Source organism: Salvelinus fontinalis, chromosome 22 (genome assembly GCF_029448725.1).
Source record: "Salvelinus fontinalis isolate EN_2023a chromosome 22, ASM2944872v1, whole genome shotgun sequence".
Lineage (NCBI taxonomy): Eukaryota > Metazoa > Chordata > Actinopteri > Salmoniformes > Salmonidae > Salvelinus > Salvelinus fontinalis.
Genome location: NC_074686.1, coordinates 37,452,048 through 37,524,136, shown reverse-complemented (window position 1 = coordinate 37,524,136; position 72,089 = coordinate 37,452,048). Strand labels below are relative to the sequence as shown.

Below are 72,089 nucleotides of genomic sequence, written 5' to 3'. Positions count from 1 at the left end.
CACACATACGTGTGCACACACACACACACACAAACACACACTAGCAAGCTCACTGGGCTGGCACAGAAACACACAAACGTGCACGCACACACGCGCACACACACACACACACACACACACACACACGCACACACACCTGCCTGAATATGCCTGCTGCTCTGATAACCACACTGTGGTGTATTGTGTGGCCAACTAGGTACGCACAAAGGCGTGTTAAAGGTTTATAGTGTTGGGTCAGTGATGAGGTAGTCTCAGGTATGGGGTGGCAGGTAGCCAAGTGGTTAGAGTGTTGGACTAGTAACCGCAAGGTTGCAAGATCCAATCCCTGAGCTGACAAGATAAAAAAATCTGTTGTTCTGCCCCTGAACAAGGCAGTTAACCCACTGTTCCTAGGCCGTCATTGAAAATAAGAACTTGTTCTTTACTGACTTGCCTGGTTAAATATAAATGGTGAGCTGGGTTCCAATGGAATGATTTACAGCTTTGTGTATGTGGGGGAGTGGAACACTGGACAGCTTCATTTGGTCTTCCCTCAGAGCTTTTACACAGGACAAAGGCTCTGTACCTGGAGCAGAGCCATGCGTTACTGCGGGACGCCCGATGTCGCCCACGGGACCCGGCGGACAGCTCGTGTACACTAGCACTCATCCAGCCTCGTCCCCTACCAGCCGTCATGGGCTCGTGTACACTAGCATGTGGTAAATGTGGCCTCCCGGGTGGCGCAGTGGTCTAGGGCACTGCATCGCAGTGCTAGCTGCGCCACCAGAGTCTCTGGGTTCGCGCCCAGGCTCTGTCGCAGCCGGCCGCAACCGGGAGGTCCGTGGGGCGACGCACAATTGGCATAGCGTTGTCCGGGTTAGGGAGGGTTTGGCCGGTAGGGATATCCTTGTCTCAGTATGTAAAAATGTAATTTAAAAAAATTTAAAAAATATGTAATAAAATGTATGCACTCTACTGTAAGTCGCTCTGGATAAGAGCGTCTGCTAAATGACTAAAATGTAAATGTAAATGTAAAATGTAAATTGCTTCGGGACACCCAGAGTGGCTGGCTTGTGGGCGTGCTGACAGCATATAGCAGCAGTTTGGTTGTGTATCAATAATTCAGCATAGCAAGTATGTATGAAGGTCTGGTTTTTAAATGGGTACATAGTTTAATCCATTCTCCATTTCATTAATTTATTCACGGGTAAATAGTAATATGCTCTAAACTGATCTGGTGACAAACAAACTTTTCTGCCCTGTTTCCAATCAGCCACATGGCTGGGAAAACATATTCAACTAAGTAAATACTATATATGTGGTATTGGTACTGTATAAGGTACTATATATGTGGTACTATATATGTGGTATTGGCACTGTATATGGTACTATATATGTGGTACTATATATGTGGTATTGGTACTGTATATGGTACTATATATGTGGTACTGGTACTGTATATTGTACTATATATGTTTTTGTGTAGGTGTGTGAGCAAAGATTGTTCAGTGTAGTCGATCTATACACAGGGACTGGGTGTATGTACAGTTGAAGTCGGAAGTTTACATACACTTAGGTTGGAATCATTAACACTCACTTTTTCAACCACTCCACAAATTTCTTGATAACAAACTATAGTTTTGTCAAGTCACTTTGTGCATGACACAAGTCATTTTTCCAGCAATTGTTAACTGACAGATTATTTCACTTATAATTCACTGTATCACATTTCCAGTGGGTCAGAAGTTTACATACACTAAGTTGACTGTGCCGTTAAACAGCTTGGAAAATTCCAGAAAATGATTTCATGGCTTTAGAAGCTTATGATAGGCTAATTGACATCATTTGAGTCAATTCGAGGTGTACCTGTGGATGTATTTCAAGGCCAACCTTCAAACTCAGTGCCTCTTTGCTTGACATCATGGGAAAATCAAAAGAAATCATTCAAGACCTCAGAAAAAAAAGTCTGGTTCATCCTTGGGAGCAATTTCCAAACGCATGAAGGTACCACGTTCATCTGCACAAACAATAGTACGCAAGTATAAACACCATGGGACCACACAGCCAACATACCGCTCTGGAAGGAGACGTGTTCTGTCTCCTAGAGATTAACGTACTTTGGTGCGAAAAGTACAAATCAATCCCAGAACAACAGCAAAGGATCTTGTGAAGATGCTGGAGGAAACAGGCACAAAAGTATCTACATCCACAGTGAAACGAATCCTGTATCCACATAACCTGAAAGGCCAAAACCGCCATAAAAAAAGCCAGACTACGGTTTGCAACTGCACATGGGGACAAATATCATACTTTTTGGAGAAATGTCCTCTGGTCTGATGAAACAATAATTGAACTGTTTGACCATAATGACCATTGTTATGTTTAGAGGAAAAAGGGGGATGTTTGCAAGCCGAAGAACACCATCCCAACCGTGAAGCACGGAGGTGGCAGCATCATATTATGGGGGTGCTTTACTGCAGGAGGGACTGCAGGAGGGCATGATGAGGCCGGAAAATTATGTCTCAGTCAGGAAGTTAAAGCTTGGTCGCAAATGGGTCTTCCAAATGGACAATGACCCAAAGCATACTTCCAAAATTGTGGCAAAATGGCTTAAGGACAACAAAGTCAAGGTATTGGAGTTGCCATCACAAAGCCCTGACCTCAATCCTATGGAAAATGTATGGGCAGAACTGAAAAAGCGTATGCGAGCAAGGAAGCCTACAAACCTGATTCAGTTACACCAGCTCTGTCAGGAGTAATGGGCCAAAATTCACCCAACTTATTGTGGGAAGTTTGTGGAAGGCTACCCGAAACGTTTGACCCAAGTTAAACAATATAAAGGCAATGCTACCAAATACTAATTGAGTGTATGTAAACTTCTGACCCATTGGGAATGTGATGAAAGAAATAAAAGCTGAAATAATTCATTATCTCTGCTATTATTCTGACATTTCTCATTCTTAAAATAAAGTGGTGATCCTAGCTGACCTAAGACTGGGAATTTTTTACTGGGATTAAATGTCAGGAATTGTGAAAAACTGAGTTTAAATGTATTTGGCTAAGGTGTATGTAAACTTCCAACTTCAACTGTATGTGAGAGAGAGAGAGAGAGAGAGAGAGAGAGAGAGACAGAGAGAGAGACAGAGAGAGAGACAGAGAGACAGAGAGAGAGACAGAGAGAGAGACAGAGAGAGAGACAGAGAGAGAGACAGAGAGAGAGACAGAGAGAGAGACAGAGAGAGAGACAGAGAGAGAGACAGAGACAGAGACAGAGAGAGAGACAGAGACAGAGACAGAGACAGAGACAGAGAGAGACAGAGACAGAGACAGAGAGAGACAGAGAGAGACAGAGAGAGACAGAGAGAGAGAGATATGTAAAGTCCGTTGTATATCATTCCTGTCAGAAAGGTTCATCAACACTGAATAACTGAACAGTCTAACCATACTGTACGAGCTTCTCACAATCACAGCAAATTGAGGTGTTGGAGTAGCAACATCGTTAAACTGAAAACTCTTAAGATATTCCCGTTGTGTTAAATGTGTGCCCCGAACCGTACAGGCAATTATCACTTGAACATGTTGCGGTTACATTTCATCACGTTCCACTTGTCGATGTGATGCACAAGTGTTCTGTTTAAGTGATAATGGAGAAGCCGGTGTTTGGAGGATATGTTGGCGTAGAAGTCGAAAAACCGGCTTCGAAGGCAGTATCACTTCTATACAACGGGTTATCAACATATTCAAATAATGATTGACATATTTTAATTTAAAAAACCTTAATTTGATGAGTTTATTCATACGGTTTCCACAAGATATTGTCCCGTTAACAAATCTAGGGTTGCTACCCCAAGCTGACTGGTCGTTCGTTCTATCGGTTCGGTTGCCAGAGACGTGACCCAGTCGTTCAGTCTTTTTGTTCTGTATCTATGGACGTGACCCAGTCGTTTAGTCTTTTTGTTCTGTATCTATGGAAGTGACCCAGTCGTTCAGTCTTTTTGTTCTGTATCTATGGACGCGACCCAGTCGTTCAGTCTTTTTGTTCTGCATCTATGGAAGCGACCCAGTCGTTCAGTCTTTTTGTTCTGTATCTATGGACGCGACCCAGTCGTTCAGTCCTTTTGTTCTGTATCTATGGACGCGACCCAGTCGTTCAGTCTTTTTGTTCTGTATCTATGGAAGCGACCCAGTCGTTCAGTCTTTTTGTTCTGTATCTATGGACGCGACCCAGTCGTTCGTTCTAAACGTTCCATTGCCATACTGGCTGGCAACGTTCTTATCCCTTGCTTGCTAGCTAGCTAACTACGGCTAACTTACAGTCACGTTTAACAGAGCAGCCAGAATAACAACAGTAGCTGCATTTGTTAAAGCTGTTTTCTAGTGACATTTATTTGGATACATCCATAACAATGAGCTAATGATGCACGATTTCACCCGGCTTAGGACATTTGCTCTCCTGTGATTGTTCAGAGGAGCTAGCCAACTGCATAGCTAGCTAACACAATCACTTCAAACTGAAGCAGGAAAGACAGAAAATTAGCTGCACTTCGTTCCGTTTGACCTGTTTTCTATTGATAGTAATTTGTATACTGTATATCCATAACAATCATGCCAGCTGATTCATGATTTCAACTGGTTGAGAAACGCCGCCTGCCTCTCTGTCTGTCTCATCCCGACTCCTAACTCTTTCATTACTCTGAGACAGCTGGGGATCCAATTTGAATATTGAAACAATGTTGCAAATGTCAGAGAGACAGACCTACAAGGTTGATATAAATCTCCGCTGTTGAAAATGAAATGTTAGTCTAAAAGAAATGTGAGATAATGTCTAGATGCTTTTTATAGTGGAGATCAAGTTTATAAATTGCCTGGCTGGGCTGATGAGACAGTGGATTGTGCAGTCAGATGGAACAGAGTAAATAGGAATTTTATCATAAATTTAGCCGGTGTTAACTTGTGGAATAGACACCGGCTGGAATGCGGTTTTAACCAATCAGCATTCAGGATTAGACCCACCATTGTATAATACACTGTATTCTACTGTATGATTGGCCCTGTGACTGACTGACTACGCAGGGTGATTGTTCCTTACTAAACCAGGACCTCTCTCAGAGTCTACAGTACCCATCACTCTTTTTCTAGCCTGTGTACCATTCTGTTTGTGTTATAATTCAACTCATTACCACTCCTTGTCATTCCGAACATTTGGAAGTGGATTGGTAGCACAAACAGACTGGTTCCCAGGCTAGTCTTTTCCCATTCCACCGGTCCATTATCATGACGTACAAGTCAGCTCGGTAATCATTGGAATAAATTCTTCGGGTTACTTTCACATCTAATTGACTGATATTTTATGCTGATTGAGTTGCTCCTATTCCTTCCTAATGTTGATGTAAAAGATTCTGTGGACGTTTACAGAGTGTATCGTTAATGTGCGAGTAAGCTCTGTAATTCTTGTAATAAAGCATTAAAAAATGCATCGGTCTGGGGTCTCTCTCTGCCCTGTCATTAAAAATGCCTCGGTCTGGGGTCTCTCTCTGCCCTGTCATTAAAAATGCGTCGGTCTGGGATCTCTCTCTGCCCTGTCATTAAAAATGCCTCGGTCTGGGGTCTCTCTCTGCCCTGTCATTAAAAATGCCTCGGTCTGGGATCTCTCTCTGCCCTGTCAGAACACAGTGATTGATCTAGATTCTAGCACACCAATCGTGGGTGATAGACTGAAAAAAATGTGTGTGTGTGTTTACATGTGTGTGTGTGTGTACGTGTGTAAGCGTGTTTGTGTGTGTGTGTGTGTATCGCTAAGTCAGAAGGGATTTCATTTGAAAGCTTGTTACAGCATATTAGCAGAGCGGTAAAGCATTGTGTGTGTGTGTGTGCATGTGTGTGTGTGTGCATGTGTGCATGTGTGCATGTGTGCGTGTGTGCATATGTGTGTGTGTGTGTGTGTGTGTGTGTGTGTGTGTGTGTGTGTGTGTGTGTGTGTGTGTGTGTGTGTGTGTGTGTGTGTGTGTGTGTGTGTGTGTGTGTGTGTGTGTGTGTGTGTGTGTGTGTGTGTGTGTGTGTGTGTGTGTGTGTGTCATCAAATCAGTGATCACATTTGAAAGGTTGTTACAGCATATTAGGAGAGAGGTACAGCACAGTATCATGACATGAGGTAAGCTTCAATTATAATTTAACAACCACTTACTGAAGGCCAAATTATATGTAACCAATAAAATGTGGTTTTAGTGTTAAAGTTTAAAGAGCGACTGCCTTTAAAAAGCAACCAATAATTGTAAAACCAGCCTATGTGGTGTTAATGTGGGTCAGAAACAGTTAGTCCAGTGTCAAAATTGACTTCAAAATGTAAATAGGATATTTTTTGGTCACAATGTCAGTCTCATCTAAAATGGCGTTTGGAACATCCGTGCGTCACAATGGGTAAATGAAGGTTGGGTTTTGATTTGACGATGTCCATTTGACGACTAACGTGGGGTGCGGTGATTGCTCTCTATCCAATAGCATAGACATTGAGACAGACCTGCACAGCATCTGCGACTTTTGTTTACATAAGACAACACGTCACACATTTTTTTTTACTTGAGAAATACTACGCTAAAAACACCTTAGTTAGATGCGTAACTAAAACAACCTCAGCAAAAACATCTAAATTATTTACAGATTTCTTGAGTTGTCTTAGATTCATTCTGGGGATTTTGAGCAGGTGAAATATGCTTCCTACAGTGTCTCATGAGGGACAATCATCATTAGTGGAATCGGTCAGGAAACACATCTCCAAGACTGAAATCTTGTTTTTCTAATGAGCAACATAAAAACAACTGTGCCAATTGGCGTGTTCAGTGACTCTTTAAGGTACCCAGCTTAGGTTCTGATTGAGATTTATGTCCCAAAAAGCCCTTTGGCTTGAATAAGGCTTCATAAGTACAGCTGTAAATCCTAGAGAGCCTGGAATCAAGAGCAATTACCAACAGTGAGGCTATAGTTATATGACTGTACATTACTGTTTAAATCAAATCAAATGAAGTATGTTTTTCCTTTTCTTTGCCATTTACTGCTCTGCTTAGCGTTTTAGGGGGTTAGGGTTGTTGTTAGACATGGCGGTTTTTCTAATACGAGGCAGAACCAGGCTGAACGGTGAAAATTCCTGTTTCCTGTTTCGTTTCCTCTGCCAACCACTTCCTGTCAAAGGACAATGGGGATTGGGATTCTATACCGCTCATCAAATTGTTTACTTGTTTTTAATTGTGCAATACTCTGATATACCAACTTTTTTTTAAAATACATTTGTCAAAGTTACTCTTTTCAGATTTTCTTTTTTCTTCCAGAAAAGTCCCCATTTTCTTTAAACTAAAATCTTAGAAACGAAAAACATCAATAGTTTGATGATCCTTTCTCCTCTTCAAACCATGATCAGATCTTTAAAGGTTGAAAGCTTCTCCTGTTTACCTTGAATTAGAAAGAGTGACTTGAGTTTGTTAGTGATGGGAAGTGTGTTCAGTCAAGCTGATCTTTAGGTAGAGCAAAGAGAAAACAATACCTTTAAAATATCCATAAATATATCATTGTTGTGCAATTTACACCGAGAGTACAAAACATTAAGAACACCTACTCCATCCCTGCTCCAGTTAAATCCGGGTGAAATCTATGATCCCTTGTTGATGTCACCTGTTACATCCACTTCAATTAGTGTAGATGAAGGGGAGGAGACAGGTTAAAGAAGGATTTTTAAGCCTTCAGACAATTGAGACATGGATTGTGTATGTGTTCTATTCAGAGGCTGTATGGGCAAGACAAAAGATTTAAGTGCCTTTGAACAGGGTGTGGTAGTAGGTGCCAGGTTCACAGGTTTGTGTCAAGAGCTGCAACACTGCTGGGTTTTTCACACTCAACAGTTTTCCCAGTTTGTATCAAGAATGATCCACCACCCAAAGGACATCCAGCCAACTTGACACAACTGTGGCAAGCATTTGGAGTCAACATGGGCCAGCAACACTGTGGAACACTTTCGACACCTTGTAGAGTCCGTGCCCTGATGAATTGAGGCTGTTCTACGGGGAAAAGGGGGGTGCAAGTCAGTATTAGGTAAGTGTCCTTAATGTTTTGTCCACTCAGAGTAGATCTATAGGCTACATTGAGGTTTTTATTTCATTACTTTAGGCTCTCTGGCATTAGAGCGGAAGCCTAATCTGTAGGGCCTAACTACAGGCCAAATAGACTGCATGCTGATTGCATAAATGTTTTTGAGAAGAAAAAGTTATTGTCGATACATGCAGGCAAAAAGGACAATGTCGAAAGTTTAATTCAAAAAAGAGAAAAGCTATGAAATGGAGAGTTGAAAATACAGAGAAGGGAGAACCAGAAAAGTAATGTTTGGGAAAGATTTGGTGACGTGGTAAAAGAGGATGATAGCAGTGCTGGCTATGTTATGTGGTGTAGTAGAGGATGATAGCAGTGCTATGTTATGTGGTGATGTAGTTAGAGGATGATAGCAGTGCTATGTTATGTGGTGTAGTAGTTAGAGGATGATAGCAGTGCTATGTTATGTGGTGATGTAGTTAGAGGATGATAGCAGTGCTATGTTATGTGGTGTAGTAGTTAGAGGATGATAGCAGTGCTATGTTATGTGGTGATGTAGTTAGAGGATGATAGCAGTGCTATGTTATGTGGTGATGTAGTTAGAGGATGATAGCAGTGCTATGTTATGTGGTGATGTAGTTAGAGGATGATAGCAGTGCTGGCTATGTTATGTGGTGATGTAGTTAGAGGATGACAGCAGTGTGGCTATGTTATGTGGTGTAGTAGTTAGAGGATGATAGCAGTGCTGGCTATGTTATGTGGTGTAGTAGTTAGAGGATGATAGCAGTGCTATGTTATGTGGTGTAGTAGTTAGAGGATGATAGCAGTGCTGGCTATGTTATGTGGTGATGTAGTTAGAGGATGATAGCAGTGCTGGCTATGTTATGTGGTGTAGTAGTTAGAGGATGATAGCAGTGCTGGCTATGTTATGTGGTGTAGTAGTTAGAGGATGATAGCAGTGCTATGTTATGTGGTGTAGTAGTTAGAGGATGATAGCAGTGCTGGCTATGTTATGTGGTGTAGTAGTTAGAGGATGATAGCAGTGCTATGTTATGTGGTGTAGTAGTTAGAGGATGATAGCAGTGCTGGCTATGTTATGTGGTGTAGTAGTTAGAGGATGATAGCAGTGCTGGCTATGTTATGTGGTGTAGTAGTTAGAGGATGATAGCAGTGCTGGATATGTTATGTGGTGTAGTAGTTAGAGGATGATAGCAGTGCTGGCTATGTTATGTGGTGTAGTAGTTAGAGGATGATAGCAGTGCTATGTTATGTGGTGATGTAGTTAGAGGATGATAGCAGTGCTGGCTATGTTATGTGGTGATGTAGTTAGAGGATGACAGCAGTGCTGGCTATGTTATGTGGTGATGTAGTTAGAGGATGATAGCAGTGTTATGTTATGTGGTGTAGCAGTTAGAGGATGATAGCAGTGCTGGCTATGTTATGTGGTGTAGCAGTTAGAGGATGATAGCAGTGCTGGATATGTTATGTGTGATGATTGTGAGGCGCTATACTAATTTGAGTTTCGAAAATGCACAGTCAAAGAGGAGAGTAATTATTGTCAAGGACATTTATTTACATTTTTAAATTGAGTATATATACTGTATATATATATATATATATCTCAGTGGAGGCAGGTTGGAGGAGCTATAAGAAGATGGGCTAATGGTAATGACTGGAATGGACTTAATGCAATGGTATCAAACACATCAAACATATGGAAAACCATGTCTGACTCAGTTACATGTATTCCACTCCAACCATTTCAATGTGTTACGGGTGTACAGCAGCACCTAGATCTTCTGAACAGATTCTGTCAGACCTGGGCTGTTACGGGTGTACAGCAGTACCTAGATCTTCTGAACAGATTCTGTCAGACCTGGGCTGTTACGGGTGTACAGCAGTACCTAGATCTTCTGAACAGATTCTGTCAGACCTGGGCTGTTACGGGTGTACAGCAGTACCTAGATCTTCTGAACAGATTCTGTCAGACCTGGGCTGTTACGGGTGTACAGCAGCACCTAGATCTTCTGAACAGATTCTGTCAGACCTGGGCTGTTACGGGTGTACAGCAGTACCTAGATCTTCTGAACAGATTCTGTCAGACCTGGGCTGTTACGGGTGTACAGCAGCACCTAGATCTTCTGAACAGATTCTGTCAGACCTGGGCTGTTACGGGTGTACAGCAGCACCTAGATCTTCTGAACAGATTCTGTCAGACCTGGGCTGTTACGGGTGTACAGCAGCACCTAGATCTTCTGAACAGATTCTGTCAGACCTGGGCTGTTACGGGTGTACAGCAACACCTAGATCTTCTGAACAGATTCTGTCAGACCTGGGCTGTTAAAGGTACTGGAGGCAAAGTCAGGTGCAGGAGAGCAGAGTGTAGTTAACAGGCGCACTTTTTATTCCGGGTTCAAACGAAAGCACATAAGTACATAAACGTGCCCAAAACACAGAACATGAACAAAAAGTCTGGCGCGTAACAATACCCACATAATATTTAAAACAATTTCACACAAAGACATGGAGGGGAACAGAGGACTAAATACATTCAGTGTGATTAGGGAATGAAAACCAGGTGTGTAATGGAACAATACAAAACAAATGGATATACGAAAAATGGAGCGGTGATGGCTAGAAAGCCGGAGACGTCGATCGCCGAACGCCGCCCGAACAAGGAGAGACTTCGGCGGAAGTCGTGACACAATGAGCCCGTTCTCCTATAGCTCTTCCCATCAGCCTCCACTGAGATATATATATACAACATTTTAATGTTTAACTTCCTTGACAATAATTATTCTCCTCTTTGACTGTGCGTTTATATATACAGTACCAGTCAAAATTTTGGACACACCTACTCATTCCAGGGTTTTTCTTTATTTTGACTATTTACTACATTGTAGAATAATAGTGAAGACATCAAAACTATGAAATAACACAAAGGGTTAAACAAATCAAAATATTTTTCTATTATATAGTTTATCACTTCTTTGGTTTCTACATGATTCTATATGTGTTATTTCATAGTTTTGATATCTTCACTATTATTCTACAATGTAGAAAATAGTTCAAATACAGAAAAACCCTGGAATGAGTACCTAGGTGTGTCCAAACTTTTGACTGGTACTGTACCTCACATCATGCTTTAAAACACTGACTGAGTGATATCTTGACAGTTTGAAAAAGCCTTCAGACTACTGGTTTGAATTGAAGTGAAACTATCACAATACATGTTTATTCCTTTGTTTACAAACTACTGCCTACACACACACTTTGTATTCTGAAAAGTGGAAGCTGCAGTACTAACACCACTATTAAATCACCTCCCAACTATAGCCTGGGTACCAGTCTGTTTAGCTAATCCACTCACTCCATGTCATATGCCAGAGAGACTGACCTTCCTGGAGAACAGAGGATTTGATCCTGATTCGATCACCCTCACAGCTATCCTCCAATCACAATGTTTATGTAAATATTGGAACTCTTTTTTTCCTCCACAGAACACTGTTGGTATCCGGTTGCTAAGCAACCATTTCTTGTTTGTGCAGTCAAAATCAGTCTGTTAAAAAAAAGCTTATTTATGAATTCTCAAAATAAATAGATATTGCAATTTCAAACACAAAAACATCTTAGTTGTAAAGCCTCAAAATACAACAACTTGCCGAGCTAACAGCTAAAAGTAGATTTTTTAATGTGTGATAAATTGTAATTCTATTTTCAAGGCTTTTCATGTTGTCATGGAAAATATGAATGTTATTTCCAACAACCAATCAGCAACTGCGCCATAAATCCAACACATATTGAATGTTGAGATCGCTGAATGACCAGTCTCTTTGGCAGTGGCAAGGAGTGGAGGGTTACCTAAAGAGACTGGTACTCAGACTACCTCAAATACTCTACTCAGACAAATAATACAAGTCCATCCTGAATCAATCAATCTTTATTATTATCCTAAAGGGTTTAGCACACAAATAGCTCCATATCAGAGACATGAGCCTATTGGCATCTCCATTAAGTTAGATGAATCATCTTAACTGAGGTGACGTGAATACGACAGCTCTCCCATTCGTAATGAGAATTGTTCAGCACTGAAACACAAACACACTGAGTGAGAGAGAGAGAGAGAGAGGGAGCCTGAAATAACGTAGAAATAGCTACAATTTGTAGACCGGGCATGGCTATGAAATCCACAATCTCTCAAATCTTTCACAGAACCGTCAATATGGTGGAACAATGGTAACTGCATGGTAACATGTAGATAACAGAGAAAGGCATATAATTCAAGACATATACATGAATGGCATTATATAATGTGTCAATTAATTTGAACATTTTTAAATGGTACACCCAATATGGCAGCCATTGAACCCACCATTGAACATTGCATTGAACCGGAATACACATTCTAATTGATTGTAATTCTATGTGCAGTCCACCTCCCCTCTCCTAGCTGTCGCTGCATGTAGAAAGGTTAAACATCAGGTTAAACACCTTAGCTGAACCTATGGGACTGATGACAGAGTAATGTTAATGGTACTCTCAGGGCCCAGGGGCAGCACAGTGTAGTATTGTACTGGAGAGTTAAGGGATGTTGATATAGTGTATATAGTGGCTCTGTGTGACCACACTGGGGACATAGTACTGTTGCTGGCACACAGCCCAATCCAACACTCTTTCCATTTCTTTCAGTCTTTCTCTCCGTCTTCCTTTCTCTGTCTGTCTACAGAAAGAAAAAGACATTACACATCACAATTTCTCTCTCTCTCTCTCTCTCTCTCTCTCTCTCTCTCTCTCTCTCTCTCTCTCTCTCTCTCTCTCTCTCTCTCTCTTTTTTCTCTATCCCCCTCCCCCTCTCTCCACAAGTCACGGCACATTGGTTTAAATGTCCATACAACTAATTATAATCCTATAGTCCTATATGACCATCACTCACACATACACAGGTACGTTCATTACATTAAGCTGTCTCGGGTCCCTGAGTGACCATGACTATGAATGGAACATAGAATTATAGTTAACTCATTCCTAGATTTGATTCTAGAATTAGAATCAATTCATTGTGATTCTATGGAATGGTGGAGTCAGATAATTACCAGTAGAGACAGGCAGTCATCTCTCGGCTGGAGTTATGGTCTGCTATCGTCTGGTCTATGACCAATGTATAGGAGAGAGGGGATGGGAACCTGCGTTAAATAACTAGTATTAGTGATATTAGTATTAGTCTCCATCTCAATGACCTAGGGCTCCATTCAATCTGTATCACTGAAGGAACTTAAAAGTTCATGCAGCATTTACCATGAATGCAGTCTCGGGCTAACATTGCCTTAAAATATATACCACAGAGACAGAGAGAGAGTCAGAGAGAGAGAGAGACAGAATAATAAAGCCCCTTGAAATGAAATTCGAGAGAGAGAGAGAGAGAGAGAGAGAGAGAGAGAGAGAGAGAGAGAGAGAGAGAGAGAGAGAGAGAGAGAGAGAGAGAGAGAGAGAGAGAGAGAGACTTTCACTCTCATCTACAAAATGGAAACTGTTGCAAAAAAAGGGGTGTGTCCAATAAAAGTGTAATTTACTGTATGTCCTCTCACTGAGTTTAATGGGGTTCTCTGACAAGGCAGGCCTGTGCCTGAGCTAGCCCATAAACGAGGCCTGTGAATGGGCCACTGTGCCGGCTCGGGGTCTTTGACTGCGGAGGAAAGAAGGGACGTCTGTGGGTGGGATCAAATTCACAAAGCGTCTCAGAGAATAAGTGCTGATCTAGAATCAGGTCCCTCTTGTCCATGTTGTCTTATTCATTGTGATGTAAAATTATAAACTGATCTTATATCAGCACTCTACCTCTGAGACGTTTTATAAAAGGCAGGAGCTGGACACTTCCACTAAACCCTAGATAGATACAAATCAGTCATCGAGGCAAAGGGTAGCTATTTATCAAATATATTTTGATTTGTTTAACACTTTTTTTGTGGCGTTACTACATGATTCCATATGTGTTATTTCATAGTTTTGATGTCTTCACTATTATTCTACAATGTAGAACATAGTAAAAAGTAAAGAAAAACCCTGGAATGAGTAGGTGTTCTAAAACTTTTGACCGTTAGTGTTTGTGTCCTTGATTCTGTGACGGACTAGTAAGGGTTTATTACATCTTTCCAACAGCTGCATGGATGCTATTCCCCTTCTACTATAAGGGCCTTAGTCTATACTGTTGGAGGTCTCTGTTGGAGGAAGGCCTGAAAAATTGCCAAAAACTCCAGACACACAAGCCATAGACGGTTCATCTTGCTACCGTCCGGCAAATGATAACGGATGCATCGGCTCTAGAACCAACAGGCTCCGAGACAGCTTCCACCCCCAGGCCAGAAGACTGCTAAAGAGCTAGACTGCTAAAGAGCCAGACTGCTAAAGATTAAATCAATGCTACCCGAACTGTCTGCACTATGTCTATCTTGCACTCACCGTACACACTCACTAGACTATGTACGGTGCATTCGGAAAGTATTCAGACCCCTTGACTTTTTCCACATTTTGTTACGTTACAGCCTTATTCTGAAATGGATTAAATATTTTTTTTTCTCATCAATCTACACACAATACCCCCATAATGACAAAGCAAAAATAGTTTTTTTAGAAGCGTTTGCAAATGTATAAAAAAACGAAATATCACATTTACATAAGTATTCAGACCATTTACTCAGTACTTTGTTGAAGCACCCTTGCCAGGGTTAACAGCCTCCAAGTCTTCTTGGATATTAGGCTACAAGCTTGGCACACCTGTAGAGTTTCTCCAATTCTTCTCTGCAGATCCTCTTAAGCTCTGTCAGGTTGGATGTGGAACGTCGCTGCACAGCTATTTTCAGGTCTCTCCAGAGATGTTCGATCTGTTTCAAGTCCGGGCTCTGGCTGGGCCACTCAAGAACATTCAGAGACTTGTCCCGAAGCTACTCCTGCATTGTCTTGGCTGTGTGCTTAGAGTCGTTGTCCTGTCGGAAGGTGAACCTTCGTCCCAGTCTGAGGTCCTGAGCACTCTGGGGCAGGTTTTCATCAAGGATCTGTCTGTACATTGCTCTGTTCATCTTTCTCTCAATTCTGACTAGTCTCCCAGTCCCTGCAGAAATGACGCTTGGCATTCAGGTCAAAGAGTTCAATCTTGGTTTCATCAGACCAGAGAATCTTGTTTCTCGTGGTCTGAGAGTCTTTAGGTGCCTTTTGGCAAACTCCAAGTGGGCTGTCATGTGCCTTTTAATGAGGTGTGGCTTCCGCCTGGACACTCTACCATAATGTCCTGATTGGTGGAGTGCTGCAGAGATAGTTGTCCTTCTGGAAGGTTCTCCCATCTCCACAGAGGAACTCTGGAGCTCTGTCAGAGTGGCCATTCGATTCTTGGTCACCTCTCTGACCAAGTCCCTTCTCCCCCGATTGCTCAGTTTGTCCGGGCAGCCAGCTCTAAGAAGAGTCTTGGTGGTTCCAAACTTCTTCCATTTAAGAATGATGGAGACCATTGTGTTCTTGGGGACCTTCAATGCTGCAGAAATGTTTTGTACCCTTCCCCAGACTTGTGTCTCGACAGAATCCTGTCTCGGAGCTCTACGGACTATTTCTTCGACCTCATGGCTTGTTTTTTGCTCTGACATGCACTGGCAACCGTGGGAACTTATATAAACAGGTGTGTGCCTTTCCAAATCATGTCCAATCAATTGAATTTACCACAGGTGGACACTAATCAAGTTTAGAAACATCTCAAGGATGATCAATGGAAACAGGATGCACCTGAGCTCAATTTCGAGTCTCATAGCAAAGGGTCTGAAAAAACGTATGTAAATCTGCAATGCTCTTGTAGTGTGAGACGTGCAACGACACGTTTTGAGAACAGTGATCAGCAATAGCCAATGAGAGCTCGCCAGAGAAGAAGCCAGTGAGATGATGACGTTGTTTGGCATCACCCAGAATGTGTAGAGACTCGACTACTACTGGTAGGCCTTTGACCAAAGCGTCAAATCGTTGCAGCTTTGAAGTTTACAAGCAATGTTATTCAATTCAAAATGTTGGCTAGATACAGCATTTCAACTCTGTATGGCCATCGTGAATGTCTGACTGACGACATTTATGAGGCTGCTTGAGCCACAGCTTATTGTAGCTACGTTAAATGTAATTATATCATTGTTTTTTTCGTGAGACAGCATGGTACGGAGAGTCCTCAAGACCAAGTGAAGAATCCTGTAGTGTGTGACCTCCATCTCTGCCACATGGTCTAGTGTGTGACCTCCATCCCTGCCACATAGTCTAGTGTGTGACCTCCATCTCTGCCACATTGTCTAGTGTGTGACCTCCATCTCTGCCACATAGTCTAGTGTGTGACCTCCATCCCTGCCACATAGTCTAGTGTGTGATCTCCATCTCTGCCACATTGTCTAGTGTGTGACCTCCATCTCTGCCACATTGTCTAGTGTGTGACCTCCATCTCTGCCACATAGTCTAGTGTGTGATCTCCATCTCTGCCACATTGTCTAGTGTGTGATCTCCATCTCTGCCACATAGTCTAGTGTGTGACCTCCATCTCTGCCACATTGTCTAGTGTGTGACCTCCATCTCTGCCACATAGTCTAGTGTGTGACCTCCATCTCTGCCACATAGTCTAGTGTGTGACCTCCATCTCTGCCACATAGTCTAGTGTGTGACCTCCATCTCTGCCACATTGTCTAGTGTGTGAACTCCATCTCTGCCACATTGTCTAGTGTGTGACCTCCATCTCTGCCACATTGTCTAGTGTGTGACCTCCATCTCTGCCACATAGTCTAGTGTGTGCGCACCACTACATCAGCAAGAAAGCTGAAGTTGAAGATGAGATCACTAGATAGAGGAGAGAAAGTTGTTTAATGTGAGAGGCTCAGCTAAAGTTGTGTAGTGTACACCCGGCTTCACACACACACACACACCCGGCTTTACTCACACACACACACCCGGCTTTACACACACACACACCTGGCTTCACACACACACACACCTGGCTTCACACACACACACACCTGGCTTCACACGCACGCACACACACACACACACGCTTGCACACACACACACACTTTTACACATAATTTGCTGCTGCTACTCTGTTCTTTATTTTACTCTTATTATTATCTATCCTGATGTCTAGTCACTTTACCCTGCCTTCACGTACATATCTACCTCAAATACCTTATTATTATCTATCCTGATGCCTTCATGTACATATCTACCTCAAATAACGTATTATTATCTATCCTGATGCCTAGTCACTTCACCCTGCCTTCATGTACATATCTACCTCAAATACCTTATTATTATCTATCCTGATGCCTAGTCACTTCACCCTGCCTTCATGTACATATCTACCTCAAATACCTTATTATTATCTATCCTGATGCCTAGTCACTTCACCCTGCCTTCATGTACATATCTACCTCAAATACCTTATTATTATCTAACCTGATGCCTAGTCCCTTTACCCTGCCTTCATGTACATATCTACCTCAAATACCTTATTATTATCTATCCTGATGCCTAGTCACTTTACCCTGCCTTCATGTACATATCTACCTCAAATACCTTATTATTATCTATCCTGATGCCTAGTCACTTTACCCTGCCTTCATGTACCTATCTACCTCAAATACCTTATTATTATCTATCCTGATGCCTTCATGTACATATCTACCTCAAATACCTTATTATTATCTATCCTGATTCACCCTATTCCCTATGAAGTGCACTACTATAACACCCTATTCTCTATGAAGTGCACTACTATAGCATCCTATTCTCTATGAAGTGCACAACTTTAACACCCTTTTCACTATGAAGTGCACTACTTTAGCACCCTATTCTCTATGAAGTGCACTACTATAGTACCCTATTCCCTATCAAGTGAACTACTATAGCACCCTATTCCCTATGAAGTGTGCACTACTTTTGCTCAGGGCCCATGATGGTTCCATTTGGGACACCGCTTGGGCCTCATGATCAATACAGTGTTTAGGGGAGTAGGTCAGAGGGCCCCGAGAGTGTGTGTGTGCGTGCGTGTGTGATTGTGTGTGTGTGTGCGCTCATGGGCTTCCTCACAAACAGGCCCGGCATCAGAACGCGCTCAGGGGCTATCAGAATTCCAACAGGTTTTCCAAGATTTTCTAGCCTTCCTGGCCTCTCTGTGTGAGGCCTTCCTGGCCCCTCTCTGTGTGAGGCCTTCCTCGTCCCTCTCTGTGTGAGTCCTTCCTGGCCCCTCTCTGTGTGAGTCCTTCCTGGCCCCTCTCTGTGTGAGGCCTTCCTCGTCCCTCTCTGTGTGAGTCCTTCCTGGCCCCTCTCTGTGTGAGGCCTTCCTCGTCCCTCTCTGTGTGAGGCCTTCCTGGACCCTCTCTGTGAGAGGCCTTCCTCGTCCCTCTACATGTGAGGCCTTCCTCGTCCCTCTACATGTGAGGCCTTCCTCGTCCCACTCTGTGTGAGGCCTTCCTCGTCCCTCTCTCTCTGAGGCCTTCCTGGCCCCTCTCTCTCTGAGGCCTTCCTCGTCCCTCTCTCTCTGAGGCCTTCCTGGACCCTCTCTGTGTGAGGCCTTCCTCGTCCCTCTCTGTGTGAGGCCTTCTTCGTCCCTCTCTGTGTGAGTCCTTCCTGGCCCCTCTCTGTGTGAGGCCTTCTTCATCCCTCTCTGTGTGAGGCCTTCCTCGTCCCTCTCTGTGTGAGGCCTTCCTCGTCCCTCTCTGTGTGAGGCCTTCCTGGCCCCTCTCTGTGTGAGGCCTTCCTCGTCCCTCTCTGTGTGAGTCCTTCCTCGTCCCTCTCTGTGTGAGGCCTTCCTCATCCCTCTCTCTGTGAGGACTTCCTCGTCCCTCTCTGTGAGTCCTTCCTCGTCCCTCTCTGTGCGAGGCCTTCCTGGTCCCTCTCTCTCTGAGGCCTTCTTCGTCCCTCTCTGTGTGAGGCCTTCCTCGTCCCTCATCCTGTGAGGCCACGGGACTTCCGTACATTATTATACAGTTCCGGGAATGAAAGCACAAAAGTACAACAGAGAGATGGATCCACAGTCACCTCTCTGAAAAACACCCCGGTCCATGTGAACAGAGACAGTTGAAAGACACAAATGTTCCCTATACTACAAATACTCAAACACATTTCCATACATTAAATGGTTACAGAGTTCACCTTCATACTATAGATAGATGGACTTGGGGGGGGGACATGTTGGAGGTGGATTTAATGATCTGCCTGTAGCTCTTTCCACCGTAGAAACCTACAATAACTCACCCCTGTTTTACATACGGTATGACACTACTACATTAGCATAGTCTATGGCCATCTCCTACAATCAATCCTGGCTCGTTAGCGCTGTCGCTAGGCTAATCAGTGTAGCTGTTCCAAATGGCACCCTATTTCCTATATAGTGTACTACTTTTGACCAGTGCCCATAGGGTTCTTAATACAAAGTAGTGAACTAGGGAATATGGTGCCATTTGGGACGCAGGTATTATTTCCTCTGGCTAAGGAAGTTAGCACCAGGAAGAACATGTACAATATAATCAGAATGAGACGGTTAAATATTCATGTCCTTCTGCAATCTAATATCCTTAAAGACCTTCTAACCATTTAATAGCCCCCTGGTAAATCACTAGACTAGATGGTCATTCTGCTAAAAGAAGAAGGTTTGGTGGTGATGTCAGACCTGATGAGCTAGCTGGCCATTATTAGCTTTTTGTCACCAGTGGCAACAGCTAATGATTACGTTTACACTAATAGTTTGATTTTAAGCAGATTATGCAATAGTCATGTAAACATCTCACTCTGCTTATCTTAATCAGCGTCAGGTCAAAATCGAATTAAGCGTACGCTGATTACAACTTCTGGTTTTCTGAGCAATCATTTGAATTATTAGGACAGGTAAAGAACTTAATCGGGCGTTCCAGCCATGTTTTCGATCTGAACGCAGTGCTAGCACCATCAGCGCGAGCCTCCATCTTTAGCGAGAGTGAAGTGTGTTCAGAACAACTGAAATAGATGAGTCTCAGATGTCCTTTTCACATACAAACTTTACATGTCCGAACTCAGATATGCTTCCCGAAAACATGCCCCGCTGTGTTAGAACGTTTGTTTTGATTGGCTGTTGATTGCATTTATCAGAGTCCCATCAGGTAGCCTGATTTCAGATGTGTCCGTGTGAACAGGATTATTAGGGGGAAATCATTCTTCACGCCTAAGCATGTAAACGTTTTAATCAAACTATTATATAAATCTTGCGCCACACAATAATCACATTATTGATTGTGTGCATGTAAACGCACTCAATCAATAATTTAAAAAAGCACTCCTCTTAACATCTTGCCCGTGGAACGTACACACATGCACCTATCTTCCATAATCTTGATGGCCTAATCACCTAATAATGAACCATTGTTCCGTGAGGCTGACAGTTCCATTCCCTTGCTGATCTGAAGCTATGACATCATCACTGTGATTAATAATAGAACAAGTCATGATGAGGTATTCCGCTAATAAATTAGATTAGTCAGAAGAGAGAACTACGTGATATTATTGCAGTAGGACAGATTAATGAGAGCTGGAGAAGAGGAGAGAGAGAGAGAGAGAGAGAGAGAGCAAGTGGAGGAGGAATCTGTGATATTTAAGTGATAACGCCAGAGAAGCCGGTATATTGTTGAAGGTGTTGTTAGGCCCGAGATGAAGTCGAGTGCTGAAATACCGTGCCAATATATCTTCTAAACACCGGGTTTTGAGGGTATTACCACTTTTATACATCGTGTTACCAACATATTCAAATAATGATTGACATATTTTCATTAAAAACTTTATTTTGATTAATTTATTCATACTATTTCATCCTTCCACAATATATAGTCCCGACACAAATATAGGGTTGCTACCCAAGCAGGCTGGTCGTTTGTTCTATTGGTTCGATTGCCAGAGACGCGACACAGTCGTTCAGTCTTTTTGTTCTGTATCTATGGACGCGACCCAGTCGTTCAGTCTTTTTGTTCTGTATCTATGGACGTGACCCAGTCGTTCAGTCTTTTTGTTCTGTATCTATGGACGTGACCCAGTCTTTATGTTCTGTATCTATGGACGCGACCCAGTCGTTCAGTCTTTTTGTTCTGTATCTATGGACGCGACCCAGTCGTTCAGTCTTTTTGTTCTGTATCTATGGACGTGACCCAGTCTTTTTGTTCTGTATCTATGGACGTGACCCAGTCTTTTTGTTCTGTATCTATGGACGTGACCCAGTCGTTCAGTCTTTTTGTTCTGTATCTATGGACGCGACCCAGTCGTTCAGTCTTTTTGTTCTGTATCTATGGACGCGACCCAGTCGTTCAGTCTTTTTGTTCTGTATCTATGGAAGCGACCCAGTCGTTCAGTCTTTTTGTTCTGTATCTATGGAAGCGACCCAGTCGTTCAGTCTTATTGTTCTGTATCTATGGACGCGACCCAGTCGTTCGTTCTAAATGTTCCATTGCCATACTGGCTGGCAACGTTCTTATCCCTTGCTTGCTAGCTAGATAACTACGGCTAACTTACAGTCACGTTTAACAGTGCAGCCAGAATAACAACAGTAGCTGCATTTGTTAAAGCTGTTTTCTAGTGACATTTATTTGGATGAATCCATAACAATGAGCTAATGATGCATGATTTCACCTGGCATAGAAAATGTGTTCTCTCATCAGGACACTGTTGTTCAGAGGAGCTAGGCAGCAACACAGCTAACACAATCACTTCAAACTGAAGCTGGAAAGGCTGCAAACTAGCTGCATGTCACAGCCTGGCCTTAGTTATCTTTGTTTTCTTTATTATTTTAGTTAGGTCAGGGTGTGACATGGGGGATGTATGTGTTTTATATTGTCTAGGGGGTTTTGTATGTTTATGGGGCAGTGTCTAGTCTAGGGGCAGTGTGTATGTCCATGGTTGCCTAGATTGGTTCTCAATTAGAGACAGCTGTCTATCGTTGTCTCTTATTGGGAGCCATATTTAGGCAGCCATAGTCATTAGGTATTTTGTGGGTGATTGTCTATGTCTATGTGTAAGTTGCCAGTGTGCACTTATTTGTTTTGTATAGCTTCACGTTCGTCGGTTTGTTGTTTTGTAGTTTTGTTTAACCTCTAATTCCTCCCAAACCCGGATCCGGGAGCACCCCCATCAGTAAAAAAGCTGACTAGCATAGCCTAGCATAGCGTCACAAGTAAATACTAGCATCTAAATATCATTAAATCACAAGTCCAAGACGCCAGATGAAAGATACACATCTTGTGAATCCAGCCATCATTTCTGATTTTTAAAATGTTTTACAGGGAAGACACAATATGTAAATCTATTAGCTAACCACGTTTGCAGAAGACACCACTTTTTTTACTCCACCAGTTTTTTACTCCATCAGTAGCTATCACAAATTCGACCAAATAAAGATATAAATAGCCACTAACCAAGAAACAACTTCATCAGATGACAGTCTGATAACATATTTATTGTATAGCATATGTTTTGTTAGAAAAATGTGCATATTTCAGGTATAAATCATAGTTTACCATTGCAGCCACCATCACAACTCTCACCAAAGCGACTAGAATAACTACAGAGAGCAACGTGAATTACCTAAATACTCATCATAAAACATTTCTGAAAAATACACAGCATACAGCAAATGAAAGGCACAGATCTTGTGAATCCAGACAATATTTCAGATTTTTTAAGTGTTTTACAGCGAAAACACAATATAGCATTATATTAGCTTACCACAATAGCCAGAAACACAAGCCATTTACCAGCAGCAAAGGTTAGAGATCGTAACAAACAAGCAAAATATATATAATTTTTGACTAACCTTCATAAACTTCTTCAGATAACAGTCCTGTAACATCATATTACACAATGCATATAGGGTTTGTTCGAAAATGTGCATATGTAGCGGCACAAATCGTGGTTATACAATGTGATTAGTGGGCAAACTTCAAGCAATCTGTCAAGCGCCATCTTGGAGAGGCACCTAATCTAATCGATAACTAATCATAAACTTGACTAAAAAATAAAGGTTGGACAGCAAATGAAAGATACATTAGTTCTTAATGCAATCGCTGTGTTAGATTTTTAAAATTAAAGTTACTGCTACATACAGCGTGCGCTAAAGCGAGACCGCACCGAAATTCATGGCGGAATTATTGTTTAACATTTTTCAACATAAATACGAATTAACAGCATAAATACTTCTTACTATTTGACGAGCTTCCATCAGAATCTTGGGCAAGGTGTCCTTTCTCGAGAACAATCGTCTTTTGGTTGAAAGATGTCCTCTTCTCCTGTAGATTTAGCAGCTAACGCTAGCTATGTGCCGGAGAGGTGTCCAACTCGTGATAGCGCGTGACAAAGAAATTCCAGAAAATCGCAATAAACTGATATAAACTGCTATAAGTCAGTTTAAATTAACTACCTTATGATGTCTTTAACACCTATAACGAATAAAAACATGACCGGGTATATCTAAGGCCTATAACCGGAGCGTTCTAGAGCCACAGCCAGATGTCCTCCCTTCGTCAGAGCGAAGTGAAAAAAGGCCGGACACTTTGTTCCAAGGTCTTTTATAACCTCTCAGTTCTGCCTAGCAAACCCATTTCAACTCTCACTATTCGCTGACACCCAGGGGAAGACGTATGCAGTGCATCTCAACCAATAGAAGACAGGCAAATTAATAAACTGACCTGGAAACAGCTTGCAGAATTCTGCATTCTCACATCCTCATAGAAAAAATGCTCTAACTCGAGTTCTGTTTCACTCACCGATATAATTCAAACGGTTTTAGAAACTAGAGAGTGTTTTCCATCCAATAGTAATAATAATATGCATGTTGTACGAGCAAGAATTGAGTACGAGGCAGTTTAATTTGGGAACGAAATTATTACAAAGTGCAAATAGCACCCCCTATTGAGAAGAAGTTTTAAGTGTTCTTCAGTACGTCGCTTAAATAAATAGATTATGTATTCACTTCACGCTGCGCCTTGGTCCTCTTCTCTTTCACGTTACGACGATCGTGACAATGCACTTCATTTTTTCAATTGACATTTCTTTGTATTTATCCATTAAACAAATACCAGCTAATTCATGATTTCGACTGGCTGAGAAAAACTGCCTGTCTGTCTCGTCCTGACTCCCAACACGTTCATTACTATGGGACAGCTGGCGATGGAATTTGAATATTGAAACAATGTTGCAAATATCGGAGTGACAGACAGCAGGTTTATACAAATTTCCGCTGTTGAAAAGTAAATGTTAAAAAGAAGTCTAAAAGAAATGGGAGATAATGTCTAGATGCTTTTTATAGTGGAGATCAAGTTTATAAATTGCCTGGCTGGGCTGATGAGACAGTGGATTGTGCAGTCAGATGGAACAGAGTAAATAGGCATTTTAATGTCATAGATTTAGCTGCTGGAAATTTGTGGAATAGACACCGGCCAGAATGCGGTTTTAACCAATCAGCATTCAGGATTAGACCAACCCATTGTATAAAATATGAAACAACACTGAGGTCCATGGTCCAGATTCACAAAACACTTGTTACGCAAAAACTTAAGGCGAAACATAAGAAATTACGCAAGTCAATTTCCAGTAACCTTTTTGAGGAATAGCAACTTTGTTTCACTTTCTTTATAAGTCTATAGTTAAACAAGAGCTGTGTTTGAATACCCATACTAACATAGTGTATACTACATACTTAATGAATATATACTACATGCTATATACTATTAGTTCATTTTAGTACTGTAAACAAACGGTATCCTTTCATCCTTTCAGTTGAGCGTACTAGCGCTTCACCTGTTTACCGGAAGTTGATGCTGTTGCTACAGTATCCAACCTCTTGCTAGCTTGTTAGCATAACACATGACTAGCTAGACTTCAGGTGTGTTTGTAAATCCAGAGCGTTTCACTCTCGGAGGGTTCAGAGCAGATACTGCTCTGGCTGAGGAGTAACGTTGATCCGGGCGTTCATGACCTCACAAAGACAACCAAGCTAGCTGGCTAACTTGCTAGCTACTTCCAGACACAAATGAGAGAACACCTCACTCACATTTTACTCGCCCTAGCAGAGCTGGTTAGGCTGTTTTCATGTTATCCAGAGCTGGTTAGGCTGTGTTCATGTTATCCAGAGCTGGTTAGGCTGTGTTCATGTTATCCAGAGCTGGTTAGGCTGTGTTCATGTTATCCAGAGCTGGTTAGGCTGTGTTCATGTTATCCAGAGCTGGTTAGGCTGTGTCCATGTTATCCAGAGCTGGTTAGGCTGTGTTCATGTTATCCAGAGCTGGTTAGGCTGTGTTCATGTTATTCAGAGCTGGTTAGGCTGTGTTCATGTTATCCAGAGCTGGTTAGGCTGTGTTCATGTTATCCAGAGCTGGCTAGGCTATGTTCATGTTATCTAGAGCTGGTTAGGCTGTGTTCATGTTATCCAGAGCGTTGGTGATTGTAACTGTGCTGCTGGCAACAATTCAATTACGCTTTTTTTGCCGACATTTACTGACACCGGCCATATTCAACAGATGTGGAGCATTTGTAAATTCATCAGTTATTCGGCGCTCTGGAACAGTCAGACGAGAGTCCTCTGAAATCGGAGTAGATATCCAGAGCGAATTTACGAACACTACCCGAACCACTATACCACTTAGCTAAGCTATGAATGACGTGAATAATCAAGTCACTAAACGTTGGGTAGTTAGCTAGACAGCATAAAATAAATATACTGGCAAGTTTGATGTGTTAGTTATCAACTAACGTTACAGTAGGTAGCTAACATACCCAGTACATACTGTTGCTGTAATGACATGCTATGTGGTTCGTAAGGATAACGTCGATAAAGCCAACATAACGTTTAATGTAACTTCTTTGAAAAGTCATTACTTTATTACATTGCTCAATATGTTCTTAACATTTTGTCGTAATTAGTTAAAGCAACTAATTTGTATCCGTTCTCCGCTATATATAGCATTTTTTTTTCAAATCTGAGAATGTTATGAATCCACGCACATTTCGGAAGAATTGCATTATGGGCCCTAAAAGCACGGAAATAGTGCCCACTGCCTGTATACATTGTATTTGTAACGTCTGCTTCCAGCTCACACTCTCAAACACATCGATCCCCTGAACGCAGCTCACTTTCCAGCTCACACTCTCAAACACATAGATCCCCTGAATGCAGCCCACTGTCCAGCTCACACTCTCAAACACATAGATCCCCTGAACGCAGCTCACTGTCCAGCTCACTGTCCAGCTCACACTCTCCAACACATCGATCCCCTGAACGCAGCTCACTGTCCAGCCCACTGTCCAGGTCACACTCTCAAACACATCGATCCCCTGAACGCAGTTCACTTTCCAGCCCACTGTCCAGCTCACACTCTCAAACACATCGATCCCCCCTGAATGCAGCTCACTGTCCAGCTCACACTCTCAAACACATAGATCCCCCAGAATGCAGCTCACTCTCCAGATCCCAATCACCTGAATTCCGATCACCTGTTCACACACCTGTATATCATTATCACACACTATTTAGTTCAGTTCTTTGCACCCATTACTGTGAGGTATTGTTTGTTTTGTGACACTTCTATTCGGAGTGCTGGGTTTCCCGTAATTTAATTATCCTGTGTATGATAGTTTTTGCCTGCCTCACTAATGAAGCCTTTAGACAATTCCCTGCCTGTACTTTAGCCTATTGGATTTCGTGTTATCAATCTATTGCCTGATCTCCTGGGTGACGTTTACTAGCCAATCTGGGCCCAAATTCACAAAACCTTTTTTAAGAATAAATGTATTCTTAACTGCCATTTTGTTTCTTATGAAGAAAGTTAAGCAAAGTTGCTATACCAACAAAAGGTTATTGGAAATGTTGTGCTATTTCTTATGTTTCTCCTTCAGCAAAAAGTTAAAAATAATCATTTTATTCTTTAAAAAAAAGTTATTGAAAATGTTCTTAATTCCAAAATATTTAGCCTTTATTTAACTAGGCAAGTCAGTTAAGAACAAATTCTTATTTACAATGACAGCCTAGGAACAGTGCCATGTTCAGGGGCAGAATGACAGGTTTTTATCTTGTCAGCTACTGGGATTCAATCTTGCAACCTTTTGGTTACTAGTCCAATGCTCTAACCACTAGGCTACCTGCCACCCCAAAAGCAAGGTCCCTAGCCTGTACACACTCAACAGATTAACCCCTGACCCCCTTTCCCCTCAAACTACTCTACTACAGGTGACCTCTGTGTTACAAACAAGGAAGAGTAATGACCCTGTACCGTTCTTCTTCATTCCTACTCTCTTAAATGGTGAAGGTATGTTTGGTCAAATGTAGGTTATTGTTAATGAAAGCAATTGAACGTGTTAAATTCATTCACAAACTTCATCTGAAAGTTTCAGTATTACTTATTTAAACCCAATAACATGTTTTAGAACTGTAATCTCAGTAAGAAACATGCTAACATGATTGCCGTTGCTAACTAGATAGCTATCTAAAACTGTTGTCTAGCAACAAATATCTTATTTGAGAAGTTTGTAAGAAAATCATTAAATCTTAAAATATTGTTGAGGAATTGCACTTACGAAACATTTTATGAACTTCTTACTTTTTTTCTTAAGATGCTTCTTAAGGTTTTTGCGTAAGAAGTGTTTTGTGAATCAGGGCCCAGAAGACTAAGCAGTGAGGAGAGATCCAGTGAGACGGTGGAGTTCAACTGTGTTGTTGAACACTACTGGCACCTAGTGGCAGAAACTGGACATTCACAGGACTCCTGGGTCAGCCATATTCATAGCTTCCTAACCTTTTTTCACCCGGTCCCCTATTTCACATTTACAAAATGTCACTTGTTTTGTGAGATAGCCTATATTAGGAAAAAATTTGTGACAACCCTTGATTCATTCAGTCATTGGACACAATAAAGCAACATAAGGAATAGGAAAAAGTGTGTATTGGTCAAGTTCAGGTAGTACCATTTCAGGCCTAATGAACACTTTTCTTTTGCTCACACTGAACAAATGGTAATGCTGGATTGACATCTGATGCTTGTGAGCCAATATTTTCACCTCTTGCCCTGAAACTGATCTGTTAAAATAATGTCGGAATGTGCCTCAAGGTTGAGAGAGAGAGAGAGAGAGAGAGAGAGAGAGAGAGAGAGAATTTAAAGTAGATGAGGAGTTCAGTGAGGATCACTTCTGGTCTCTATCAGCAATCAGAGTCATGCAGAGTGCTATGGGGAAACATTCCAGGCACTTACATTACACACACGCAAACATACAAATACACACATACAAACACACACACTTGGACATGTACACGCACTTAGACACACACAGATAAAACACACTTAGATATACACACACACACACAAAAAAAACACACACTATAACATACATAATGACACTATAACATACATAATGACATCACCACAATTACAACATACATAATGTCATCACCACACTATAACATACATAATGACATCACCACACTATAACACACATAATGACATCACCACATCTATTACATGCATAATGACATCACCACAATTATAACATACATAATGACGTCACCACACTATAACATACATAATGACATCACTACACTATAACATACATAATGACATCACCACACTATAACTTACATAATGATGTCACCACACTATAACATACATAATGACATCACCACATCTGTAACATACATAATGACATCGCCACATCTGTAACATACATAATGACACCACCACACTATAACATACATAATGACATCACCACATCTATAACATACATAATGACATCACCATAGCTACAACATACAAAATGACATCACCACACTATAACTTGCATGATGACGTCACCGCACTATAACATGCATAATGACATCACTACACTACAACTTACATAATGACGTCACCAGGCTACAACATACATAACGTAGGTACACCACTCTCACTCTTAATGTATTTCAGACTCTCTATCTGAAGATATGACATCTGAAATGTCATTACCTTCTAGGCTGCTGCTCTGTGGTATATGAAGTCTTTATACACTATTATCTCTCTCTGGGTTACTCTCAGCTTGTCAACATGCAGCTGCGTTATTCATCTTGATGTGCCATGATCTGTCGCTCTGCGTGAGGTCCCACGATCTCTCGGCTCGCCAACCAAGCGCCGTCTGCTTATCCTGAAGACGCGTCTATTGACTTTGTGAACGGAACTCCTCATGTTACGCCCGCAGGGAGCCGTGTTTAAGGGATGGATGGAGAGGGAGAAGGGGGGGAGTGTGTGTGTGTGTGTGAGAGAGAGAGAGAGAGAGCGAGAGAGAGAGAGAGAGCGAGAGAGAGAGAGCGAGAGAGAGAGAGAGAGAGAGAGAGAGAGAGAGAGAGAGAGAGAGAGAGAGAGAGAGAGAGAGAGAGAGAGAGAGAGAGAGAGAGAGAGAGAGAGAGAGAGAGAGAGAGAGAGAGAGAGAGAGAGACAGAGAGAGACAGAGACAGAGAGCACAGCAGGAAAACGCTCTTTCTCTGTGACAACTCCTCCATCCTGAGTGAGTCTGATCACACCTCTTCAAACTGTCCTGTAGACGAGGATACTCCCCACCCCCCCAGCCCCCCAGCACTGAACACACCCAGGTCCCACAACTGCTCCTCCATCATTGAGAGGGATAAATTCACAGAGCTGGAGATGGTGCTCAGAGAGCTAGTCCACAAACTCCAGACAGAACAAACCCACAAAAACTGACCAGCACAACAACACCCCCCAAACAAGACCCGGAGGGCAGAAGGTGGAGATGGACGGCTGTCTGAGAGAGCTGGCTGCTCTACGGACTGAGGTGAGAGAACTTAAAGAGGCACACATGGCACTGAAGAAGGAGGTGACAAAGCTGAGGTGTGACAAAGACAGAGAGCAGGACACTCCCGCAGAGAAGCCAGCAGAACAGCCCACCTCAGACCCGGACCACAACCTCAACACCACAATGGGACAGACAACACAGACCCCACACCCTCCTAACAGCCCCCACCCCTCCCAACAGCCCCCACCCCCTCCCAACAGACCCCACCCCCTCCTAACAGACCCCACCCCCTGCCAACAGACCACACCCCCTCCTATCAGACCACACCCCCTCCTAACAGACCCCACCCCCTCCTAACAGCCCCCACCCCCTCCTAACAGCCCCCACCCCCTCCTTACAGACCCCACCCCCTCCTAACAGACCCCACCCCCTCCCAACAGCCCCTGTCATCTCCCCTGATAGCCCACCTGACAACCCCCCCCCCCCCCCACTGAGGACAAAAAAACGCCAGAGATTGTGCTCCTCATGGACTCAAATGGCAAATACATTCAAGAGGATAAACTTTATTTCCAAACACAAAGTGGCTAAACGCTGGTGCCCAAACACTAGACATGCCCTGGAGTTGTTGTCAGAGGACAAACAATAGGCATGCCCTGGAGCTGTTGTCAGAGGACTGACTAGGGTCCCCCAACCACATCATAATTCACACGGGCATAAATGACCTAAGGGCCCAGCAGGAAAGGTTGGCCACAGAACTCAAGGGAGTGATTGAAAAACCTTCTTCCACTTTCCCCAACGCACAAGCTGTTATCTCCACCCTGCTACCAGGAAAAGACTTTCACCTTGCCACCATACAGCTGGTGAATGTAAGCATTTTTTGCGAGACTGTGCCTCAATACCTAATCTCTACCTGGCCCACCACTCCACCCTGGACTAATGTCTACCTGGCCCACCACTCCACCCTGGACTAATGTCTACCTGGCCCACCACTCCACCCTGGACTAATGTCTACCTGGCCCACCACTCCACCCTGAACTAATCTCTACCTGGCCCACCACTCCACCCTGGACTAATGTCTACCTGGCCCACCACTCCACCCTGGACTAATGTCTACCTGGCCCACCACTCCACCCTGGACTAATGTCTACCTGGCCCACCACTCCACCCTGGACTAATGTCTACCTGGCTCACCACTCCACCCTGGACTAATGTCTACCTGGCCCCCCACTCCACCCTGAACTCATCTCTACCTGGCCCACCACTCCACCCTGGACTAATGTCTACCTGGCCCACCACTCCACCCTGGACTAATGTCTACCTGGCCCACCACTCCACCCTGGACTAATGTCTACCTGGCCCACCACTCCACCCTGGACTAATGTCTACCTGGCCCACCACTCCACCCTGGACTAATGTCTACCTGGCCCACCACTCCACCCTGGACTAATGTCTACCTGGCCCACCACTCCACCCTGGACTAATGTCTACCTGGCCCACCACTCCACCCTGGACTAATGTCTACCTGGCCCACCACTCCACCCTGGACTAATGTCTACCTGGCCCACCACTCCACCCTGGACTAATGTCTACCCGGGAGACAGGCGCAGGAATGCGTAATAGGGTTTTTATTCAGCCCAAATTACGGCGTGCCGTGTAAAAGACACGGGGACGAAGACCAAACAAACACGTAACAAAAAACACAGGGTTGAAACCCAAACAAAAGAGCGAGGAGAACCTCGAATAAATGACACACTCGCACAATGATTACCACACGGGACGAGAGCCGTAATCAGCTTCACAATCCACAATGGCACGAAGGCCCAAAACACACAGCACAGGAACTCACACGCACCAACGGACATTGTAACAATAATCGGCAGCCCAGTGGAAACCAAAGGGCACACTTATACAAGTACTAATCTCTACTTGCACATGATCATCTGATGATTTATCACCCCAGTGTTAATCTGCTAAATTGTAATTATTCGCTCCTATGGCCTATTTATTGCCTACCTCCTCATGCCTTTTGCACACATTGTATATAGATTCTCTTTTTTTTCTCCTACTATGTTATTGACTTGTTTATTGTTTACTCCATGTGTAACTCTGTGTTGTTGTCTGTTCACACTGCTATGCTTTATCTTGGCCAGGTCGCAGTTGCAAATGAGAACTTGTTCTCAACTAGCCTACCTGGTTAAATAAAGGTGAAATAAAAAAATAAAAAAATAATCAGTGGGAAGAGGGGGACAGGTGTGCTAATGAAGTTCCGGAGGGATCCGTGACAGTTCCGGGGTTTTTCTTTCTTTTTACTCTGTTCTACATTGAAAAATAATAGTGAAAACATCAAAACTATGAAATAACACATATGGAATCATGTAGTAACCAAAAAAGTGTTAAACAAATCCAAATATATTTGAGATGCTTCAAAGTAGCCACCCTTTGCCTTGATGACAGCTTTGCACACGCTTGGCTTTCTCTCAACCAGTTTCATGAGGTAGTCACCTGGATTGCATTTCAATTAACAGGTGTGCCTTGTTAAAAGTTAATTTGTGGAATTTCTTTCCTTGTTAATGCGTTTGAGCCAATCAGTTGTGTTGTGACAAGGTAGGGGGAGTATACAGAAGATAGCCCTATTGGTAAAAGACCAAGTCCATATTATGGCAAGAACAGCTCAAATGAGCAAAGAGAAACGGCAGTCCATCATTACTTGAAGACACAAAGGTCAATCAATCTGGGAAAATTTCAAGAACTTTTAAAGTTTCTTCAAGTGGAATCACAAAAGCAATCAAGAGTTGTGATGAACCTGGCTCTCATGAGGACTGCCACAGGAATGGAAGACCTAGAGTTACCTCTGCTGCAAAGGATATGTTCATTAGAGTTACCAGTCTCAGAAATTGCAGCCCAAATAAATGCTTCACAGAGCTCAACTAACAGACACATCTCAACATCAACTGTTCAGAGGAGACTGCGTGAATCAGGCCGTCATGGTCTGATTGCTGCAAAGAAACCACTACTGAAGGACACCAATAAGAAGAAGAGACTTGCTTGGGCCAAGAAACACGAGCAATGGACGTTAGACCGGTGTAAATCTGAGTCCAAATGTGAGATTTCTGATTCCAACCCGCCGTGTCTTTGTGAGACGCAGAGTACATGAACGGATAATCTCCACATGTCTGGTTCCCAACGTGAAGCACGGAGGAGGAGGTGTGATGGTGTTGGGGTGCTTTGCTGGTGATACTGTCAGTATTTTATTTAGAATTTTAGGCGAACTTAACCAGCATGGCTACCACAGCATTCTGCTGCAATACGCCATCCAATCTGGTTTACGCTTAGTGGGACTATCATTTGTTTTTCAACAGGACAATGACCCAACACACCTCCAGGCTGTGTAAGGGCCAATAAGGAGAATGATGGAGTGCTGCATTAGATGACCTGGACTCCACAAACACCCGACCTCAAAACCAATTGAGATGGTTTGGAATGAGTCATTTTGCAGAGTAAAGGAAAAGCAGCCAACAAGTGCTCAGCACATGTGGGAACTACCTCAAGCCTGTTGGAAAAGCATTCCAGGTGAAGCTGGTTGAGAGAAAGCCAAGAGTGTGGAAAACTGTCATCAAGGCAAAGGGTGGCTACTTTCAAGATTCTCAAATCTAAAATATATTTTGTTTTGTTTAACATTTTTTGGGTTACTACATTATTCCATATTTGTTGTTTCATAGTTGTGATGTCTTCATATCAAATAGTACAAATAAAGAAAAACCCTTGAATGAGTAGTTGTGTCCAAACTTTTGACAGGTACTGTATATTTGACCTCTCAGCTTTCCTATCAAATCTAAACATTTCAAGCAGACAACCTAAAAAAATTAACAACAATGGCAAATGGTTTGATGAAGAATGCAAAAACCTAAGAAATAAATTGAGAAATCTATCCAACCTAAAACATAGAGAACCAGAAAACCTGAGTCTACGCCTTCACTATGGTGAATCACTAAAACAATACAGAAAACCTGAGTCTACGCCTTCACTACGGTGAATCACTAAAACAATACAGAAAACCTGAGTCTACGCCTTCACTACGGTGAATCACTAAAACAATACAGAAAACCTGAGTCTACGCCTTCACTACGGTGAATCACTAAAACAATACAGAAAACCTGAGTCTACGCCTTCACTATGGTGAAACACTAAAACAATAGAGAAAACCTGAGTCTACGCCTTCACTATGGTGAATCACTAAAACAATACAGAAATAGACTATGGAGAAAGAAGGAACAGCACGTCAGAATTCTAATTAAAGAATCCACTTCTGGAAAAATTGGAAAACAAACAACAACACAAAGAGTTATCTATCCAAAACAGAGATGTCTGGGTAAACCACTTCTCCAATATTTTTGTCTCTATAACAAAGAACAAACAGCAAAAACATATACATGATAAAATATAAATCCTAGAATCAATTATTAAAGACTACCAGAACCCACTGGATTCTCCAATTACATTGAATGAACTGAAGGACAAAATACAAAGCCTCCAACCCAGAAAGGCCTGTGGGGTTGATGGTATCCTAAATGAAATGATCAAATATACAGACCACACATTCCAATGGGCTATACTTAAACTATTTAACATCATCCTCAGCTCTACAATATTCCCCAATATTTGGAACCAAGGACCGATCCCCCCAGTCCACAAAAGTATAGACAAATCTGACCTCCATAACTACTGTGGGATATACGTCAACAGCAACCTTGGGAAAATCCTCTGCATTATCATTAACAGCAGACTCGTACATTTCCTCAGTGAAAACAATGTACTGACCCAATGTCAAATTGACCTTTTACCAAATTACCGTACGACAGACCCCCTATTCACGCTGCACACCCTAAATGGCAAACAAACAAACCAAAACAAAGGCAATGTCTTCTCATGCTTTATTGATTTCAAAAATGCTTTCGACTCAATTTGGCTTGAGGGCCTGGTATACAAATTCATGTAAAGTGGTGTTAGGGGAAAAACACACGACATTATAAAATCCATGTACACAAACAACAAGTGTGGAGTTAAAATTGGCAAAAAACACATACATTTCTTCACACAGGGTCGGGAGGTGAGACAGGGATGCAGCTTAAGCCCCACCCTCTTCAACATATGTATCAACGAATTGGCGAGGGCACTAGAACAGTCTGCAGCACCCGGCTTCACCCTATGAGAATCTGAAGTCAAATGTCTACTGATTGCTGATGATCTGGTGCTTCTGTCACCAACCAAGGAGGGCCTACAGCAGCACCTAGATCTTCTGCACAGATTCTGTCAGACCTGGACCCTGACAGCAAATATCAGTGAGACAAAAATGATGGTGTTCCAAAAAAAGTCCAGTTGCCAGGACCACAAATACCATTTCCATCTAGACACCATTGCCCTAGAGCACACAAAAAAAACGATACGTACCTCGGCCTAAACATCAGCGCCACAGGTAACTTCCACAAATCCGTGAATGATCTGAGAGACAAGGCAGGAAGGTCCTTCTATGCCCTCAAAGGGAACATAAAATTCAACAAATCAATTAGGATCTGGCTAAAAATACTTCAATCAGTTATTGAACCTATTGCCCTGCGAGGTCTTGGGTCCTCTCACCAACCAAGAATTCACAAAATGGTGACAAATACCCCAAAATATCCTCAGTGTACAACGTAAAACACCAAATAATGCATGCAGAGCAGAATTAGGCTGATACCCGCTAATTATCAAAATCCAGAAAAGAGCCAATAAATTCTACAACCACCTAAAAGGAAGCTATTCCCAAACCTTCCATAACAAAGCCATAAACTACAGAGAAATTAAACTGGAGAAGAGTCCCCCCTAAATTAGCTGGTCTTTGGGCTCTGTTCACCAACACAAACAGACTCCACAGAGCCCCAGGACAATTAGACCCAACCAAATCAAGAGAAAACAAAAAGATAATTACTTGACACATTGGAAAGAATTTACAAAAAGCTAGAATGCCATTTGTCCCTAAACAGAAAGTACACAGTGGCAGAATATCTGATCACTGCGACTGACCCAAAATTAAGGAAAGCTTTGACTATGTACAGACTCAGTGAGCATAGCCTTGCTATTGAGAAAGGCCGCCGTAGGCAGACCTGGCTCTCAAGAGAAGACAGGCTATGTGCACACTGCCCACAAAATTAGGTGGAAACTGAGCTGCACTTCCTAACCTCCTGCCCAATGTATGACCATATTAGAGATGCATTTTTCCCTCAGATTACACAGACCCACAAACAATTTGAAAACAAATCCAATGTTGATAAACTCCCACATCTGGTGGGTGAAATACCACAGTGTGACATCACAGCAGCAAGACATGTGACCTGTTGCAACAAGAAAAGTGCAACCAGTGAAGAACAAACACTATTGTAAATACAACAATAAATGTTTATTTATTTTCCCTTTGTACTTTAACTATTTGCACATCATTACAACACTGTATAAAGACATAATATGACATTAGAAATGTCAACTTTTGTGAGTGTATGTTTAGTGTTCATTTAATATTTTTTAATATCTATTTCACTTGCTTTGGCAATGTTAACATATGTTTCCCATGCCAATAAAGCCCTTAAATTAAATTGAGAGAGAGAGTTAGGAGAAAGAGCAGGGGGGAGAGGAGAAAGAGAGAGAAACTGTAATTATAGTGGTTCTGCCTCAGTAGCTTCTTCCTTCCATAAGGAGGGAATGGATTAACTCTGCAGTCCCTACACAGAGCCTCAGTGGTTGGCCTGTCTGTGTGGTGTGATTGGTGACAGCCACTGTCTGTAGAAAACACACACCCAGAGCAGCAGGCCATAATATGGTCATATAACAGGCGCCTTTATCCAGAGTGTTGAGAGAGAGAGAAAGATGTGAGGGAGAGATGAGAGAGAGAGAGAGAGAGAGAGATGTGTGAGAGAGAGAGAGAGAGAAAGATGTGAGGGAGAGATGAGAGAGAGAGAGAGAGATGTGTGTGAGAGAGAGAGAGAGGGGGGGGGGGAGATGTGAGAGAGAGAGAGAGAGAGGGAGAGAGAGAGATGTGAGGGAGACTGTTGTGTCCCCTTGGTGACATGCTCACTGACAATGTTCATTACTAAAATAAATCAACTGTTTCCTAATGATATGTTTTCTTTATGATTGAGTGTTTCATATCTCTATGTAGGCGTACTACAATTTCTACTAGGAGTACACTGTGTTCCCTCTGTAAATATCCTACTATCTGATATGGGTACACTGTGTTCCCTCTGTAAATATCCTACTATCTGTAATGAGTACACTGTGTTCCCTCTGTAAATATCCTACTATCTGATATGGGTACACTGTGTTCCCTCTGTAAATATCCTAATATCTGATATGGGTACACTGTGTTCCCTCTGTAAATATCCTACTATCTGATATGGGTACACTGTGTTCCCTCTGTAAATATCCTACTATCTGATATGGGTACACTGTGTTCCCTCTGTAAATGTCCTAATATCTGATATGGGTACACTGTGTTCACTACCAGTGGGAGAAGATGGTCTTGAGTCACAACGATATTAAAGGTGCTACACATTGGATTTTTTATTGTATTTTTGTGTTGTAATTTCAGAAAATGTCCGTACAATTCTGCAATTTAGATTTTGTCCACCAGCTCCAAAGCTGTAAAAAAAACAATAATTTGTTGTTATTGAAAAGATGTCTCACAGAAATTTAGATGGTACAATGATTTTCTACACTATTCAGTGCTTGTTTTCTCACGAAAGCTGAAATTGAACACACCCACAAAGTCAGAACAGCTTTCCCAGTTTGACAACAGTTTGACAACAGTTTGACAACAGATGTCGCTCCGGCAGGAAAAAAATCAATAGGCGAGTATCACAGCCAATCACAACACTGTGAGTGAAACACTATCATTCCACTATTATAGACAGATATATTAGCGACATTTTCTGAAATTACAATGCAAAAATTCAAAATAATCTTTTGTGTTGCACCTTTAAAACACAGTAGTACAGTTGTGATCAAGACCAATAATCAACTGAATAAACAGTTAAACAGTTAATAAAAAATAAAAGTGTTTGGTTGGCATGACAATGAAGAGTTGAATTTGGTTACCAAGCTTCCCTTCTTCTTCTTTTATTTGGTTTCCCTAAATGAGGGTTTATATCCCAACCGGCACCCTATTCCGTAGTGCACTATGTAGGGAATATGGTGTCATTTGGGAAGTCCTAGGAAATGTTTTGTTGTTGTCTTTCTGTGGGACGTGTTGTGTCACTGGTTTAGGATATTACATACTGTATGAATTATACATGGCCAGAACTAAATTAAACATTTACATAACCCACATAATCAGGATGTGACTCAGTGTTTGTGTGTGTGTGTGTGCGTGTGTGTGTGTGTGTGTGTGTGTGTGTGTGTGTGTGTGTGTGTGTGTGTGTGTGTGTGTGTGTGTGTGTGTGTGTGTGTGTGTGTGTGTGTGTGTGTGTGTGTGTGAGTGTTCGACTTCACTCGCATAACATCTTACCATTGCATAGGATGTGTTGAATTACAGAACTGAATAGCCTACAGAAGCCATTGCGTAGAAACCTGCCCCTCCAAAAAGAGTACGTTATATTGTCACTCTGTGGTCAGTAGACTTGTCTCGACAACTTGAACGTTTGGAGTTCGATATTCGATACAGCCTGTGGATCTCAACTCCCGTTTGCATTTTGATTTCCACTAACCATCACTGCCCAACTCCATGTGCTACAGGCACGCACTGCCGGAGTGTCGAGGTAGGTTTTAGGAGGAAATCTCATTATTGAAAATCTAGGCTATTTATTAAGGAAACAGATCAATTGAAGAAATAGGCAGGGTGTAGCCATGGCTGTGGTAACTAGTGACAACCGGGTTCTTCTGATAACAAATGGGTTGGAGCTGTGCACCTGCGCACAGGGTCTCTATTGCAAATTGAGTGTTGTTGTCACGTCAAGTGTAGATTCGCTGGTTCTTAGAGCGCGTTCGGCAATGGGACTCGAGTAAGACCGTGGCGGGGAAGCGAGCACTCAGGATCAGGTAAGATTAGAAAAAGCATTTGAGCCTAAATAGCCTCTAGTGAACTTGTCGTTCATGTTATTAAAATACATGTTTTGCAAAGAGTTTCTCTAGAGTTGTGAAAACGGTATTTTATAGCACGTAATTGGACAATGAGGATTGGGGGAATGAGTTGAGACACTACATTATCTTCTGTCTACCGCTGTGGGGAGAATGGTCTGTTTTCAGCACCGCAATTGAAAACTAACTAACTAAATCGATCAATTTATCGACATTTAGTCTTGCCGTCTTTAATCTGAACAAACAATGTGGGGAAAAAGAAGCGGAGGAATTGGCTGGCGAGAACCAGTCGGGTATCTAAATGTGATACATTGAATATGTTGTGTCGCACGTCTCTCTATTCATGACACATCATGCACCTCAGGTCAGTGATAATAATAGATGAGCTAGCTATCTTGACAGTGTTGCTTGCACACAACGCATCCTGTCAAGTGTTAAGAGTAAGTCTCTAGTGTACCCATTTCTGGTCTCACTCAAGCTATTCAAGTAAGAAGAGAATAGCTCCTTATAGACCCAGTGTGTGTGTGTGTGTGTGTGTGTGTGTGTGTGTGTGTGTGTGTGTGTGTGTGTGTGTGTGTGTGTGTGTGTGTGACTCATCCGTGGGTGGCTATCAACCCTTGGGCCTTGGCGTCATGGCATCATCCTACACAGACAGAGCGCTATCCTTCTAACGTTGCTTGACGACACTGAGGCGAAGCAGACACACAGGGAATACTGAAGCGACGGGGCCTCGTTTCACAAAACACTTCTTATGCAAAAAACTTAGGAAGCTTCTTAAGAAAAACAATAAGAAGTTCATAAGATAATTAGTAGGTACAATTCCTTAACAATATATTAAGATTTCATGTTTTTCTTAGGAACTTTTGAAATATCTTTCCTGCAGTAAAATGACCAAATGGCACTCTAGTGGCCTCATGGGTGGAATGTTTTTAATATTTGTAATACTTTTATAATGAATAAATATTATTAAAAGAAAACTGCCTGGTGTTTCTGGTGTTTCTATGTCAAACGGTTTTATTATAAACTCAGCAAAAAAATAAATGTCCTCTCACTGTCAACTGTGTTTATTTTCAGCAGACTTAACATGCATAAATATTTGTATGAACATAACAAGATTCAACAACTGAGACATAAACTGAACAAGTTCCACAGACATGTGACTAACAGAAATGGAATAATGTGTCTCTGAACAAAGGGGGGTCAAAATCAAAAGAAACAGTCAGTATCTGGTGTGGCCACCAGCTACATTAAGTACTGCAGTGCATCTCCTGCTCATCTCCTCATTTCTGGGGGGAATGGCCCTAGCCCTCCGATCCAACAGGTCCCAGATGTGCTCAATGGAATTGAGATCCAGGCTCTTCGCTGGTCATGGCAGAACACTGACAATCCTGTCTTTTGGTGTTTTTCAGAGTCAGTAGAAAGGCCTCTTTAGTGTCCTAAGTTTTCATAACTGTGACCTTAATTGCCTACCGTCTGTAAGCTGTTAGTGTCTTAACGACCGTTCCACAGGTGCATGTTCATTATTTGTTTATGGTTCATTGAACAAGCATGGGAAACAGTGTTTAAACCCTTTACAATGAAGATCTGTGAAGTTATTTGGATTTTTATGAATTATGTTTGAAAGACAGGGTCCTGAAAAAGGGACGTTTCTTTTTTTGCTGAGTTTATTTAAGTCTCCTTTGATGTATAGTACCAGTCAAAAGTTTGTACACACCTACTCATTCCGGGGTTTTTCTTTATTTTTACTATTTTCTACATTGTAGAATAATAGTGAAGACATCCAAACTATGAAATTAAACATATGGAATCATGTAGTAACCAAAAATGTTTAACAAATCAAAATATATTTGAGATTCTTCAAAGTAGCCACCCTTTGCTTTGATGATTGCCAGGTGTTTGCAAAGCTTTCTCTAACCAGCTTCATGAGGTAGTCACCTGGAATGCTTTTCCAACAGTCTTGAAGGAGTTCCCACATATGCTGAGAACTTGTTGGCTGCTTTTCCTTCACTCTGCGGTCCAACCCAACCCAAACCATCTCAATTGGGTTGACATTTGCTTCCGTTTCCGTAACAGACATTTGCTTCCGTTTCCATAACAGACATTTGCTTCCGTTTCTACACCCCAGATCACAAGCAAACACAGTTGACTTTCATAGCAGCCACATACAAACAGCATGATCACTTAGCTCATTAATTTCTTCTCGTATCTACGCGCTCTCCTCCTCTCACCTTTTCACTTCACTTGTGGGCTTCAGTGCACAAAAACATTTATTCCATAGGATATTTTTAGATTCACTTAAAATAAGAACTGTGTTTCGTGTAGGCTTACACCACCGTGCCAATTTTATAACTGTATAGATATCCATAGGACAAGGTAACTCTGATCAATATTTGCTAAAAATAATCAAAGATAATTTTTTCTTTAGAGTGGATTTATGAAAATATGTTGACAAACGTTACCTTATCCTAGTGAGATTTACACGGGTATCAAAACGTCGAGGCGGTTTAAGCCTGCACGAAACACAGACCTTATTTGAAGTAGATCAAGACATTCTCTATGGAAGACATGAACGGTAAAATAACGAAGGAACCCCTTTCAAGTTCAGCCGCAAGTAATTACAGGAATTATAACGCGTCGACTATTTCTCTCTAAACCATATACCTTTGACTAATCCGGAAACTATCACCTCGAAAACAAAACGTTTATTCCGTTCCGTATTTTATCTAACGGGTGGCATCCATGAGTCTAAATATTTGTGTTACATTGCACAAGCTTCAATGTTGTCATAATTACGTAAAATTCTGGCAAATTAGTTCGCAAAGAGCCAAGCGGCCCAAACTGTTGCAGAGAGAAATGACACAATTTCACCTGGTTAATATTGCCTGCTAACCTGGATTTCTTTTAGCTAAATATGCAGGTTTAAAAATATATACTTGTGTATTGATTTTAAGAAAGGCATTGATGTTTATGGTTAAGTACACATTGGAGCAATGACAGTCATTGATTGATTGTTTTTTATAAGATAAGTTTAATGCTAGTTAGCAACTTACCTTAGCTTACTGCATTCTCTAACAGGCAGGCTCTTCGTGGAGTGCAATGTAATCAGGTGTTAGAGCATTGGACTAGTTAACTGTAAGGTTGCAAGATTGGATCCCCCGAGCTGACAAGGTTAAAAATCTGTCGTTCTGCCTCGTTCAGGTTCCTTGGCCGTCATTGAAAATAAGAATGTGTTCTTAATGTTCTTACATCGTTGTCACCATATTAACTAACGTCATAGTCAACATAGCTACTAAAACTAACACGTTAGTAAACCCACTACAATCATGCAGTACAGTGTTCAACAAGCAGTTTAGCAGTTACACCGGCAGCCCCAGGTGGCAATAAATTTATAAAACCAAAAGCTTACTTGGAAGCGTTCCAGTGTTGGCTAGCCATAGCCATCTAGCTAACATGGCATCCCTCTCTGTTTGAGTAGGCTAAACTAGCTAGCTGCATTCACTAGCTAAATAAGTGAAAGCAATTTTTTTTTTTTAAATAGAACAAAATATAGCTAGCTCTCTCTCTCTCTCTCTCTCTCTCTCTCTCTCTCACTCTCTCTCTCTCTCTTGCTTCTCCATTTTGGAAGAATTTAATTTGTTCAACTATTGTCTTTCTCTTTCCTTGAGTCAACTACTCCCCATATTTTATGCACTGCAGTGCTAGCTAGCTGTAGTGTATGCTTTCAGTACTAGATTCATTCTCTGTTCCTTTGATTGGGTGCACAACATGTCAGTTCATGCTGCAAGAGCTCTGATAGGTTAGAGGATGTCCTCCGGAAGTTGTCATTATTGCTGTTTAAGTCTATGGAAGGGAGTGAGAACCATGAGCCTCCTAGGGTTTGTATTGAAGTCAATGTACCCAGAGGAGGACGGAAACTAGCTGTCCTCCGGCTACACCATGGTGCTACCCTACAGAGTGCTGTTGAGGCTACTGTAGTCCTTCATTGCATAACAGTGTGTTTTAATCAATTATTTGGTGACATGAATATATTTAGTATAGTTTTATCTAAAAATGATAACTTTCACTATTATTCTGAAATTCACTGAGGATGGTACTCCCCTTCTTCCTCTGAGGAGGCTTCACTGGTAGTCTACAGTAGGAGACAAGGAGACAGTTGCTGTTGGTTGTCTACAGTCTGCCAATGATTTATATATACACTAGATGACTGGTAAGGGGCTCTGTGCTGAAGCTACCCACTGAGCCTCCATCTTGGCACTCCTACACTATTTTGGTAGTTATAGAAATGCATTTATATTCATGTCTACATTAGTTGTAGACACATTTATTATATTACAGACACCTTAATGCATACTTTATCATTATATTATGTGAGCTAAACATAAATACATTTTAAAAAAACTGTAAAAAAAAAGAATCCTTAAAGTATATATATTTTTGATTACTAATGTTACTGTTCCCACTATAATAAAAAATATTATACTTAAATATGTGTAATTTTGTCTTTGGTACATTTAATTGAAATACTGTAGAATTTATTTAATTCCTATGGAGCACTTCTTCTACCGGGGAGTGCCAATATGGCCGATCAGTGGCTTCAAAGCCTCTCAATGGCCAATACATAGCATCAGCAATCTAGGGTTTATATATTATTGTATTTTACAGTCTAAAGCAGGAGACGAGACAGTTTGATGTATGTCTGTAGGCCTTGGAAACAGTTAGGGAAAGATAACCCCAATTGTGTGTGTGTGTGTGTGTGTGTGTGCGTGCGTGCGTGCGTGTGTGCCTGTGCGTGTGCGTCTCCAGGTGTGTGAGGTGTGATGGCGTCGTGCTCTGAGGCATGTAACTCATCTGGATGTGGGGCAGGGTCCTCAGGCTGTGGGGTAAGATCTTACTAATCTGCTCTCAGTAGAATCTTAGTTTGAATTACACATTTATACACTGGTATTTATTATTTGGTTCAGGATGCCAAGATTACTCACCATGGAATGATGTTTGAATGGGAATATCCATTCTACGTCTTCTATTTCTATGGTTCCCTCCCACAGGTAGGTTCTAGCTGTGCCTGTCTGCAGTTTGGGGTGCGTTCCTACCTGCACCATTTCTACGAGGGGTGCAGCACTGCGTCAGGGTGGGATAGAGACCCTGAGGGAGACGTCCAGACCTTGAGATCGCCCCCGAGGTGGAGCTCAGCACTCTGGAAGGTAGATAACTAATGCACTATCAATGACTGTTTGACCTCCTCTCTCTCTCTGTCTCTCTGTCTCTCTCTCCATGTCTCTCTATATCTCTCTCGCGCACTGTCTGTCTGTCTGTCTGTCTGTCTGTTTCTCTGTCTGTCTGTCTGTTTCTCTGTCTGTCTGTCTGTTTCTCTGTCTGTCTGTCTGTCTGTCTGCTGTCTGTCTGTCTGTCTGTCTGTCTGTCTGTCTGTCTGTCTGTCTGTCTGTCTGTATCTCTGTCTGTATCTCTGTCTATATCTCTGTCTTTCTCTCTCTCTCTCTCATATATTTCTGAACTCCCCTCCTCCCTCTGTCTGTCTCTACCCTCTTTCTCTACCTCATCTTGTCACTCTCTGTCTCCCTATCTTCCTTTCCGGTCCCTTCGTAACTCTCTCTCTCTCGCTCTCTCTCTCTCTTTCCCTCCTCACCCCGCTCTCCCTCTCTCTTTCTCTCCTCACCCCGCTCTCTCTCTCTCGCTCTCTCTCTCTTTCCCCCCTCACCCACTCGCTCTCTCTCGCTCTCTCTCTTTCCCCCCTCACCCCTCCCCCTCTCTCTCAGGTCTCTCTGGCCCTTGGTCTCCTGATGGTGACCTCTGGTCTGGTCAGTCTGTCCGTGGGTTACTCCTCACCCCGCTCTCCCCCTCTCTCTCAGGTCTCTCTGGCCCTTGGTCTCCTGATAGTGACCTCTGGTCTGGTCAGTCTGTCCGTGGGTTACTTCGGCCCCTCCAGGATCGAGTCCTTCGGGGAGGGGGACCTCCTCTTCATAGACACCCAGGCTGTCAGCTTTAACAGGGGTCTGCATCACTGCGTGGCGGCCGGGATCGGTCTCACCTGCCTGGGAACGGGTCTGACCGTGGCGGGCCTCCTTATCTGGTCCTTCTCTAGGAGCCGATTGAAAGAGAGGCTATATCGGAGAGAGAGTGAGAAGGGAGGGGTGGAGTGTGGAAGGAAAGGAGGGACAGAGGGGGGGGCACAGAGGGAGATGGGGACGGCTGTTATGAAGGCCCCTGGAGCAGGGGAGGGGAAGGTGCCTGCCACCCTGTCCAAAGTGGAAACGGTACAGCCATCAGGAAGAGAATCCCCATAGGGTGACCACTGGTTTTACACGGTCTTTATGTGGTGCACATGTGTCCTCTTTTAAAATGAGCTGAACGTTGTCAAATCACAAATGTTGAAATGTCTATAAGCTATTTGAATGGTGGTCACACATGTTGAAAAGTCTATAAGCTATTTGAATAATGGTCGCATATGTTGAAAAGTCTATAAGCTATTTGAATAATGGTCGCATATGTTGAAAAGTCTATAAGCTATTTGAATAATGGTCACATATGTTGAAAAGTCTATAAGCTATTTGAATAATGGTCACATATGTTGAAAAGTCTATAAGCTATTTGAATAATGGTCACATATGTTGAAAAGTCTATAAGCTATTTGAATAATGGTCACATATGTTGAAAAGTCTATAAGCTATTTGAATGGTGGTCACATATGTTGAAAAGTCTATAAGCTATTTGAATAATGGTCACATATGTTGAAAAGTCTATAAGCTATTTGAATGGTGGTCACATATGTTGAAAAGTATATAAGCTATTTGAATAATGGTCTTGATAAGGAGTGATTTGGCAACTCTCATACATTTGTTCTTTGAATTTACTCGTCAATGATTTTTTGCATCGTATTCCACCTCACTGTTATAAAATATAAGAAATGTACTTTTCTCATGTCATTTTAGAACAAATAGGAAGACCAATTTTACTCAATTCAATAACACTAATTCTCCTAAGAGGAATTTTGTGTTGGGTAAAGCAATCTGTGTGGAATTGAATACATACAATGCATACATGAATATACTGTATTATCACATGATTTATAGCGGGTGTGTTTACTCACATGCGTAAACACTCCCGCCCCATTGAGCATCACACCCATTACCTGTATTCTTGGTCTCCAGGCAACCTGTATGTGTTCTATTTTCACGCACCGAACCAACAACCTTCTCTCTAATTGGTCAATTTATTCCAAGCTCTTATTGGCCATCAATGCATGTCCCTGTTCTTCAGCTGCACTGATGTGAACACCTGGACAGGTAGAAGCAATGTAGGGGAAAGCGTACTGGGAACTTGCTTACACTTGTCCAATTCTTTTTCAATGTAGTGTAGATGAAGGGAAGGAGAGGAGGAAAGGAAACAGCTGAAGACCATTGAGATACAGCCTGTGTGAAGTGTCTAAGTTCAACTGTCATGATGAATCTTGTTAACATTTCAAACGATCATGATGTTGAGTGAAGTGAATAGATATAGTATACCTGCATAGTATATACCTGTATAGTATACCTGCATAGTATATACCTGTATAGTATACCTGCATAGTATATACCTGTATAGTATACCTGCATAGTATATACCTGTATAGTATACCTGCATGGTATATGCCTGTATAGTATATACCTGTATAGTATATGCCTGTATAGTATATACCTGTATAGTATACCTGCATAGTATATACCTGCACTGTATATACCTGTATAGTATATACCTGCATAGTATATACCTGCACTGTATATACCTGTATAGTATATACCTGTATAGTATACCTGCATAGTATATACCTGTATAGTATATACCTGTGTAGTATACCTGTATAGTATACCTGCATAGTACATACCTGTATAGTATACCTGCATAGTGTATACCTGCATAGTATACCTGTATGGTATATACCTGTATAGTATACCTGTATGGTATATACCTGTATGGTATATACCTGTATGGTGTATACCTGTATAGTATATCTGCATGGTACATACCTGTATAGCATATACCTGTATGCTGTATACCTGTATAGTATACCTGTATAGTATATACCTGTATAGTATACCTGTGTGGTATTTACCTGTATGGTATATACCTGTATACCTGTATAGTATACCTGTGTGGTATTTACCTGTATGGTATATACCTGTATAGTGTATACCTGTATAGTATACCCGTGTGGTATATACCTGCATAGTGTATTCCTGTATAGTATACCTGTGTGGTACATACCTGCATAGTGTATTCCTGTATAGTATACCTGCATAATATATACCTGTATAGTATACCTGCATAGTGTATACCTGCATAGTATACCTGTATGGTATATACCTGTATAGTATACCTGTATGGTATATACCTGTATGGTATATACCTGTATGGTGTATACCTGTATAGTATATCTGCATGGTACATACCTGTATAGCATATACCTGTATGCTGTATACCTGTATAGTATACCTGTATAGTATATACCTGTATAGTATACCTGTGTGGTATTTACCTGTATGGTATATACCTGTATACCTGTATAGTATACCTGTGTGGTATTTACCTGTATGGTATATACCTGTATAGTGTATACCTGTATAGTATACCCGTGTGGTATATACCTGCATAGTGTATTCCTGTATAGTATACCTGTGTGGTACATACCTGCATAGTGTATTCCTGTATAGTATACCTGTATTGTGTATCCCTGTATAGTATACATGTGTGGTACATACCTGTATGGTGTATACCTGTATAGTATACCTGTATGGTACATACCTGTATTGTATACCTGTATGGTGTATACCTGTATAGTATACCTGTGTGGTACATACCTGTATGGTACATACCTGTATAGTATACCTGTATGGTACACACCTGTATGGTATACCTGTATGGTACATACCTGTATAGTATACCTGTGTGGTACATACCTGTATGGTGTATACCTGTATAGTATACCCCTGTGGTACATACCTGTATGGTACATACCTGTGTGGTATACCTGTATGGTGTATACCTGTATAGTATACCTGTATGGTACATACCTGTATAGTATACCTGTATGGTGTATACCTGTATGGTACATACCTTAGTGGTGTATACCTGTATGATGTATACCTGTATAGTATACCTGTATGGTACACACCTGTATGGTACATACCTGTGTGGTATACCTGTATGGTACATACCTGTGTGGTATACTTTTATGTGAGAATTGGAGTGGAGCAAACGGTTGTCTGCTGCATAAACCCCTGATCTGCAAACTCTACCTGGAGTTGAATTACTGATGTTCTACTGACTCAGGTCTCGACATTAACACTTGTCTTCTTGTCCGGGACAAGTAAAAAAACATTTCGGATAAGACTGTACATCGCAATATCAAACAATTTCTCAGATCAGAATTGGATCAGAGATGCCCAACATTGGAATAATACATAAATAACAAAGCCTACAGGTGAAAGTGTAGGATATATGCATATTGGCTACAGCCTTGTGTCCAACCCAATGCTGATATGAGGGAGGCGCCAGGAAATGTAGCATAACTTAAATGAAACTTTATTTTTATTTTTCCTAGAATAGTGGAGACATCAGAACAATGAAATAACACATTTGGAATCATGTAGCAACCAAAAAAGCGTTAAACAAATCAACATATATTTGAGATTCTAGAAAAGTTAAATTCCACAAATGAAAAGTTAATTTGTGGAATTGCATTCCTTCTTAATGCGTTTGAGCCAATCAGTTGTGTTGTAACAAGGTAGGGGTGGTATACAGAAGATAGCCCTATTTGGTGAAAGACCAAGTCCATATTATGGCAAGAACAGCTCAAATAAGCAAAGACAAACAATAGTACATCATTACTTTAAGTCATGGTCAGTCAATCTGGAAAATGTCCTTCTTTCACATGGCACAAACTATCAAGGCACAAGGCAAGACCCAGATGCAGACACAGGAGGCAGATTGTTGGAGTCTTACAATGTTTATTAATCCAAAAGAGGGTAGGCAAGAGAATGGTCGTGGACAGGCAAAAAGGTCAAAACCAGATCAGAGTCCAATAGGTACCGAAGGGCAGGCAGATTCAAGATCAGGGCAGGCAGGTGGGAAAGTAGTCCAGTCAGGCAGGGGTCAGAACCGGAAAGACTAGCAAAAGAAAATAGAAAAGGAGTACGGGGAAAAACACGCTGGTTGACTTGACTAAACATGCAAGACGAACTGGCACAGAGAGACAGGAAACACAGGGATAAATACACTGGTACAGAGAGACAGGAAACACAGGGATAAATACACTGGTACAGAGAGACAGGAAACACAGGGATAAATACACTGGTACAGAGAGACAGGAAACACAGGGATAAATACACTGGTACAGAGAGACAGGAAACACAGGGATAAATACACTGGCACAGAGAGACAGGAAACACAGGGATAAATACACTGGCACAGAGAGACAGGAAACACAGGGATAAATACACTGGTACAGGGAGACAGGAAACACAGGGATAAATACACTGGTACAGAGAGACAGGAAATACAGGGATAAATACACTGGCACAGAGAGACAGGAAACACAGGGATAAATACACTGGCACAGAGAGACAGGAAACACAGGGATAAACACACTGGCACAGGGAGACAGGAAACACAGGGATAAATACACTGGCACAGGGAGACAGGAAACACAGGGATAAATACACTGGCACAGAGAGACAGGAAACACAGGGATAAATACACTGGTACAGAGCGACAGGAAACACAGGGATAAATACACTGGTACAGAGAGACAGGAAATACAGGGATAAATACACTGGTACAGAGCGACAGGAAACACAGGGATAAAAACACTGGCACAGAGAGACAGGAAACACAGGGATAAATACACTGGTACAGAGCGACAGGAAACACAGGGATAAATACACTGGTACAGAGCGACAGGAAACACAGGGATAAATACACTGGTACAGAGAGACAGGAAATACAGGGATAAATACACTGGTACAGAGCGCCAGGAAACACAGGGATAAATACACTGGTACAGGGAGACAGGAAACACAGGGATAAATACACTGGTACAGAGAGACAGGAAACACAGGGATAAATACACTGGTACAGAGCGACAGGAAACACAGGGATAAATACACTGGTACAGAGCGACAGGAAACACAGGGATAAATACACTGGTACAGGGAGACAGGAAACACAGGGATAAATACACTGGTACAGAGCGACAGGAAACACAGGGATAAATACACTGGTACAGAGAGACAGGAAACACAGGGATAAATACACTGGTACAGGGAGACAGGAAACACAGGGATAAATACACTGGTACAGAGAGACAGGAAACACAGGGATAAATACACTGGTACAGAGCGACAGGAAACACAGGGATAAATACACTGGGGAAAATAAGCGACACCTGGAGGGGGTGGAGACAATCACAGGGACAGGTGAAACAGATCAGCGTGTGACACAAACAGCATATTGAACCCTGTTTCACACAGCACACACATCATATTGATCTGAACCCTGTCATTTATAAGGTATGAACTGTACATTCCAAACATCATTGTTAACGATCATTCTCAATGTACTATTGATTTTGAACAGCATATTATTATCTGATATTACCAGACCTGTCAGCAGAGTGCAAGACTGGAGCAGTTGCTCAGAAACAATACAGATGTTGTTATATTTCAGTTGAAGCGTGTTCCATGTAGATCTGTGGCAGGCTCTACTGCAGTTGAAGCGTGTTCCAAGTAGATCTGTGGCAGGCTCTAATGCAGTTGAAGAGTGTTCCATGTAGATCTGTGGCAGGCTCTACTGCAGTTGAAGTGTGTTCCATGTAGATCTGTGGCAGGCTCTACTGCAGTTGAAGAGTGTTCCATGTAGATCTGTGGCAGGCTCTACTGCTGTTGAAGTGTGTTCCATGCACATCTGTGGCAGGCTCTACTGCAGTGGAAGTGTGTTCCATGTAGATCTGTGGCAGGCTCTACTGCAGTTGAAGTGTGTTCCATGTAGATCTGTGGCAGGCTCTACTGCAGTTGAAGAGTGTTCCATGTAGATCTGTGACAGGCTCTACTGCAGTTGAAGAGTGTTCCATGTAGATCTGTGACAGGCTCTACTGCAGTTGAAGCGTGTTCCATATAGATCTGTGGCAGGCTCTACTGCAGTTGAAGTGTGTTCCATGTAGATCTGTGGCAGGCTCTACTGCTGTTGAAGTGTGTTCCATGTAGATCTGTGGCAGGCTCTACTGCAGTTGAAGTGTGTTCCATGTAGATCTGTGGCAGGCTCTACTGCTGTTGAAGTGTGTTCCATGTAGATCTGTGGCAGGCTCTACTGCAGTTGAAGCGTGTTCCATGTAGATCTGTGGCAGGCTCTACTGCAGTTGAAGCGTGTTCCATGTAGATCTGTGGCAGGCTCTACTGCAGTTGAAGCGTGTTCCATGTAGATCTGTGGCAGGCTCTACTGCAGTTGAAGCGTGTTCCATGTAGGTCTGTGGCAGGCTCTACTGCAGTTGAAGTGTGTTCCATGTAGATCTGTGGCAGGCTCTACTGCAGTTGAAGTGTGTTCCATGTAGATCTGTGGCAGGCTCTACTGCAGTTGAAGAGTGTTCCATGTAGATCTGTGGCAGGCTCTACTGCAGTTGAAGAGTGTTCCATGTAGATCTGTGGCAGGCTCTACTGCTGTTGAAGTGTGTTCCATATAGATCTGTGGCAGGCTCTACTGCAGTTGAAGTGTGTTCCATGTAGATCTGTGGCAGGCTCTACTGCAGTTGAAGTGTGTTCCATGTAGATCTGTGGCAGGCTCTACTGCAGTTGAAGAGTGTTCCATGTAGATCTGTGACAGGCTCTACTGCAGTTGAAGTGTGTTCCATGTAGATCTGTGGCAGGCTCTACTGCAGTTGAAGTGTGTTCCATGTAGATCTGTGGCAGGCTCTACTGCAGTTGAAGTGTGTTCCATGTAGATCTGTGGCAGGCTCTACTGCTGTTGAAGAGTGTTCCATGTAGATCTGTGGCAGGCTCTACTGCAGTTGAAGCGTGTTCCATGTAGATCTGTGGCAGGCTCTACTGCAGTTGAAGCGTGTTCCATGTAGATCTGTGGTAGGCTCTACTGCAGTTGAAGCGTGTTCCATGTAGATCTGTGGCAGGCTCTACTGCAGTTGAAGCGTGTTCCATGTAGGTCTGTGGCAGGCTCTACTGCAGTTGAAGCGTGTTCCATGTAGATCTGTGGCAGGCTCTACTGCAGTTGAAGAGTGTTCCATGTAGATCTGTGGCAGGCTCTACTGCAGTTGAAGAGTGTTCCATGTAGCTCTGTGGCAGGCTCTACTGCAGTTGAAGAGTGTTCCATGTAGATCTGTGACAGGCTCTACTGCAGTTGAAGCATGTTCCATGTAGATCTGTGGCAGGCTCTACTGCAGTTGAAGTGTGTTCCATGTAGATCTTTGGCAGGCTCTACTGCAGTTGAAGTGTGTTCCATGTAGATCTGTGGCAGGCTCTACTGCAGTTGAAGCGTGTTCCATGTAGATCTGTGGCAGGCTCTACTGCAGTTGAAGAGTGTTCCATGTAGATCTGTGGCAGGCTCTACTGCAGTTGAAGAGTGTTCCATGTAGATCTGTGGCAGGCTCTACTGCAGTTGAAGCGTGTTCCATGTAGATCTGTGGCAGGCTCTACTGCAGTTGAAGCGTGTTCCATGTAGATCTGTGGCAGGCTCTACTGCAGTTGAAGCGTGTTCCATGTAGATCTGTGGCAGGCTCTACTGCAGTTGAAGTGTGTTCCATGTAGATCTGTGGCAGGCTCTACTGCTGTTGAAGAGTGTTCCATGTAGATCTGTGGCAGGCTCTACTGCAGTTGAAGCGTGTTCCATGTAGATCTGTGGCAGGCTCTACTGCAGTTGAAGCGTGTTCCATGTAGATCTGTGGTAGGCTCTACTGCAGTTGAAGCGTGTTCCATGTAGATCTGTGGCAGGCTCTACTGCAGTTGAAGCGTGTTCCATGTAGGTCTGTGGCAGGCTCTACTGCAGTTGAAGCGTGTTCCATGTAGATCTGTGGCAGGCTCTACTGCAGTTGAAGAGTGTTCCATGTAGATCTGTGGCAGGCTCTACTGCAGTTGAAGAGTGTTCCATGTAGATCTGTGGCAGGCTCTACTGCAGTTGAAGAGTGTTCCATGTAGATCTGTGACAGGCTCTACTGCAGTTGAAGCATGTTCCATGTAGATCTGTGGCAGGCTCTACTGCAGTTGAAGTGTGTTCCATGTAGATCTTTGGCAGGCTCTACTGCAGTTGAAGTGTGTTCCATGTAGATCTGTGGCAGGCTCTACTGCAGTTGAAGCGTGTTCCATGTAGATCTGTGGCAGGCTCTACTGCAGTTGAAGAGTGTTCCATGTAGATCTGTGGCAGGCTCTACTGCAGTTGAAGAGTGTTCCATGTAGATCTGTGGCAGGCTCTACTGCAGTTGAAGCGTGTTCCATGTAGATCTGTGGCAGGCTCTACTGCAGTTGAAGCGTGTTCCATGTAGATCTGTGGCAGGCTCTACTGCAGTTGAAGCGTGTTCCATGTAGATCTGTGGCAGGCTCTACTGCAGTTGAAGTGTGTTCCATGTAGATCTGTGGCAGGCTCTACTGCAGTTGAAGTGTGTTCCATGTAGATCTGTGGCAGGCTCTACTGCAGTTGAAGAGTGTTCCATGTAGATCTGTGGCAGGCTCTACTGCAGTTGAAGAGTGTTCCATGTAGATCTGTGGCAGGCTCTACTGCTGTTGAAGTGTGTTCCATATAGATCTGTGGCAGGCTCTACTGCAGTTGAAGTGTGTTCCATGTAGATCTGTGGCAGGCTCTACTGCAGTTGAAGTGTGTTCCATGTAGATCTGTGGCAGGCTCTACTGCAGTTGAAGAGTGTTCCATGTAGATCTGTGGCAGGCTCTACTGCAGTTGAAGCGTGTTCCATGTAGATCTGTGGCAGGCTCTACTGCAGTTGAAGCGTGTTCCATGTAGATCTGTGGCAGGCTCTACTGCAGTTGAAGCGTGTTCCATGTAGATCTGTGGCAGGCTCTACTGCAGTTGAAGTGTGTTCCATGTAGATCTGTGGCAGGCTCTACTGCTGTTGAAGAGTGTTCCATGTAGATCTGTGGCAGGCTCTACTGCAGTTGAAGCGTGTTCCATGTAGATCTGTGGCAGGCTCTACTGCAGTTGAAGCGTGTTCCATGTAGATCTGTGGTAGGCTCTACTGCAGTTGAAGCGTGTTCCATGTAGATCTGTGGCAGGCTCTACTGCAGTTGAAGCGTGTTCCATGTAGGTCTGTGGCAGGCTCTACTGCAGTTGAAGCGTGTTCCATGTAGATCTGTGGCAGGCTCTACTGCAGTTGAAGAGTGTTCCATGTAGATCTGTGGCAGGCTCTACTGCAGTTGAAGAGTGTTCCATGTAGATCTGTGGCAGGCTCTACTGCAGTTGAAGAGTGTTCCATGTAGATCTGTGACAGGCTCTACTGCAGTTGAAGCATGTTCCATGTAGATCTGTGGCAGGCTCTACTGCAGTTGAAGTGTGTTCCATGTAGATCTTTGGCAGGCTCTACTGCAGTTGAAGTGTGTTCCATGTAGATCTGTGGCAGACTCTACTGCAGTTGAAGCGTGTTCCATGTAGATCTGTGGCAGGCTCTACTGCAGTTGAAGAGTGTTCCATGTAGATCTGTGGCAGGCTCTACTGCAGTTGAAGTGTGTTCCATGTAGATCTGTGGCAGGCTCTACTGCAGTTGAAGTGTGTTCCATGTAGATCTGTGGCAGGCTCTACTGCAGTTGAAGAGTGTTCCATGTAGATCTGTGGCAGGCTCTACTGCAGTTGAAGAGTGTTCCATGTAGATCTGTGGCAGGCTCTACTGCTGTTGAAGTGTGTTCCATATAGATCTGTGGCAGGCTCTACTGCAGTTGAAGTGTGTTCCATGTAGATCTGTGGCAGGCTCTACTGCAGTTGAAGTGTGTTCCATGTAGATCTGTGGCAGGCTCTACTGCAGTTGAAGAGTGTTCCATGTAGATCTGTGGCAGGCTCTACTGCAGTTGAAGCGTGTTCCATGTAGATCTGTGGCAGGCTCTACTGCAGTTGAAGCGTGTTCCATGTAGATCTGTGGCAGGCTCTACTGCAGTTGAAGCGTGTTCCATGTAGATCTGTGGCAGGCTCTACTGCAGTTGAAGTGTGTTCCATGTAGATCTGTGGCAGGCTCTACTGCTGTTGAAGAGTGTTCCATGTAGATCTGTGGCAGGCTCTACTGCAGTTGAAGCGTGTTCCATGTAGATCTGTGGCAGGCTCTACTGCAGTTGAAGCGTGTTCCATGTAGATCTGTGGTAGGCTCTACTGCAGTTGAAGCGTGTTCCATGTAGATCTGTGGCAGGCTCTACTGCAGTTGAAGCGTGTTCCATGTAGGTCTGTGGCAGGCTCTACTGCAGTTGAAGCGTGTTCCATGTAGATCTGTGGCAGGCTCTACTGCAGTTGAAGAGTGTTCCATGTAGATCTGTGGCAGGCTCTACTGCAGTTGAAGAGTGTTCCATGTAGATCTGTGGCAGGCTCTACTGCAGTTGAAGAGTGTTCCATGTAGATCTGTGACAGGCTCTACTGCAGTTGAAGCATGTTCCATGTAGATCTGTGGCAGGCTCTACTGCAGTTGAAGTGTGTTCCATGTAGATCTTTGGCAGGCTCTACTGCAGTTGAAGTGTGTTCCATGTAGATCTGTGGCAGGCTCTACTGCAGTTGAAGCGTGTTCCATGTAGATCTGTGGCAGGCTCTACTGCAGTTGAAGAGTGTTCCATGTAGATCTGTGGCAGGCTCTACTGCAGTTGAAGAGTGTTCCATGTAGATCTGTGGCAGGCTCTACTGCAGTTGAAGCGTGTTCCATGTAGATCTGTGGCAGGCTCTACTGCAGTTGAAGCGTGTTCCATGTAGATCTGTGGCAGGCTCTACTGCAGTTGAAGCGTGTTCCATGTAGATCTGTGGCAGGCTCTACTGCAGTTGAAGTGTGTTCCATGTAGATCTGTGGCAGGCTCTACTGCAGTTGAAGTGTGTTCCATGTAGATCTGTGGCAGGCTCTACTGCAGTTGAAGAGTGTTCCATGTAGATCTGTGGCAGGCTCTACTCCAGTTGAAGAGTGTTCCATGTAGATCTGTGGCAGGCTATACTGCTGTTGAAGTGTGTTCCATATAGATCTGTGGCAGGCTCTACTGCAGTTGAAGTGTGTTCCATGTAGATCTGTGGCAGGCTCTACTGCAGTTGAAGTGTGTTCCATGTAGATCTGTGGCAGGCTCTACTGCAGTTGAAGAGTGTTCCATGTAGATCTGTGGCAGGCTCTACTGCAGTTGAAGCGTGTTCCATGTAGATCTGTGGCAGGCTCTACTGCAGTTGAACCTCTGCAAATCCACCCAACGAGTTTGTAGAGTCATAAGCTTGATGTAGTCATTGAGTGCAAGGAATATGGGACCAAATACTAAGCGTTTGACTACGTTGAAACAATAGAAGTGAATTTATCCAAATAATTATCACTTCCTCAAATGGGGGGACTAGATACATAAAGTACGTTCATTTCTTATTTGAAAAACAGGTATGTATGGAAAAACCCTCAAAATCAATCAATCAATCAATCAATCAAGTTTATTTTATATAGCCCTTCGTACATCAGCTAATATCTCGAAGTGTTGTACAGAAACCCAGCCTAAAACCCCAAACAGCTAGTAATGCAGGTGTAGAAGCACGGTGGCTAGGAAAAACTCCCTAGAAAGGCCAAAACCTAGGAAGAAACCCAGAGAGGAACCAGGCTATGAGGGGTGGCCAGTCCTCTTCTGGCTGTGCCGGGTGGAGATTATAACAGAACTATGCCAAGATGTTCAAAAATGTTCATAAGTGACAGGCATGGTCAAATAATAATGATGAATAATTTTCAGTTGGCTTTTCATAGCCGATCATTAAGAGTTGAAAAACAACAGGTCTGGGACAGGTGGCGGTTCCATAACCGCAGGCAGAACAGTTGAAACTGGAATAGCAGCAAGGCCAGGCGGACTGGGGACAGCAAGGAGTCACCACGCCCGGTAGTCCCGACGTATGGTCCTAGGGCTCAGGTCCTCAGAGAGAAAGAAAGAGAGAAGGAGAAAATTAGAGAGAGCCAAGATTTTCAAAATGTTCATAAATGACAAGAATGGTCAAATAATAATCAGGAATAAATCTCAGTTGGCTTTTCATAGCCGATCATTAAGAGTTGAAAACAGCAGGTCTGGGACAGGTAGGGGTTCCGTAACCGCAGGCAGAACAGTTGAAACTGGAATAGCAGCAAGGCCAGGCGGACTGGGGACAGCAAGGAGTCATCATGCCCGGTAGTCCTGACGTATGGTCCTAGGGCTCAGGTTCTCAGAGAGAGAGAAAGAAAGAGAGAACGAGAGAATTAGAGAGAGCATACTTAAATTCACACAGGACACTGGATAAAACAGGAGAAGTACTCCAGGTATAACCAACTGACCCTAGCCCCCCGACACAAACTACTGCAGCATAAATACTGGAGGCTGAGACAGGAGCGGTCAGGAGACACTGTGGCCCCATCCGAAGATACCCCCGGACAGGGCCAAACAGGAAGGATATAACCCCACCCACTTTGCCAAAGCACAGCCCCCGCACCACTAGAGGGATATCTTCAACCACCAACTTACAATCCTGAGACAAGGCCGAGTATAGCCAACAAAGATCTCCACCACAGCACAAACCAAGGGGGGGCGCCAACCCAGACAGGAAGATCACGTCAGTAACTCAACCCACTCAAGTGACGCACCCCTCCTAGGGACGGCATGAAAGAGCACCAGTAAGCCAGTGACTCAGCCCATGTAATAGGGTTAGAGGCAGAGAATCCCAGTGGAGAGAGGGGAACCGGCCAGGCAGAGACAGCAAGGGCGGTTCGTTGCTCCAGAGCCTTTCCGTTCACCTTCACACTCCTGGGCCAGACTACACTCAATCATATGACCTACTGAAGAGATAAGTCTTCAGTAAAGACTTAAAGGTTGAGACCGAGTCTGCGTCTCTCACATGGGTAGGCAGACTGTTCCATAAAAATGGAGATCTATAGGAGAAAGCCCTGCCTCCCGCTGTTTGCTTAGAAATTCTAGGGACAATTAGGAGGCCTGCGTCTTGTGACCGTAGCGTACGTATTGGTATGTACGGCAGGACCAACTCGGAAAGATAGGTAGGAGCAAGCCCATGTAACGCTTTATAGGTTAACAGTAAAACCTTGAAATCAGCCCTTGCCTTAACAGGAAGCCAGTGTAGGGAAGCTAGCACTGGAGTAATATGATCAAATTTCTTGGTTCTAGTCAGGATTCTAGCAGCCGTATTTAGCACTAACTGAAGTTTATTTAGTGCTTTATCCGGGTAGCCGGAAAGTAGAGCATTGCAGTAGTCTAACCTAGAAGTAACAAATGCATGGATTAATTTTTCTGCATCATTTTTGGACAGAAAATTTTAGATTTTTGCAATGTTACGTAGATGGAAAAAAGCTGTCCTTGAAACAGTCTTGATATGTTCGTCAAAAGAGAGATCAGGGTCAAGAGTAACGCCGAGGTCCTTCACAGTTTTATTTGAGACGACTTTACAACCATCAAGATGAATTGTCAGATTTAACATAAGATCTCTTTGTTTCTTGGGACCTAGAACAAGCATCTCTGTTTTGTCCGAGTTTAAAAGTAGAAAGTTTTCAGCCATCCACTTCCTTATGTCTGAAACACAGGCTTCTAGCGAGGGCAATTTTGGGGCTTCACCATGTTTCATTGAAATATACAGCTGTGTGTCATCCGCATAGCAGTGAAAGTTAACATTATGTTTCGAATAACATCCCCAAGAGGTAAAATATATAGTGAAAACAATAGTGGTCCTAAAACGGAACCTTGAGGAACACCGAAATGTACAGTTGATTTGTCAGAGGACAAACCATTCACAGAGACAAACTGATATCTTTCCGACAGGTAAGATCTAAACCAGGCCAGAACTGGTCCGTGTAGACCAATTTGGGTTTCCAGTCTCTCCAAAAGAATGTGGTGATCGATGGTGTCAAAGGCAGCACTAAGGTGTAGTAGCACGAGGACAGATGCAGAGCCTCGGTCTGACGCCATTAAAAGGTCATTTACCACCTTCACAAGTGCAGTCTCAGTGCTATGATGGGGTCTAAAACCAGACTGAAGCATTTCGTATACATTGTTTATCTTCAGAAAGGCAGTGAGTTGCTGCGCAACAACTTTTTCTACAATTTTTGAGAGGAATGGAAGATTCGATATAGGCCGATAGTTTTTTATATTTTCCGGGTCAAGGTTTGGCTTTTTCAAGAGAGGCTTTATCACTGCCACTTTTAGTGAGTTTGGTACACATCCGGTGGATAGAGAGCTGTTTATTATGTTCAACATAGGAGGGCCAAGAACAGGAAGCAGCTCTTTCAGTAGTTTAGTAGGAATAGGATCCAGTATGCAGCTTGAAGGTTTAGAGGCCATGATCATTTTCATCATTGTGTCAAGAGATATAGTCCTAAAACACTTAAGTGTCTCTCCCGATCCCAGGCCCTGGCAGAGCTGTGCAGATCCAGGACAGCTAAGCCCTGGAGGAATACGCAGATTCAAAGAGGAGTCCGTAATTTGCTTTCTAATGGTCATGATCTTTTCCTCAAAGAAGTTCATGAATTTATTACTGCTGAAGTGAAAGCCATCCTCTCTTGGGGAATGCTGCTTTTTAGTTAGCTTTGCAACAGTATCAAAAAGAAATTTTGGATTGTTCTTATTTTCCTCGATTAAGTTGGAAAAGTAAGATGATCGAGCAGCAGTGAGGGCTCTTCGGTACTGCACGGTACTGTCTTTCCAAGCTAGTCGGAAGACTTCCAGTTTGGTGTGGCGCCATTTCCGTTCCAATTTCCTGGAAGCTTGCTTCAAAGCTCGGGTATTTTCTGTATACCAGGGAGCTAGTTTCTTATGACAAATGTTTTTAGTTTTTAGGGGTGGAACTGCATCTAGGGTATTGCGCAAGGTTAAATTGAGTTCCTCAGTTAGGTGGTTAACTGATTTTTGTCCTCTGACGTCCTTGGGTAGGCAGAGGGAGTCTGGAAGGGCATCAAGGAATTTTTGTGTTTGATGCTCCTTGGTTGGGGTCTGAGCAGATTATTTGTTGCGATTGCAAACGTAATAAAATGGTGGTCCGATAGTCCAGGATTATGTGGAAAAACATTAAGATCTACAACATTTATTCCATGGGACAAAACTAAGTCCAGAGTATGACTGTGGCAGTGAGTAGGTCCAGAGACATGTTGGACAAAACCCACTGAGTCGATGATGGCTCCGAAAGACTTTTGGAGTGGGTCTGTGGACTTCATATGAATATTAAAATCACCAAAAATTAGAATATGATCTGCTATGACTACAAGGTCTGATAGGAATTCAGGGAACTCAGAGAGGAACGCTGTATATGGCCCAGGAGGCCTGTAAACAGTAGCTATAAAAAGTGATTGAGTAGGCTGCACAGATTTCATGACTAGAAGCTCAAAAGACGAAAACGTCATTTTTTTTTTTGTAAATTGAAATTTGCTATCGTAAATGTTAGCAACACCTCCGCCTTTGTGGGATGCACGGGGGATATGGTCACTAGTGTAACCAGGAGGTGAGGCCTCATTTAACACAGTAAATTCATCAGGCTTAAGCCATGTTTCAGTCAGGCCAATCACATCAAGATTATGATCAGTGATTAGTTAATTGACTATGACTGCCTTTGAAGTGAGGGATCTAACATTAAGTAACCCTATTTTGAGATGTGAGGTATCACGATCTCTTTCAATAATGGCAGGAATGGAGGAGGTCTTTATCCTAATAAGATTGCTAGGGCGAACACCGCCATGTTTAGTTTTGCCCAACCTAGGTCGAGGCACAGACACAGTCTCAATGGGTATGGCTGAGCTGACTACACTGACTGTGCTATTGGCAGACTCCACTAAGCTGGCAGGTTGGCTAACAGCCTGCTGCCTGGCCTGCACCCTATTTCATTGTGGGGCTAGAGGAGTTAGAGCCCTATCTATGTTGGTAGATAAGATGAGAGCACCCCTCCAGCTAGGATGGAGTCCGTCACTCCTCAGCAGGTCAGGCTTGGTCCTGTTTGTGGGTGAGTCCCAGAAAGAGGGCCAATTATCTACAAATTCTATCTTTTGGGAGGGGCAGAAAACAGTTTTCAACCAGCGATTGAGTGCTGAGACTCTGCTGTAGAGCTCGTCACTCCCCCTAACTGGGAGGGGGCCAGAGACAATTACTTGATGCCGACACATCTTTCTAGCTGATTTACACGCTGAAGCTATGTTGCACTTGGTGACCTCTGACTGTTTCATCCTAACATCGTTGGTGCCGACGTGGATAACAATATCTCTATACTCTCTACACTCGCCAGATTTAGCTTTAGCCAGCACCATCTTTAGATTAGCCTTAACGTCGGTAGCCCTGCCCCCTGGTAAACAGTGTATGATCGCTGGGTGATTCGTTTTAAGTCTAATACTGCGGGTAATGGAGTCGCCAATGACTAGGGTTTTCAATTTGTCAGAGCTAATGGTTGGAGCCTTCGGCGTCTCAGACCCCGTAGCGGGAGGAGTAGAGACAAGAGAAGACTCATACTCAGACTCCGACTCGCTACATAATGGGGAAAACCGGTTGAAAGTTTCTGTCGGCTGAATGAGCGACACCGGTTGAGCATTCCAACAGCATTTCCCTCCAGAAGCCATGAGAAAGTTGTCCGGCTGCGGGGACTGTGCGGGGGGTTTATACTAACGTTACTATCTGTACTTACTGGTGGCACAGACGCTGTTTCTTCCTTTCCTACACTGAAATTACCCTTGCCTAACAATTGCGTATGAAGATGGGCCTGTAGCACAGCTATCCTCGCCGTAAGGCGATCGTTCTCCTGTATATTATGAGTACAGCGACTGCAATTAGAAGACATCATGTTAATGTTACTACTTAGCTTCGGCTGTTGAAGGTGCTGACGAACCATGTCCAGATAAAGCGTCCGGAGTGAAAAAGTTGAATGAGGGAAAAAAGTTGCGATGGAAAAACAAAAAATATAAACGGTAATTAAAAAGAAAAAAAAACAAAACGTAAAGTTGGCAGCAAAACGCACAGCAACAAAACGCACAGCAACACGTCTGCAAATTCAACAGGAAGTGACGTCGGGATATTAGCCCCAGGGGGAAAATCAAAAAGGTGACATTTTATAGTGCCGCCTCATATGAAACATTTGATCTCAAATCAAAAAAATGGTTGAGTACAGAGCCAAATTAAAACATTTAGCTTCACTATCCAAATACATACGGAGGAGGGAATAGCTCCTCTGTAACTCAGTTAGTAGAACATGGTCCTCTGTAACTCAGTAGAACATGGTCCTCTGTAGTTCAGTTAGTAGAACATGATCCTATGTAGCTCAGTTAGTAGAACGTGGTCCTCTGTAGTTCAGTTAGTAGAACATGGTCCTCTGTAACTCAGTTAGTAGAACATGGTCCTCTGTAACTCAGTTAGTAGAACATGGTCCTCTGTAACTCAGTTAGTAGAACATGGTCCTCTGTAACTCAGTTAGTAGAACATGGTCCTCTGTAGTTCAGTTAGTAGAACATGGTCCTCTGTAACTCAGTTTGTAGAACATGGTCCTCTGTAACTCAGTTAGTAGAACATGGTCCTCTGTAACTCAGTTAGTAGAACATGGTCCTCTGTAACTCAGTTAGTAGAACATGGTCCTCTGTAACTCAGTTAGTAGAACATGGTCCTCTTTAACTCAGTTAGTAGAACATGGTCCTCTGTAGTTCAGTTAGTAGAACATGGTCCTCTGTAGTTCAGTTAGTAGAACATGGTCCTCTGTAGTTCAGTTAGTAGAACATGGTCCTCTGTAGTTCAGTTAGTAGAACATGGTCCTCTGTAGTTCAGTTAGTAGAACATGGTCTTCTGTAGTTCAGTTAGTAGAACATGGTCCTCTGTAGTTCAGTTAGTAGAACATGGTCCTCTGTAGTTCAGTTAGTAGAACATGGTCCTCTGTAGTTCAGTTAGTAGAACATGGTCCTCTGTAGTTCAGTTAGTAGAACATGGTCCTCTGTAGTTCAGTTAGTAGAAAATGGTCCTCTGTAGCTCAGTTAGTAGAACATGGTCTTCTGTAGTTCAGTTAGTAGAACATGGTCCTCTGTAGATCAGTTAGTAGAACATGATCCTCTGTAGTTAGTAGAACATGGTCCTCTGTAGTTAGTAGAACATGGTCCTCTGTAGCTCAGTTAGTAGAACATGGTCCTCTCTAGTTCAGTTAGTAGAACATGGTCCTCTGTAGTTAGTAGAACATGGTCCTCTGTAGATCAGGTAGTAGAACATGATCTTCTGTAGTTAGTAGAATGTGGTCCTCTGTAGTTCAGTTAGTAGAACATGGTCCTCTGTAGTTCAGTTAGTAGAACATGGTCCTCTGTAGCTCAGTTAGTAGAACATGGTCCCCTGTAGCTCAGTTAGTAGAACATGGTCCTCTGTAGTTCAGTAAGTAGAACATGGTCCTCTGTAGTTCAGTTAGTAGAACATGGTCCTCTGTAGTTCAGTTAGTAGAACATGGTCCTCTGTAGGTCAGTTAGTAGAACATGGTCCTCTGTAGTTCAGTTAGTAGAACATGGTCCCCTGTAGTTCAGTTAGTAGAACATGGTCCTCTGTAACTCAGTTAGTAGAACATGGTCCTCTGTAACTCAGTTAGTAGAACATGGTCCTCTGTAACTCAGTTAGTAGAACATGGTCCTCTGTAGCTCAGTTAGTAGAAGATGGTCCTCTGTAACTCAGTTAGTAGAACATGGTCCTCTGTAGTTCAGTTAGTAGAACATGGTCCTCTGTAGTTCAGTTAGTAGAACATGGTCCTCTGTAACTCAGTTAGTAGAACATGGTCCTCTGTAACTCAGTTAGTAGAACATGATCCTCTGTAACTCAGTTAGTAGAACATGGTCCTCTGTAGCTCCGTTAGTAGAACATGGTCCCCTGTAGTTCAGTTAGTAGAACATGGTCCTCTGTAGTTCAGTTAGTAGAACATGGTCCTCTGTAGCTCAGTTAGTAGAACATGGTCCTCTGTAACTCAGTTAGTAGAACATGGTCCTCTGTAACTAAGTTAGTAGAACATGGTCCTCTGTAACTCAGTTAGTAGAACATGGTCCTCTGTAACTCAGTTAGTAGAACATGGTCCTCTGTATTTCAGTTAGTAGAACATGGTCCTCTGTAACTCAGTTAGTAGAACATGGTCCTCTGTAACTCAGTTAGTAGAACATGGTCCTCTGTAGCTCAGTTAGTAGAAGATGGTCCTCTGTAACTCAGTAGAACATGGTCCTCTGTAGTTCAGTTAGTAGAACATGGTCCTCTGTAGTTCAGTTATTAGAACATGGTCCTCGGTAACTCAGTTAGTAGAACATGGTCCTCTGTAGTTCAGTTAGTAGAACATGGTCCTCTGTAGTTCAGTTAGTAGAACATGGTCCTCTGTAGTTCAGTTAGTAGAACATGGTCCTCTGTAGTTCAGTTAGTTGAACATGGTCCTCTGTAGTTCAGTTAGTAGAACATGGTCCTCTGTAGTTCAGTTAGTAGAACATGGTCCTCTGTAGTTCAGTTAGTAGAACATGGTCCTCTGTAGTTCAGTTGGTAAAGAAGGGCACTTGCAATGCCAGGATAGTGTGTTGATTCCGGGGACCACCCGTACATAAAATATATGCACAAATGACAATAGATATTGAGAAAACGTCTGATAAATCACATTTGTATAAAAATATAGTGTATTTTTACGTACAATCATCATTAGAAAACCGTCACCTTCAGTGACTGTTTCTCCTTCCATCATAGCTCTGTGGTAATATGTATTTTACCTCAGAGGAGAATACCTCTTCAGTGGGACAATCAGGCTGAAACATTGCTAGGCTGACATCATTTCTGCTTGTGACATGTTCTGTCACCTTACAATGAACAATGTTCTGTCACCTTACAATGAACAATGTTCTGTCACCTTAGAATTAGTTGTGTTCTGTCACCTTAGAATTAGTTGTGTTCTGTCACCTTAGAATTAGTTGTGTTCTGTCACCTTAGAATTAGTTGTGTTCTGTCACCTTAGAATTAGTTGTGTTCTGTCACCTTAGAATTAGTTGTGTTCTGTCACCTTAGAATTAGTTGTGTTCTGTCACCTTACAATTAGTTGTGTTCTGTCACCTTACAATTAGTTGTGTTCTGTCACCTTAGAATTAGTTGTGTTCTGTCACCTTAGAATTAGTTGTGTTCTGTCACCTTAGAATTAGTTGTGTTCTGTCACCTTAGAATTAGTTGTGTTCTGTCACCTTAGAATTAGTTGTGTTCTGTCACCTTAGAATTAGTTGTGTTCTGTCACCTTAGAATTAGTTGTGTTCTGTCACCTTAGAATTAGTTGTGTTCTGTCACCTTAAAAGGAACGTTGTTCTGTCACCTTACAATGAACAGTGAGAGTCAAGGATGCTTGCTTGGCTCCCTACACTGTTTTGCATATGTATTTTACTTTTGCACATGAGGTAAGTGACTGCACTTATCTAAATGTAGGCCTCCGTGTAGAGTCCCCCCATGCCAGGCGTGTGTCCCTACTGCTTCATCATTGTAGGATATATGGTGGGAAGAGTCGGCTCAAGGGATTGGAGTTAATATTGCATGGTTATAGTTAATGCTGTTTTTCTTCTGTGTACACTAGCTGTTTGGCCTCCCAAATGGCAACCTACAGTATCCCCTATGTAGTGCACTAGTACACTAGGCAGAGAATAGGGTGCCATTTGGGATTGTAGGGTCGTCGCGACGACTAAAGACCAAGGCCAATTCCAAGTGTCTGGCAGTTGGCAGACCCGTACCCGATACAAGTCTACTCGCCTATCGGCATGACAACGGTAAAGATGAAAAGACCTGGCGAAACCCGGCCACTCCCCCTATCCCAGCACACTCCAGATTACAAGATAACCCTCCAGAGGGCCATTAAACGGCAGAACATCCACTTATAAACGTTCTAACCAAGGACAGGATGGCACCGTGACAACAGGGGCCCGCCAAATGGCTCGCTCCTGCTCTTAACGGACTGAATCCAGACTAGTCATATGGAATCAGGAGGACACATTCTTGTTAACACCAACACTGTAACGGTCCTGACCTGTTTTATGTTGTTTTTTGTATGTGTTTATGGTCAGGGCATGTGTTTTGGGTGGGCAGTCTATGTTATCTGTTTCTATGTTGGTTTTGGTTGCCTGGTATGGCTCTTAATTAGAGGCAGGTGTTTTGCGTTCTCCTCTAATTAAGAGTCATATTTAGGTAGGGTGTTCTCACTGTTTGTTTGTGGGTGATTGTCTTCCGTATTTGTGTTATGTCTTGCACCATACGGGACTGTTCGGTTGTTCGTGTCGTTTCGATGTAGTCTGTTCCTGTCTGTAAGTGTTACGTTTAGTTATGTAAGTTTATGTTCAGGTTTCGTCTACTTCGTTTTCTTGTTTTGTATTTTTGAAAGTGTTTTGTTTTTTTCGTGTTGCCATCATCGTTATTTTTTAAATAAAGAGATGGCCTATTTCCCTACTGCTGCATTTTGGTCTGATGATCCTTCTCTCCTCTCCTCGTCCGAGGATGAGGAGAGAGACAGCCTTTACAAACACAACCTTTACTTAAGGATCTGGGCTGGGAGGCAAAAAGTCTACTGATGCATACTATGACCATTCTGTGCTGTAGACATGTTAAATTGTGTATTCTCCCCCCGTTGTGATTAACTTCTCTCTTTAAAAGCGAACAGGAAAACATGTCATGTTTTGCACACTATATATACAAAAGTATTTGGACACCCCTTCAAATTAGTGGATTTGTCTATTTTCAGCCACACCCGTTGCCGACAGGTGTATAAATTCGAGCACACAGCCATGCAATCTCTATAGACAAACATTGGTAGTAAAATTACCTTACTGAAGATCTCAGTGGCTTTCAATGTGGCACTGTCATAGGATGCCACCTTTCCAGCAAGTCATTTCGTCAAATTTCTGCCCTTCTAGAGCTGCCCCGGTCAACTGTAAGTGCTGTTATTGTGAAGTGGAAACGTCTAGGAGCAACAACGGCTCAGCTGCGAAGTTTTAGGCCACACAAGCTCACAGAACGGAAGCACGAAGTACTGAAGCGCGTAGCGCATAAAAATCGTCTGCACTCGGGTTGAAACACTCACTACCGAGTTCCAAACTGCCTCTAGAAGCAACGTCAGCACAAGAACTGTTAATTTCCATGGCGCCGAGCAGCCGTACACAAGCCTAAGATCACCGTGTACTATGCCAAGCGTCGGCTGGAGGGATGTAAAGCTTGTTGCCATTGGACTCCAGAGCAGTGGAAAGCGTTCTCTGTAGTGATGAATCACTTTTCACCATCTGGCAGTCTGACGGACGAATCTGGGTTTGGCGGATGCCAGGAGAACGCTACCTGCCACTACCCCTGGCCAACTACTTCCTTAGCCGATCAGTTGATAATCTGTCATTTTATACTGTAGTATTATCTTGTTTTTATAATAAATCTTTGTTTTATAAAATAATATTACTGTCTCTGAGATTTTGAATCTGGCTTATAATTGTGACAGGTATAATTGTGACAGGTAGAATTGTAACAGGTAGAATTGTAACAGGTAGAATTGTGACAGGTAGAATTGTGACAGGTAGAATTGTAACAGGTAGAATTGTAACAGGTAGAATTGTAACAGGTATAATTGTGACAGGTATAATTGTGACAGGTAGAATTGTGACAGGTAGAATTGTGACAGGTAGAATTGTGACAGGTAGAATTGTGACAGGTATAATTGTGACAGGTATAATTGTGACAGGTAGAATTGTAACAGGTAGAATTGTGACAGGTATAATTGTAACAGGTAGAATTGTAACAGGTAGAATTGTGACAGGTAGAATTGTGACAGGTAGAATTGTGACAGGTATAATTGTAACAGGTAGAATTGTAACAGGTAGAATTGTGACAGGTACAATTGTGACATATAAAATTGTGACAGGTGTACTTGCCTATCTCCTGTGTGATGTAGTGTCTTTGTCCGACGATGTTATCTCTTTTCGAGAATATTGCTTTTGCCTACCTCTGCCTACCTCTGCCTACCTCTGTCTACCTCTGTCTACCTCTGTCTACCTCTGTCTACCTCTGCCTACCTCTGCCTACCTCTGTTTACCTCTGTCTACCTCTGTCTACCTCTGTCTACCTCTGTCTACCTCTGTCTACCTCTGCCTACCTCTGTCTACCTCTGCCTACCTCTGTCTACCTCTGTTTACCTCTGCCTACCTCTGTTTACCTCTGCCTACCTCTGTCTACCTCTGTCTACCTCTGTTTACCTCTGCCTACCTCTGTTTACCTCTGCCTACCTCTGCCTACCTCTGCCTACCTCTGCCTACCTCTGTTTACCTCTGTTTACCTCTGTCTACCTCTGCCTACCTCTGCCTACCTCTGTTTACCTCTGCCTACCTCTGCCTACCTCTGCCTACCTCTGTTTACCTCTGTCTACCTCTGTCTACCTCTGCCTACCTCTGTTTACCTCTGCCTACCTCTGTCTACCTCTGTCTACCTCTGTCTACCTCTGCCTACCTCTGCCTACCTCTGTTTACCTCTGCCTACCTCTGCCTACCTCTGCCTACCTCTGTTTACCTCTGTTTACCTCTGTTTACCTCTGTTTACCTCTGCCTACCTCTGTTTACCTCTGCCTACCTCTGTCTACCTCTGCCTACCTCTGTTTACCTCTGTCTACCTCTGTCTACCTCTGTTTACCTCTGCCTACCTCTGTCTACCTCTGCCTACCTCTGTTTACCTCTGTCTACCTCTGTTTACCTCTGTTTACCTCTGCCTACCTCTGTCTACCTCTGTTTACCTCTGCCTACCTCTGCCTACCTCTGTTTACCTCTGTCTACCTCTGCCTACCTCTGCCTACCTCTGTTTACCTCTGCCTACCTCTGCCTACCTCTGCCTACCTCTGTCTACCTCTGTCTACCTCTGCCTACCTCTGTTTACCTCTGCCTACCTCTGTTTACCTCTGCCTACCTCTGTTTACCTCTGCCTACCTCTGTTTACCTCTGCCTACCTCTGTTTACCTCTGCCTACCTCTGTCTACCTCTGCCTACCTCTGTTTACCTCTGCCTACCTCTGCCTACCTCTGCCTACCTCTGTTTACCTCTGCCTACCTCTGTCTACCTCTGTCTACCTCTGCCTACCTCTGTTTACCTCTGCCTACCTCTGTTTACCTCTGCCTACCTCTGCCTACCTCTGCCTACCTCTGTTTACCTCTGCCTACCTCTGTCTACCTCTGTTTACCTCTGCCTACCTCTGTTTACCTCTGTCTACCTCTGCCTACCTCTGTTTACCTCTGCCTACCTCTGCCTACCTCTGCCTACCTCTGTCTACCTCTGCCTACCTCTGTCTACCTCTGCCTACCTCTGCCTACCTCTGCCTACCTCTGTCTACCTCTGCCTACCTCTGTCTACCTCTGCCTACCTCTGTTTACCTCTGTTTACCTCTGCCTACCTCTGTTTACCTCTGCCTACCTCTGCCTACCTCTGTTTACCTCTGCCTACCTCTGCCTACCTCTGCCTACCTCTGCCTACCTCTGTTTACCTCTGCCTACCTCTGTCTACCTCTGTTTACCTCTGCCTACCTCTGTTTACCTCTGCCTACCTCTGTTTACCTCTGCCTACCTCTGTTTACCTCTGCCTACCTCTGTTTACCTCTGCCTACCTCTGTTTACCTCTGCCTACCTCTGTTTACCTCTGCCTACCTCTGCCTACCTCTGTTTACCTCTGTCTACCTCTGCCTACCTCTGTTTACCTCTGCCTACCTCTGCCTACCTCTGCCTACCTCTGCCTACCTCTGTTTACCTCTGCCTACCTCTGCCTACCTCTGCCTACCTCTGTTTACCTCTGCCTACCTCTGTTTACCTCTGCCTACCTCTGCCTACCTCTGTTTACCTCTGCCTACCTCTGTCTACCTCTGTCTACCTCTGTCTACCTCTGTTTACCTCTGCCTACCTCTGCCTACCTCTGCCTACCTCTGTTTACCTCTGCCTACCTCTGCCTACCTCTGTTTACCTCTGCCTACCTCTGCCTACCTCTGTTTACCTCTGCCTACCTCTGTCTACCTCTGCCTACCTCTGTTTACCTCTGTTTACCTCTGTTTACCTCTGTTTACCTCTGTCTACCTCTGCCTACCTCTGTCTACCTCTGCCTACCTCTGCCTACCTCTGTTTACCTCTGCCTACCTCTGCCTACCTCTGTTTACCTCTGCCTACCTCTGTCTACCTCTGTTTACCTCTGTTTACCTCTGTCTACCTCTGTCTACCTCTGTTTACCTCTGTCTACCTCTGTCTACCTCTGTTTACCTCTGCCTACCTCTGTTTACCTCTGTTTACCTCTGTCTACCTCTGTTTACCTCTGCCTACCTCTGTTTACCTCTGCCTACCTCTGTTTACCTCTGCCTACCTCTGTTTACCTCTGTCTACCTCTGTCTACCTCTGTCTACCTCTGCCTACCTCTGTCTACCTCTGCCTACCTCTGTCTACCTCTGCCTACCTCTGTTTACCTCTGCCTACCTCTGTTTACCTCTGTTTACCTCTGCCTACCTCTGTTTACCTCTGTCTACCTCTGTCTACCTCTGTCTACCTCTGTCTACCTCTGTCTACCTCTGCCTACCTCTGTTTACCTCTGCCTACCTCTGTTTACCTCTGCCTACCTCTGCCTACCTCTGCCTACCTCTGCCTACCTCTGTTTACCTCTGCCTACCTCTGCCTACCTCTGCCTACCTCTGCCTACCTCTGTCTACCTCTGTCTACCTCTGTCTACCTCTGTCTACCTCTCCCTACCTCTGTCTACCTCTGTCTAATTCAATAGTGTTCTTTTTCTCTCAAGTTTGCTGATATGTTAGCATTAAGCTTTAGGCTGTGTTTACACAGGCAGCCCAATTCTGATATTTTTTCACTAATTGATCTTTTGACCAATCAGATCAGCTCTTTTGCCCATAATTGGGCATAATTTCAGAATTGGGCTGCCTGTGTAAACACATTGTCTACCATGATACAGCAAATGTTTTGTAAGGTAAATGAGGTAGTTCAAATGTTGTATGTTTTCTTTTGATACTGTCTATTGGAAACTCTTTTAACACTGAAAGAAAAACAACTTGACAAAAATAAGTTAAGTAAGTAAGATAAGTTTTAAAAATTGTATTATCAGTAAAAAAAAATGTTCAAGATGGGGAATAGTTTTCAAGGTCTTTCAAACACCTTCAAGTATCTGTCTATTTTTTTTATTGTCTACTTTTGATCTGAAGAATACATTGAAGACTTTTCTTTTTTGATCTTGAGTGGAACCTCACCAGGCTCCAGTGTGTGTTGTACATTAGCCTTAATGAGGAAGATACTCACACTGAAACTCACAAAGACCACACCAGGAAGGGAAAGTGAGTCTTTTTTTTTTTTTTGCTGTCTGTTTCTGCTTTCTGCTGAATGTCTGGAGCCTTGTTGATCCAGTAAAGGGATACTTCCTGAAACACTGCAGACTATACTGTTAACATGACAGTACTCTGTAACAACAGGAACGTCCTAACCATACATTCCATCAATAGTCAGATCTTTAGACATTTTTTTTATTAATATCATTTCAAAGATCAAAGAGTTTTGACTTTAAAGATCTATCGGTCCTCAAATTTCTTGAACATGTCCAGTAACGTAATCTCTCATGTTAAAGATATAGCTTTCCTCCACCTTGTGGGTCTGCAAGAGGCTAGACCCGGGTTATAACCAGCTCACCAGCTTTCCTCCACCTTGTGGCTCTGCAAGAGGCTAGACCCGGGTTATAACCAGCTCACCAGCTTTCCTCCACCTTGTGGCTCTGCAAGAGGCTAGACCCGGGTTATAACCAGCTCACCAGCTTTCCTCCACCTTGTGGCTCTGCAAGAGGCTAGACCCGGGTTATAACCAGCTCACCATCTTTCCTCCACCTTGTGGCTCTGCAAGAGGCTAGACCCGGGTTATAACCAGCTCACCATCTTTTCCACGTGTTTCAGGGCCAAGCTGTCAGCGCTACACCTAAATAACAACCTAATCACAGCTATTGGGTC

General features: G+C 43.1%; 1 protein-coding gene across 2 annotated transcripts; it reads left to right on the top strand.

The window, feature by feature from the left end:
* Positions 1–38,344: 38,344 nt before the first annotated feature.
* Positions 38,345–48,229, top strand: LOC129820285 (neurensin-1-like). 2 transcript variants are annotated; one of them, XM_055877348.1, is made up of 4 exons: positions 38,345–38,621; positions 43,744–43,820; positions 43,986–44,141; positions 44,808–48,229. In XM_055877348.1, the coding sequence occupies exons 2-4, from the start codon at positions 43,758–43,760 to the stop codon at positions 45,240–45,242; spliced, it is 654 nt and encodes a 217-aa protein (XP_055733323.1). In that variant the 5' UTR covers positions 38,345–38,621; positions 43,744–43,757; the 3' UTR covers positions 45,243–48,229. The 2 variants fall into 2 exon arrangements, with proteins under 2 accessions (XP_055733323.1, XP_055733322.1); XM_055877347.1 differs by lacking the exon at positions 38,345–38,621 and adding an exon at positions 38,662–38,901.
* The last annotated feature ends 23,860 nt before the right edge of the window (positions 48,230–72,089 follow it).

Excerpts from the sequence above, each read along its gene's own strand:
- LOC129820285 (XM_055877348.1), top strand. The coding sequence starts at position 43,758 with ATGGCGTCGTGCTCTGAGGCATGTAACTCATCTGGATGTGGGGCAGGG. Across the intron at positions 43,821-43,985 it reads CAGGGTCCTCAGGCTGTGGG|GTAGGTTCTAGCTGTGCCTG; the intron begins GTAAGATCTTAC and ends TCCCTCCCACAG. Across the intron at positions 44,142-44,807 it reads GGAGCTCAGCACTCTGGAAG|GTCTCTCTGGCCCTTGGTCT; the intron begins GTAGATAACTAA and ends CCTCTCTCTCAG.